The 72089-nt window shown below is 41.6% G+C and overlaps 3 protein-coding genes across 9 annotated transcripts; all 3 read left to right on the plus strand.

The window, feature by feature from the left end:
* The first annotated feature begins 8496 nt into the window (after positions 1-8496).
* On the plus strand, positions 8497-13938 carry nfe2l3 (nfe2 like bZIP transcription factor 3). Its single transcript, XM_073463515.1, has 5 exons — positions 8497-9386; positions 11240-11320; positions 11747-11860; positions 12038-12515; positions 12620-13938. Exons 1-5 carry the CDS (start codon positions 8871-8873, stop codon positions 13387-13389), a joined length of 1959 nt encoding a protein of 652 aa, XP_073319616.1. The 5' UTR covers positions 8497-8870; the 3' UTR covers positions 13390-13938.
* Positions 13939-15743: 1805 nt separating this feature from the next.
* cbx3a (chromobox homolog 3a (HP1 gamma homolog, Drosophila)) lies at positions 15744-19014 on the plus strand. 4 transcript variants are annotated; one of them, XM_073463536.1, is made up of 5 exons: positions 15744-15871; positions 16758-16911; positions 17101-17257; positions 18041-18135; positions 18377-19014. In XM_073463536.1, exons 2-5 carry the CDS (start codon positions 16766-16768, stop codon positions 18501-18503), a joined length of 525 nt encoding a protein of 174 aa, XP_073319637.1. In that variant the 5' UTR covers positions 15744-15871; positions 16758-16765; the 3' UTR covers positions 18504-19014. The 4 variants fall into 4 exon arrangements, with proteins under 4 accessions (XP_073319637.1, XP_073319639.1, XP_073319638.1 ...); XM_073463538.1 differs by having other exon boundaries at positions 15744-15830; XM_073463537.1 differs by having other exon boundaries at positions 15786-16013.
* A 3517-nt stretch (positions 19015-22531) lies between these two features.
* snx10a (sorting nexin 10a) lies at positions 22532-26715 on the plus strand. 4 transcript variants are annotated; one of them, XM_073463423.1, is made up of 7 exons: positions 22532-22814; positions 24094-24144; positions 24693-24779; positions 24878-24978; positions 25079-25177; positions 25365-25559; positions 26185-26715. In XM_073463423.1, the coding sequence occupies exons 2-7, from the start codon at positions 24112-24114 to the stop codon at positions 26291-26293; spliced, it is 624 nt and encodes a 207-aa protein (XP_073319524.1). In that variant the 5' UTR covers positions 22532-22814; positions 24094-24111; the 3' UTR covers positions 26294-26715. The 4 variants fall into 4 exon arrangements, with proteins under 4 accessions (XP_073319524.1, XP_073319526.1, XP_073319525.1 ...); XM_073463425.1 differs by having other exon boundaries at positions 24097-24144; XM_073463424.1 differs by having other exon boundaries at positions 22532-22808.
* The last annotated feature ends 45374 nt before the right edge of the window (positions 26716-72089 follow it).

The raw sequence follows: 72089 nt of genomic DNA on the forward strand, positions 1-72089 counted from the left end.
TTGCATATAATAGACAGAATATATTATTTTTGAATCATGCAAGATTTTGATTTTCATTCCTGTTTAGTTAACCAGTCAGTTCAGCTAATAAGATATGTCTGCGGTCTGGACAGTCAAGCCACTGATCCACGCTGCCTCCCCTGAGATCCAGACCAGCACCGTAGACCGCCGGACACAGAACAGAGCCCTCATCAGCTCTCCCACTCCTGCCTCTCTCCGGGGCCTCAGGTTTCCCCTCCATCCCTCCATCCGCCCTCCCTGCTTCCAGCAGCCCCTGCAGGCCTCCCTCCTTCCCTCCCCACATCAATTACAGCCTTTCCCCCGTAGCGCCGGCCCCTCCCCTCCCTCTGTGACCCCGGGGGTTACCGAGTCAGGGAGGTCAGAGGTGGTTCTCCCCACTGCTACCCCAGGCATTGCTACCCCAGGCATCTCTCAGAAGTGGCCCTGCAGGGCAACACCCACACGACCCTCGACCAGTCAGGGGAGACAGGGATCCCCCCGTTGTAGTCAACAATGGACTGGTCCAGTCACTCTCCTCCAGCTGGATAATTGTTTTATTTTGCATTTGTTAATTATATTTTGGGTAGTCTCATCCATGGATCCTCCTTTACTCCTACTGTATAATTTCTATGTATGTTCTCTTCATTGAAGAAAGTGACCTACTGGTATTGCAATGCCATTGGTCATACAACATGATGATTTAGATTTTACTGTGTAATGTTGAAGTTTGTGCTCTCACTTTGACATGCAGAGTTTTTTGGAGATCTTTCGATAAACCAAATCTATGTAAAAAAAACAAAAACACTGAGAGAACTTAAAGCTGCTACGAGGAGCTTTCAGTTTTTATTGATTCTGGTGGCCCTTGTGGACAAAGTGCTGTGATCACCACCCCCTCCTCTGGTGAAGATGATCTAGCACTTTTAATACTATTTTTCTCTTTTAAACACCTCATCGCAGGATGCATGCGATGAGGTATCTTTTTGTGGCTATGTAACTGTAATGTGACGATGGTGACGTATTGTACGACCAGACTACAGAGCAGCTTCTTTCCTCACGCTGTGAGACGCATTAATTCATCCTCATCATAAAATAAACCATGAATTATAGTTTTAATTTCAGCTCCGCATAAGTCGGAAGGCATCAAGAATAACTATAATAACTTTGCAGAAATAGAAAATCTTTTTGCGGATGGTATTGTTTGCTTATGTAGGTCATAGGGAGGCATCAGTATTAAACTGAGACTGTTTCATAACCAGCTGAAACTTCCTTGCAGTGTGTTCGAGTCACAACAGAAGACATATTTCAGCTTTATCGTCTTACCAAAACACAAGCACTTAAAATTAGGCTACTCAAGCCAAATTGAATGTCTCAACCAAACAACAACAATATAAATATGGAAAAAGTGAGCGTGTGACCATGAAAATCAATGGCTAATGGGATAAAAGGGTTTACACAAACCACTTTCCTGAAAAATACTGGAATATCGTGGGTACCTTTCTGAGAAAAAGTGCAGATATAATCAATTGTAATGCCTTTACATACATTTTCTTGTGAGACTAACACTAAATAAATAGATGTTGTTGCAATCTCTATTCACTTTAAATCTCTTTGAATTTATCATTAAAATTCCCAAAGAAATTGAAGAAGAAGTAGAATTGCACTGATTCAGTGGAGGACGTTACACACAGTCAACCTGGTCACACAGCGAGTCGATGAGTCAGGTTGTTCTGTTGACCACAGAGTTTTGACGTGGGCACAACTGTATTTCTGTCATAGTACCCAGACCCTGCTGTGTCAATACCAGACACATTATCTCTAATGGGAGAGTCTGAGGGTGGAAGCAAGAGGAGACACAGAGAGCGTAGAAGGACGGTATCTCTATTGATTAACTGGAAGAGGACCTCCACTCCACCCTCTCCTGTCCAGACATATGGGGTAATAAGGACCACTCTTCTACACTGCCATCCCCCCCTCTTCTTCTCTTCTCCTCTCCTCTCTCCTCTGTTCTCCCCTCACCCCTGCTAGAAAGCCTTTTAATCAGCCCCCGGGGGAATACATGGATATGATATGGGAGAAAAAAGGAGGGGAAGACAGAGGGAGAAAAAGGAGACAGGGTGAGAGGAGTCCATTAGTGGAGTAGACACAATAGCTACAGGAACAGAGCGGGCACAGGGAGGTTTCCTTCAAGCAAACCATGATAGGCCTGAAAACACACACTTCCTGTATAGTTGCACAAGCAAAATATGCACAAAAATGAATATAAGTCTTTGTTGGTCCACTTTCTTCTATATGTGTGTGTGCCTGAGCTGATATTGTTCCACAGTTACCAGGTCACATCGCACAGGGCTGTTTTTCTGCTCGACCATGGCCATTTTCCTCTGTTTATGTAGGGCCCTTTCTGTTTTCTTTTCCAACGAGAAGGCTGCCAATCTCGTCGAGCCAGACCGATTTTATCAAGGAGGCCAATCTCAGTCTCTGACATCAAATCCACGACCGCTTCTCTCATGACTTTTTCTTACTCCTTTTTTTTTTTTTTTTAAACTGTCAGCGCCTCGCCCCAGTGCTGGCCCCTCAACCTCTGGACTCTTGAGAGACGGTGAAAGAAAAGGAAGGAGCGAGGAGAAAGTGAGGAAGAGCTATAAAATCTGCCTCTGGTTAAAGCAGCTGTCATATAAATGTATATATTTTTACATTTCTGAGTGAGATCTTAATTATATTTTCAATTTTTCAAAAAGAAAAAGATGTACATTTCAATTCGTGAATACAGGATCCAGTTGTGAGAGGTGAGTAAACCACAGGTCAGGCCTCAGGATGCAAAACTTGAACAGTAGCGCCCCCTCCTGGCCACAGCTGCACTGGCACTTTCGTTGGCAAAACAGTCGCTTTTCAAAAATAATATCACATGTTACAAACTGAAAATGGGAATAAAAGTTGTGAATTATTGTGTTTTACATGGCTCAGAGTGGTAATAAAAAAACAACGGTTCTATATTACTGTCGAGACGTGTTACTGCTGATGGAATAAAGCAGAACATTGCTAAGCGGACTAACACAAAGCAGTCAGCTTCCTGCACACCACAGGGACACATAACGTGGAAGAAGTCTGCACAGTCCATCAGCATTAAAACAAAACCTGCACTGAAAAGGAAAAGAAATAAAGCCCTAAAAAGAGCGATGCATTTTTCATTACTACAACTCAATTTGCAGAGAAGGAGCCCGACCTAAAATTGCTTCCATATGCCTCCGCTGCGGGGCGCCACAGAGTCTGCCAGGATGGCTGTATTAACTTTTATTGCCATACACGCGCTGAGATTGGCTGATGCGGGGAGCCGGAGCCGGAGCGGAGAACCAATAGGACGTCGGGGTTGCGATACGCTCTTTGATTGGCTAAGCGCAGTTGTCAATCAAGCAGCGCCGGGGTCTGGAGGCAGAGAGCGGCCAGTCGGTTGTTTTGCTCTCTGGAGGACAGAGCTCCGCGAGCTGAGCCCGTTTAATGTCACACACACTCACACACACACTCACACACTCACACGCACAGCTGCAAGTCACAGACACCACACAAGACTGTTCAAATACATTCAGATATAATGGATTAAAATAAGTAAATTAAAAAATATTATTATATTTTAAATTATACTCGCCTATATTCACATATAAATAAAAAGGTGAATTCAATTTTAAGGTAAACCATTCTTATTGTATTATAGCTCCTATTCCTAAAAAGATCACGAAATTACACACAGTATTTATCTAATAGTTCATTCTCTTTTAATTAAAATAATAACTATTGTGGGAGGAAATTATAACATTTTCCAGGAGCAAAGTTTAACACAATATGGGTGTTTTTAATTACTTTGTATGTTCATAAACAAAATAAATAAATATTTTCAAATGATTCCAAAACAATAAAATAAAATATTGGCACATAAGTGGATAACAGATTTCTACTGTCTTATTTTTAAAATACTGAAAACAAATCATTTGTTTTTAATTAGAAAAACGAATTTTTCCAATAATTATACATGTGAAAAATATGACTTGAAATAAAATGTCCTGCAAAATCAGAAGATTAAATGGAACTGCATTTGTGTTATTCAGCTGTCTTTTGCTCAGCTAATTTAAATATTTCATTTAACCTGCAACCAATGCCACATATCAGACTGTGTCCACTTTAGTTTATTGATTAAGGCAGGTTATCAATCAATAGATTCATGCCCAAAATTAATATTTCTCATCCACTTTTCATTTAGAGTTGAACTAAGTGTTTATCTGCCCCCAAAGAGTTGATACTAAATACTAAATAATTAGAATTAGTTTAAAGATGTAATATGAGAGTTAGTTTTGGATTAGCTTTGCACACAGCCTAAAATCTGACCCGTGACCAGTGTATAATTATGACCCTGTCAGTGAGTATAAAGACTAACTTTCATTCCTGAGGTCAAAAACAGAAAATAACGACAAAACAGTCCCATGGAAGTCACCTCGACTTCCCTCAGCTTCCCCCCGCTAGTCTTTCCGGGACATAAAGCTGTGCGCATGCGCACTAGCCTCCCACGCATCATGTGCAATTCCACCAATCAGCGTCGTCCTCAGAGGAGCATGTGGGGGTGATTTAAGAGCTCTCCCCTAATAAATCTGTCAGAACTTCACAAAGTTGATTTAAATGTGTTTCACATCGTTATGAAAATACTTGTGGATTAATCAAATGACTGCACGCTGGCGTCAGATCAATTGGAGCAGATTACTCTTCACAGCTCTTTTTAAAGCGGCGCGATTTGGAGCTTTTAAAACTGTGGATTTGTTTGGCCACCAAGTCGATCTGTAGCTCAGGCTTGTGCGAGGCGGACCGCAAATGTCACTTGTTATTTTAAAGGTTTTTGTTATAGCTTTGCGGGACTCTGGTGCAGCGCATAAACATCTTAGGGCGCGATCACACACATCTCCTCCAGTGATGGACTACACTACTGTCTCAAATAGCCTGAGAGCTCATTGTGTGAATGTTAACATTATTACAGTTGGGCTGTAACAAGGCTGCAGCTGCATCCTAAATGAAGTGTGATGGACGTCAGATGAGCCCTACAGCACGCTTGGCTTGTCCGCACTAGATCAATGCTCGTCCTGCAGGAGGGCTCCACTGACTGCTGCTGCTGCTGCTGCTGAGACTGTCCAGGCAGCTGACAGAGGCGATGTGTGTTGAACTTGTTGTTGTGTTGAACTAGACTCACTCATTATTGTCCCCTGAAGCCTAATTGAAAACGATTTGCTTGACTTCTCTGTGGTTCAGTGGCATATAAAAGTTAGTGTGGACTGTTTTCCAAAAGGCTTATGTGGATTTTCATTGCACCCACACTCAGAGGTAAAGAGGTCAGTGCAGTAAGAGACGCTGAGGAAGTGGTTTTTATCCATTTGGACTTCAACAGCTTATTCTCACTTTACATTTATAGGGTGGAGTAATGTCAGTCTCGTGACAATTTACTTTTAAAGCCTACTACTTATACTATGCGTCGATAGAAATTAGTAAAAATAAATTAAAATAAATTGAAAATGTATCCGGTAAAAGAGGTTCCCGCGGTGTGTCATTACTTTTTTAATTAATAGACATAGATAAATCATGAGGCTGTTAAACGAAATGAAAGAAATAAGAAAATATGATTTAACATCATTTTGTTTCTAATAAAGGTTTACTAGTCTACAACATCGAAATTACTAACTACATGTCACCTTTTTTGTGATTGCTGCCTGATTTCACTTGAATAAGGAGAGAGCGACCTGAAGCTGTTTGTCCATCAGTGTTACCACTATTCGCCAGCAGGAGTCGCATTTGAGCCACACTCCGGACAGTCTCGTGTGCCTGCTTGCAAGACATTCCAGCCGAGAGACTGAAGCCTGCAGCCAGTCCTGTTCCCTCAACATTTATAGATGGGTGGCCTATTTAAAAGTAACCCCGAATGAATTCGTGGAGAGATGTGACAGTTAATGTCTTCAGGACAGGAGGGGTCATTGAATGATTTGATGAGAGTTAAAAAAAAAAAAAAGAATGAATCAAAATAACATTTTTTAGGATGGTGAAGAGGTTTTCACAGTCTAGTTGGTTTTTTACTTTAAACTGTCATCCATCTGTATCTCCACATAAAGTCACAGGAATATGATTGTTTTAATCAGAGCCCACTGCATAATATCAACAGTGGTTGACCTATGTAGGCCTACTTAACTCCAGTTTTGGTCTACTCTATGTTTTACGAGTTACTTTGAAGATTCAGACTTTATAAAGAAAACATCTGATTGTTCACATAAAAGTAGTTCCACCTCAGCCAAGCTGCAACATTTAAATGCTGCTACGCATTAAGACATCACAAAATAAGACTATGAAATACATAACAAGAGTACTCTGAATAATGCATAACAAATACTTGTACCGTAAGTATTTTCTCTGGTAATACTTTTACTTGAGTAAAACTGAATGCAAGATTTTCTGTTTTTTCTTTTTACTCAGTGATGTAATGTAACTAAGTACATTAACTCAAGTACAATTGTGCTTTTCTTGAGTATTTCAATTTTCTACTACTTTGTACCTCCACTAGATAACATTTTGGAGGCAAGTATTGTATTTTTTTTACTCCAGTACATTTACTTGATCACTTTAATTTTCTTTGACTTTTTTGATACTTGAGTAAATTTAATATCAGATACTTTAAGACTTTCACTGAAGTAGGCCTACTATATGGGTGACTTTCACTTTCATGAAAGTATTATTTCAACACAATATCTTTAATTTTACTCAAGTATGACTTTTGGGTACTTTTTACAAAACAGGTTTTACTTATAGGCAGGCTATGCGATATTAATGCTTCTTCCACCACTTTATACACAGCACATACTCAATGTATTTTACTCTATTCTTCCAAAATAAATGTTTTCCAAATGTGCAAACAGTTTCTGTTTTCAATTCTCTCTGTCTTTTGGTTTAACTCAAGGCTGTCACACATGGCAGCATAAGCCTTGGATAATTGATATCAGCAAACACATGTTAATCTGGTCAGACTGAGACCCTGGATGCCTGACTGTACCAAAACAAGATGTTTCTAAAATGACACCCCTTTTGATATTGTATTATTAAAAGCAAAATATTTCACTCTTGAGATCCTGAAGGACAGACCGAGCTCCTTCAAAACAATGATTTTGTATAAACATTTGTTTTATTCGTGTGGTTCCATGACGTGTGATTGTGAAGCTGAAAAAGAAACAGGGCACAGACATAACCCAGAGAGCTCTCATTCCTTTTATCTTTTCCATTTGTGTCTCAGTTGCAGTACATGCTCATATATGCAGGAGCCTATATACAGTTTCTATAGGTTATCAGTCTTATTCAGCCAGAGGGGACAACGTCAAAAAGTTTCAAGGGGCTTCATCTTGTACAGCATGCACAGTACGAGCAATGTGAATAGTGAGGAGTTATATAATATCACATTTTCATCTGAGAGGGACTAGTGTTTCAGTTCATGTTAAATAACATTTATTTTTGTGATAATATTGTGTTCAGTCTCAAGGTATGAGCTATCTTAGACCCATTCTGCAATTTCTGTCTTATCATGAACAGTGCTGTATTTATCAAAGTATTTGAGCCTTTTCTAAAGCACAGTGTAAATGTGCTCTATTACCATTAAAAATAATGCATTCAATATTTTACATAAAAGTGGAGAAATCTTATCTGAAATATTGACTAAAAGTATCCCATTAAGCAGAATAACACAGTTTCGATTGTTATATTATGATGGAATATATTATTACTGATGCTGCAAGCAGCATTTTAACTCTATTACGCTATAACTATAACTATTTTATAATGTAGTTGGGTAGTTTAACAACACATCGTATCCATAAACTGACATGTTCTGAAAGAGATTTTTAATCTGGAAAGTACCTATGTACTTAAATGGATTGCAGCAGCCTACTGGGATGAATGCATTTTTATTAAGATTATGAATAAAGTATGAACTGATTTGTTATCTGTGTCCAGTGGGTAAGGTGTTGTGTTGACACCAGGCGTCCCCTGTTGGTGTTTCTCTTTGATAGGGGATTAGACATGCAGCAGCCTGCTGTATGCCTGAACAAGTTCAAACTGTAATTCAGCCACTTACCAGCAGGACAAACATGGGACGAATGCAGGTCAGTAGCACAAACTGTCCCGGAACTGCAACCTAACCATGCTGCTGAGAAATCCCTTCGGGATCAATGAGCTGTTGAAAGATTAAAATGAAAACTACAACGAAGATTGAATGATATACATATCTGAAGTGATATCAGCATGATGTCTGATATTATTCCTGTAGATAACATGTTGAGTTATAAATCAGGGTGGGGGCCGGCAGTAGTCAACAACAGTCCCTTTCTCTCATTGGTCAAAATAAGAACAGACATTCGTGTTGTCCAATCAGATTCTGTTGCGGTGGGCGGTTTGGTCCAATCTGCATGAGCCATGCAAATCCTGAAACGAAGTTTCCCCAGTAGCAGCACTCTCCGGTGACAGCATTTAGCCATTCAGATGTTTCATTTTCTGTTTGATTAGCAACTTGCGGAAGGTTTTGAAAGCCAGGTGTCGCAGACGAATGATTTCTCCGCTATAAGGAACTGAAGAAAAACGTTTCCGCTATGTTTGCGCCAAGAGGTTAACGTTAACCGGTAATTAAAGCTGATAGCTAACTGCTAACAGCTAGCATAGCTATCTAACGATTTCGCCGGTACAGGCGGACCTCTTTGTCTGACAGGGGAAGGCGTGCTCTTTTGTTAGCTTTTTCCCTTTGTCCAGTGGGGAAAGAGGAACTGTTTGGTCAGGATTTCACAATTATCTATTGCTCTGAAAGTATTTAGAAAATGCAAATCGCGAAAAAATACTTCACAGAAGGCCTGATTCAGTTAACAATCTTACTCAGTTTGATTGGAGTTCGTGTGGATATCGACAGCTACTTAAGCGGCTACTATTCGCCTCTGATAGAGATTAACTTGGGTCCTAGCTCAGCCTACACCCAGACACCCTTTCATAATTTGAGAGACACTCTTGACGGATACAGTGTGCACCCAAAATGTCCCGAGTTGGACTATTTCTTTGCAAGTCGACGGCTACTAGACGAAGTCAGGACCCTCGGCTCCCCGCGGTTCCCCACACAGTTGAACGCATGGCTGGTGCACCAGGTGTCTGCAACTGACAAGGCTGAAGATGGGCCTTCAACCAGCAACAACACTGACACCAACCCGGGGTTAGAAGGCCACGGGGACGAAGCCAGAGATGACAGTGAACACCTGCCTGACAGTGGCCAAGAAGTGTGCCAAACAACCCCTGAACTCGGACAAGGGCCTTGCACCGCTGGAGCCTGCGGGTTTCTTAAAGAGGCAAGTGTGTGATGTAACACAAAGTTAAACGGACTGTGCTGCTAGTTAATTTATTTGACCATTAAGCTTGGCTGGCCAGCTAAAGTACTAAAAGTACTCAATAAATAACTGAGGTGATGAACTAGAGCTAAAACTTCCTCATTGCTTATCAGAAATGCTAATGCTATCACTAGCTAACTAGCAGCATGAACCCATGTTATGTAAGGATGGATGTCATCCAACAAGTAACTTATTATTTTGCAGCATTTCCTGGTGCACCTGTAAACAAGATAACAAAATGTGATAACCTGTTGGCAGAACTTTAAATGTGCATTCACTTTCACTCTGACTGGCTCCACCACTCCTGGGCCACAGTTGCAATTCAATCATAGCCTAGCTAGATAAGGGGACTGGCATTTATTATGTATTTGGTAACTCAGTTTAAAGGCCTCACTGGTTTGGCTATAAATAAGTAAGTCCTCAATATCTCCAGTTAATGAGAAGTGTGGTTGATGTACAGAATCACAAGTATTCACCAGTCAGCTGCACCTGTCACCATGTCACATTAAGCCATCTCTTGTCAGGACAATAGAATTAACTTCACAAATAAGACCAGTTTATTGGGGGACCATGCAGCTGTTTGACTTTTTGACAAGCGGTTCACTCGGTTGTTCTTGTCTAAAATCACTGATTGGAAGTATGCGTTGTTTCATATTTCATGGTGTGGCCTCCTTCTGTAATATGTGACTACCATTATATTAGACTTTAATCACACCCAGACCTTTTATATTTAATCCTCCCAGTGATCCAGTTCTTCTAGCTGAGGGTGGAAACAGCTGCTTGGTGCATGTTATGTCCTGGGGGCAGTTGATGTCGCCATTTGTGTAACTATATCCCCTTTCTTCAGATGCAACCGCCAGCTGTGGGCTTTGAGAGGTGGAGAAGTGAGGCTTAGACCCACACCCTGTTTGCTTACACAAAAGCGGTGGTCCATACTTGAACACTGCCCCCTCCCAGGGTTCTTGTTCACATGGATAATGTGATGTTGACACATCTTTTATTCTTCGCCCTCTCTTTTGTAAAATAAGTAAAAGCTTAACTGCTTCTAGGGCAAGATTTTGTGGTTTGTGGAGACACAGTTTGTCAAAGGACAAGACTAGATCAATAACTATGTACCATTTGAAGCTGGAAAAGCTCCTCCAGTAGAAGTCGACATGCTCAGACAGAGCCTAGGCTGGTGTAGAGCACACTTTGTCATATTTTTGCCTCTAGCTTAAATGAATAACTGAGCAGTCCTCTTTTTGGAACAGGTGTGAATCCACCCCCCTTCAATCACTTGAGTATGGCAGATAATTTTTAGCCATGTGTGTAAGAAACCTGGTGGCCTACATGGAATGTGGTACTTGCTGTATCAGGCGTGTCTTACAACACATAAAAAGAGTTAGGTAATCCTGAAATTAATTAGCTCAACTGTTAGTATATCAAAATATCCTAAGCCCTGCTGTCATACACAAAAACACCAGCTCACACATTTCTAATGCTACACAGAAGCCCTTGACTACAGTTGGCAGGACTACGACAGAAGCTCGGCTTAGATGCCGTCTGTTCAGCTGGTCTCTAGAGTTACAACAATTGTTATTAAAACAAATGTTTTCTCTGTCAGAACAGACCAATAATCCTTTCTGATGATATCTATTTATTTGCGATTGGCTGGATTGGGATCACCAAACCAGAAATGCAACTTTCTTTTAGCTCTTTGGATGTCAGCAACAAATTAACTGTTTTTTCCCTTCTCTATCTTAAATCCTCTGACACCCATCATTCCCCAATCCTATCTTTCCTTGCTCTCCGTCTGCCCTTCTTCGCCTGACCAGGAGGATGAAGCTAAAGTTAAAGAGGAAGAAGAACCTGCCCCACTCACTCAGCTGGCTCACAGTTCCACACTGGAGCAAGAGGTTTGTCACAAGTTGCCTTCATTTGTCACTTTATACGGTTTATTATCAGTGTCAACAATATCTGAATTATTCTGAAAAGAAACTATACTGGTTTTTCTTTTAAGAATACACATTACAGCATTTCTCAGTCTTTCAAAACGTGTATAAACTTGCATAAAACTAACTGTCAGTTGAAAATTGCTTTGTACTTTCGCTTAACCATAAAATCATGTTCTCACATGACTTCATCACTCAAATTGCACCATTCTGATGACAGTGCTGTTTTGGTGACACTGTGTAAGATTAGGGATGTTGAAGCACAATAATTACTGAATGTCTCACAGGGAAACAAATACTTTAATTCACATTGGAGACATCGGTTTGGCAACAAAACACACCACTTGTGGTGCTGTATTCTAAGTATTTTTTTTTTTCTTCCCATTTCAGAGTCTGCTTGAAGACATCACTGCACTCTCTGATCCAGCAGACCACCATGCTCCTACCATTGACATTGACCAGAATTGGAACAATTTACTTTCTCTGTCTGTTACTGACCTTGAGGTAAGTTGTCTGCTCGCATTAAAGACACCTGAAAATTAATTTTACACAAGGCTCAATATCAGTTTGCAAATTTAGATGTACAAGCTAGGAACCATTAAGATGTTTCAATAGTGATGTACATGTGTGAGCATTTTTCAAAATTGCAAAGGCTAAAATTCAAATGTGTGTCTTGTGTAGGAGTTGGACTCCCTTGTCACTGAGCGTCTGTCAGACCTCGACACAGACATCACCACCGCCATCAGCCAGGATGTCAGTTTGCATGATGCTATGGTAACCGGTCCTGGATCGTTTGGTGTGACGTCTGAAGGAGTTGGGTCCAGGCCAGTCACCCAACAACAAAGAACCCTCTTCCGACTCGAATCCACAGGCTCCTCACACTCGGATGCATCACCAGGGATGGCAGTGGGCCTGGCTGCTCTCCCCTTTGCTTCAGTATGTAATTTAACTGGAAATGTGTTGCAGCATAATGCGCTGGGTGGCTGTCTGGATGAGGCAGTGTTTGACCAGATCAATCAGCTCGGTTTGGAAGGCCTGGACACTATGGATACCCAGCTGATGGGCTGTCTGGACAGCATAGACCCACAGGTCCTTGAGGATTTGGACTCTGACTCCGGCCTGTCATTGGAGAGCAGCTCTGGAGGTCCAGTCTCCCCAGGTTGGTTCAAATCTCTACAAATACTAGTACTAAGTATTAAAGTACGTACAGACAGGAAACTCTTTGTTATACATACTAATACAATTAACTCCTCACTCATCCAGGCTCATCCGAGATGTCGTCATCATCATCCAGTTCATACTGTGAGGATGAGTGTGGAGCTACAGGCTACAGCAGTGAAGTGGATTCGCTCCCCTCGAAAGGCATCATGGACCACACAACGTGGTCACACATTGATCAGAGTGAAAGTGTGTGGCATGACCACAGCTACTCATCTCCTGCTTTCTTGGACCCGCCATCTGTAACACTCCCCCACAAAGGTATCAAAGAGGAGCCTCTGAGCGATGATGAAGGGTCAAGGTTTGACCAGAGGGACATGAGTCGTGATGAGATGCGTGCTCGTGCCATGTACATCCCATTCTCTGTCCTGCAGATTGTCAACATGCCTGTGGAGGAGTTCCTGGAGGTCCTTGAAGGTCATGGTTTCTCCCCCGAACAGGTGACTCTCCTGAGGGACATCCGCAGGCGGGGGAAGAACAAACTGGCAGCGCAAAACTGCCGGAAACGCAAACTTGACGCCATCACAGGACTCCAGGAGGAGGTGGAAAGGTTGCGTGCTCAGAGAGACAGGCTACTGAGGGAGAAACAGCTTACAGCCAAGACAATGGGTGCTGTGGGCCAGCAGATTAAACAGCTGACCAGAGACGTCCTGTCCAGGCTGAGGGATGATTCAGGACAGCCCCTAAACCCGGAAAGATTTACCCTGCAGTGCGGGGCAAACGGGAGGGTTGTAGTTCAGCCTGTAAGACGGCCAGCTGTCTCCACATCAGCTCGCAACAAAACAGACAAGAGAAAGAAGGAGAAAAAGCAATGATTCAGTATTTCAAGCTGAGACTTGAGCTTTTAGGTTTTTGGATATTTTCTGAACTTGACTTGCCTGACTCTGGTTTTGGGATCTCCTCTTTTTGTAAAAGTGTGTGTGGATTCACCGCTGTTGGGAGCCTAAATCGACAAAAGCTGCAAAAAAGAAAAAAAAAAGGAAAGAAAAGAAACTCAGAACATTAAAAAAGTTATCTGTAAATAAATTCTCTCATGGGAAAAATGTAGCTTACACACTGGACATTTGCTTTTTGAAGATGGACAAGGCATCAGGAGCAGTTCAAGGCAACAGCTACACTGCAGGAGATGCCACCAGTCTCTCTTTGTGCCTGTTAACATTTAAGTCATTGAGTCTTACTGTTTTTACAGACAAGTGCAGACAGCCAGACATGTCTAAAATTCAACATTGTGACAGTTACTGGATAGAAATCTAGGAGGAGGATTCTGTTTGTTTGTTTCCATGTAATCTTGCCTCTCAATGTATAACTACTCAGTATAAGGAGGTTAAACATTGTATTTATTAAAGTTTCTGAGGTTCCTGAAACTCTTATATGCATCATGAGACCATCAAGGTCTCAAAGCAGTATCTTTTTTTCATAATGCTAAGTTTATCTCAAAGTGGTAAGAATATTGGGACATTAACTATCTAAAGTTTACAGATTTGTGTAAGATATTTGAGGGCATGAAGTCCTCACTAGAATTTTGAACTGAAATGTAAAATAAGTAAAGATTTTGTTGTATTCCTCGTGTCTTGATGACATACAATATACCAATGATTAAACTGACAAGGCCTTAATTTGCATTGGATAGGTGTTTTGGATTTTATGTGTGTGTACACAATCCACAGAGGCACATTATCTTGACAAAAACATTTTAAGAGGCGACCATTTTATGTTTTAAATTATTATTGAATCATTTGTTTTAAGCAGAAATTTGCTTAATCCTTTGATTTCAGTTACTTCAGAGATTTGGCAAGATTATATTCTACCTCAGCTGTAGTTTACGTTTTAGATTTTGGCTAAATGAAAAAAAAAAAACCCTTTTAGGGGAATTGAAGTGCACTCATTAACAACAAATTGTTCATTATTAAAGTGGCCCTGAATGGGCCATCCCATTAAGGAATTATAATACAATCACCAACTCTATTTAATAGGATTGAATGTTGTTTTGGATGTTGCTTTTTATATGTATGAGATTATCCGAGTTAAATTTAAGTTCTTAGTATAAGTTGCCATCTTATTCACTGGCACAACTCTTTATACAGTCAAATGAGTGAGTGAGTGATTAAATGGAGAAAGGTGCATATAGTTAATAGTGTGACTCATGTTTTTTTTCCCCCTTTCCTTCACAAATTTGTATTTAATTTCCTGCTTTGACCGAGAGTTTACGTATTTGTTTGTATAAACTTCCGACTGTTTTTCTTTGTTGCTTGGGGCAAATGTTTTTGATTGCATGGTGATTGTTGAATGTTGATAGTATGATTTTGCTTAGGGAATTTGAAATGCTCTTGCAGACCTTGTTTTTTCTGATTTAAAAAAAAAAAAAAGAAAAGATAAACAAACTGTCTCATTCTTGTGCCAATGTTAGCTGCATGTTTTTGAATAACAAGCATATAATCATCAGAGGACAAGTCTTCCTCAAGCTAAGTCATACTTTTTGATGTCAGAATGCCCTTTATTTACAAACCACACTTACAGGGACATATGATGAAAAAAAATGATGTAGTCAGAACACTCAGTAGATATAAGATGTGCTGCCTTGATCGCGTATTTCGTACCAAAGCATTTGAAGGACGGATTACTTAAAATAACAAAACAATTAAAATGACTCCAAATGTCACATGGTCATAGTCGAGGTCACCTTTAACAGGATCCCAGTGGAAATTTAAGCAAATCTCTTAATGATTTGTTTTCATGACAGTTCACATGATATAATTATTGCTATGCAGTAATTTCACCTGATTTTACTGATATTTATCTGTATTTTAAAAACACGGTAAAATAACTCCAAATTTAACATGTTTATAGTTGAGGTCGACTTGAATAGGATTCGTTTTAAAAATCGACAAACCTCTTCTGGAAAAATGTTTATTTAAATTCAGATATGTGGAAATTATAAATCCATTGCCTTACTTACTAAGACCCGCCCTTGTCTACCCTCTGATTGGCCATCTCTTGTTGGGTTCGCCCTATTCTACCTCTGATTGGCTTATCCTGGTGGTTTCACCCAATCCCAATCTCTCATGCCTAAACGTGGCCACCCCAACCAACGTAGGCAACCAACCAGAGGCAGAAGTGGGCGGGTCTTTTTGGTTTGACCAGGTTCTCGAGCGAAGCGCGTTCTCCTTCCAGGCTACCGTAGAAGACCCACTTTTGCCGCCTACCTAACCTGCAGTCAGTGCTGCATAAAAGAGATAAAGCAAAGGCTGACCGCGTGGTAAGGAGCAATCACCGAAGCAATTCCTGTTGTTTTTTAGGGTGCGTATGCGGAAATAATTTTATTTTACACGTTGCATCATGCAACACCTATCGTAAACACAGTAGCTTGACCCAAGCAAGCTAACGGTAGCTTTGTTTTACAAGTTGGACCTTGAAGCAGGGAGCAGTTTGCCGAGAAAGAGTGAGCTAACCTACGCTATAACGTTAACGTTACTCCAAACAGTAGGCTAAGTATGCTATTTAACTCTGTTTACATGCACACAATGTCAGTGTAAGCTAACATATCGTACTGTGTACTTCTATGTGTTGTCTAAGTTAACATCGGCTAGCTAAAAGTAGAAGTGTCTCAGGATTGTGTGTCTTTATCTTAAAGAGCCTGGCTTTAACCTTAATTTGCTTATTCAAATTGCTAATGTAAGATCATTGAGCTATACTTTAGGTTGCTTCTTCACATTAAGCAGCTTTATCAAAATTGCAATGCATGTGGCACAGTAAAGTCAGGGGAATTTGCTCTAACGTTACCGCCTACTAGGCCTGAAATAATACCAGCTAGAGTTAGCACGATGGCTAACCTACATAACGCCATGTCGTGATTTGGCAATTTTTAAATGCCAATTTGCATAAATCGCAACGTTAGCTAAGTTTGTCTGCAACTTAGCTTCACAATATTAACATTGATTTGTACGCGGTGCCATGTTCGTGTACTTTACCGCGTATTTAGCATAACATCAGCCTGCACAATGTGTTTGCTAACGGCCCCCCTAATTTGTGCCTGTTTTGGGGGGTCTTGGTCTGGTGTTATTCCTATTAACTTAATATTGTATGAGAGAAGCTGCTTAATGTACAACTTATTCATTTGAAACACTGGGGTGGCATTGAGAAAACCTGTTAAAGTTCTCACACACTCTCTCATTCCCGTTTTTAGTGCACAACATGGGCAAGAAGCAGAATACCAAGGGTAAGAAGGATACACCGGAGACACAGGAGGAACCTGAGGAATTTGTTGTGGAAAAAGTACTCGACCAGCGTATTGTCAATGGGAAAGTAGAATTCTACCTGAAATGGAAAGGATTTACAGAGTGAGTTGCCTGGGACACCCGCTGAGCTGGAAGTGCTTCCCTGGTATGGGGTTGTGCAATGCTTTTGTCTTTTGCATGAATACAAGCTAGAGATTTTAAACTGTATTGTTTCACCTGTACCAATGGAAATCTGTGTTGGGGACGGGTGTTCTGAGATGTAAATGCTGACCCCTCCTCCTGCTCACGTAGTGCTGACAATACCTGGGAGCCAGAGGAGAACCTGGACTGTCCAGAGCTGATTTCAGGGTTTTTGGAAGCACAGAAGAACGTTAAGGAGAAGCCGGCTCCCGTTAAGAGGAAGGCCTCAACAGATGAGCCAGAGACAGAAGCCAAAAAGAAGGATGTGGTAAGTTAACAGCATTTTGCATGTCTCTCTAATCACCATTTTACTTGACAAATGATTTTTATTTTTAAAAACAGAAAAATTGAATCATGTAGGGGTATAACAGTGCTAGCATCAGGCTTATGGCAAGCAGCCAAGAATAACACAAGTATATTTACTCCGCTTAGGGGAATAAATCGGCAGTGTGGAAATATTTTGGAGAAAAGATGAGTCAACAGACGATGCTGTTACAAGATAAAATACTCAAGAAACAAAAACTGAACAACAGTAAAGGGCAATGAGCACTACAGCTGCCATTTCATAATTAATTTGCAAAGACGTAAGGCCTTACAGTGCCGTTGATTGACTTGAGCTACTGCATACTCTGGACAGAAATATGCATGAGAAATGTGGCACTTAAAGTGAAGTGGTTCTCTTTTCCTCATTAAATCTAAATCGTATTGAGTCAGACTTTGTGATATCAGCATAATTGTCCATAAAATTGATACACCGTATCATTCCGAAATCTGTGACTTACAGCCCTGGTAAAATGTCACATGTAAACTTTACCTAGTTGTTCAGGCTTCACATCTAGTTTTAGAACACCGTTGTTATGTGATATGTATTAAGATGTATCTGAAAACAGCTGTTTTTTAAAATGCTGCAGCTACTGAACCTATCCTGGAGTGAGCCTTAGATCACTAGAGCTTCAGACTCAAAGTTGCTGTACGTCATTTGGGAAAAAAATGGATGAATCGCTGTCCTAGTTTCTTGCATAAGCTCACGTGTTCTGTTGTCATTATTTAGGCTGAGAAACCACGTGGCTTTGCTAGGAACCTGGACCCAGAGCGGATCATTGGTGCGACAGACAGTAGTGGGGAGTTGATGTTCTTGATGAAGTGGTGAGTACAGAGGGAAATGATGCTCTCTTCCTCGGCGGCACAAACTGTGATTCATCTGCTCTTCAAACATTTAATATTCCTATTAAGTCTTTTAATACTTTTGATGATGGTCTCCTTTGATGTATCTCTCAGAGATAATTAAAATGTAACAGAATTTCCCTTCAGATAAAGTGACCTCTGCTGTAAAGTGAATGGATGTGTCGTGCTATAATGTTTCTCCCACTTTGTTTTCTTTCTTTAGGAAAGACTCAGATGAAGCAGATTTGGTCCCTGCCCGTGAAGCCAACACCCGCTGCCCTCAGGTGGTCATTTCTTTCTATGAGGAGAGACTGACATGGCATTCCTGTCCAGAGGATGAAGCTCAGTAATGCTTCCCTCTGGTCCCTGCAGTCCCTTGCACCGCCTATGCCCTTTTCCTCAGGACTGAATTCTCTCCTCTTGCTTGCCTTCTAGTTTTAGCTATCTTAGTTATTTTCAGAGGTGTTTCAACCCTGTTTGGCAGTCAAGGAGAGCTATGTTGTTGTTGTACATATTAGCTGAACTGATTGCAAGAGAGCAGGTGATGTTCTTGTGATGTATAATGAAGTCTTCCGTTATCATATTACTTGTTTATGTGATGTTTGCAGTCTAGAAACAATACTCTTTGATAGAAGCCAACACCACCCGTATTCATACCTGGTCAAATTTTGTAAGTTCTAAATTTCTACTTTGGTCCGTTCAGCTGTTGATCACCTCTTGTATTACCATTCATTCTCATGATGAAGATGCTGATTTTTGTCTTTTTCACACTAGTACTAATGTTTTGTTCCAAGAGTGCATTTTGTATACTCGGCCTGTAAATATTATTTGAAGTTCTAATAAAGGTTTTATGTGACCGAATTCCACTGTTTTCTTTGCAAATTCTTAACACATCATAGAAACATACAAAGTAAAGTGCATAAGCAGACTTGACTGTAATATTTCATCTAGGTTTTTTTTGTTGTTGTTGATCAATTGGAGCATTTTGTTAATGGTGTTGTAGCTTTGTTTTATGATTTGGATCCCCAAATGAATGTTCTCATTGTATGTTTCCTGGACAGAGTTCAAGGTTAAACCATTTATTTTGGGAGAATTCTTGTACTGTCCATATCCCCAAATTTGAATCAATGCAATCAAAGGAAGCTTGTGAGGATGAAATTCCCTCTTCGATTAGTATTGACAGCTTTTTTCAGGTGGCTCCCAAGTAATTTCTGGCTAAATGATCTCTAATATTGAGTGTTTTTCTTTTGTCATTTTCTGCACATGAAATGTCAGGAGGTCTATGATCTTACACAATACTGTTTCAGTATTTAAGAGCCAAAGCATGTTCAATGATGGTCACTTTGGTGAGAACTCAATGGCCCAGACACCATATGAACACTGCAATCAGCACACAAGGGAACATATTATGGTGGCTCACTGGAGTCTGCATATGTAGCAAGTATCTATCTATGTTGAGTACTTTTTGAGGCAACAAGCCCTTTATACTTCCATTTACATTACAAAATAGTTTAATCAGACCAAGTCCCTTTTGACTTGAATGATTGTATTTTGTGGCAGAATATCTTTCCATTGAGGTATCTCTACTTTTACTGGAGTAAATCACAGATGTGACTAAAGGCATTTGGGCCAAGACTGTAGCAGGTCTCAAGTCATTTTTTTCATGTGCAAGTCAAGTCAAATCAAATCACAGTTTATGTCAAGTCGAGTCGAGTCCTTAGCTAAGGCTAGTTACCCCAGTCTTACCTGTAGTATCCAGTCTTTATAAAGAGAAAAGACAAGGTATTAGTACCTGTCTAAGAATTTTATTATTGTCCAATTTCATCAAACCTGTTCAAAAAGTGTGAGTGTCTTCCGGTTGGTGGAATACCTGCACCTGTGTTCGGATCTCTTGTTCCTGTCTACCAACTTGTATAACCATCCATGGAGATAAATTTAATATTCAAACAAGCTGAACCCAGAGAGTCATTCGAGTCATCATGTCTCAAGTTAAGTCAAGTCAGGAGTCTTTAACATGCAGGTCAAAGTTGAGTGTCAAGTCAGTTATTTTCTGTCAAGTCATCAAAACACGACTCGATTCGACTCAAGTCAGTCACAATGACTCCAGTCTATATCTCTCATAAATCATTTCCACTCCTGCCAGTCGGTGGTGACAGCCTCTAATATCATAAGTACTGCCCAGTAGTACCTCTCTATTAATCTTTTCAACAGATATTTCCTTGGTTTACTCATGGTTCTTTTAATTTTATTGTTTAGTTTTCTAATTTACTTGGATTCTTTTTTTAGTTTCTCTCTAGGTCTTCTTCTTATTTTAGTGTGCTGCCATTGAGAAGACAACCTGAGCCAGGCCTTCCAGATAGATGTTTGTATCTGTAGTCCTCTAATGTAACAAACAGCTGAGCAGTGATGGGTCTCTCTCAGGCCATGTTGCCAGATGGCATGGCTGCCCCAGCAGCAGTGAGCAACAGTCTCATGACTGGCATTATGGCATTGGACTTTGGACCTTTGTGCATTAGTGCTGATGATGTTTCTATGGCGACACACTCCAACCAAAGTGGCCTCTACCAAATCGATAGCTTAACCCCCTTTTTTTGAATATCTCATTATATTTAGTGCCAAAAATCTTGATTGAGAAAAAGCTGAAGAAGGCTATTAAATTCTTCCTGCATTAAACACCTACTAAAAATGAATCCTACAAGGAAACAATCATGACTCACCACATGAAAGCCGACCTGCAAGTGCATTTCTCTGCATTTATTCTCACATTTTATGGGGCATCGTAAATCTGGAATTTCTTGATTAAGTCAAACTTCTAATCAGTGCCTCATAGTTATCACTTGTAGACAAACATCATGTGCTATACACATGATGTTTGTCTATAGCCCAGATCATGGTGCAGCTTTCTGAAATCTGCATTTTCTTCCTCAGCACTTTTTGAATCGCACTCATTGGTCATAACCATAGAATTAGATTATCCAGAGAGTTCAAGACACAAGAAAGCTGTTTTCATGACTCCTTGAAAGTGAATCGCAGCCACTGAACAGATCACTGAGTAGAACAGAGATAAGAAGACCTCTCAATGCAAATGAGCAGATCTTACCAGACACTTTTACTTAAGGTAGTTGAATCTTCATTTAAGGCTACGTCCCACGAGTTGTAAACCTCCACTCCTGGGCTGGAAAGCATTTTGGAATAAACTTCTGAGGACTTTGGTAAGAACGCTTTGATTTTGTTCTTCAAGCGGTGATATTATTCTTGCCAGCCTGGTAATTTACTGAGATTGTTCCGTGTCAGGAGAGCATCATTGCTGGCATCAGACTTGGTGCGAAGTAAAAGTGACCGATACCAAAAGTAGACCAATGTAGATGTTATATCTGATGCTGAACTGAGAGTGAAACTGTTAAAGTCCTGAGTGTTGGTTTAAATGAATCATAATGCAGTGATGATAGGCTTGAGTGTAATTCAAACTGCATGACAGGGACGTTCAGCAGCTGTACTCTTTTCTTACAGTTGCTATTGTGGATGAACTCAGCTACACTCTGTTCTTACACATTACATGCTGACAGTATTGGTCACGGGTAAAGCAAGGAGTTGTCATGACTGTGACTCCTGCTTATGTGAAATGTCTTCTCACATGGTCATATGTGAATAATGATCATTATTGTTGGCATCACTTGATGGAGGATTGAAAAGGGAGGAAATAGGGTTAAAATGCAGCCTGTTACATACTGTGTTAGGGAGAAAAATGTGCTTTGGGATTCAACTTTATAAATTTCCAGTCCAAAAATGACTTTTCCACACTGCCCATAATACAACTGTGGAGCCTTAAAAGACTACTTTAGTCAACTCTGAGATTGGTATCAAAAAACTCCCAAATTCCCAGAAAAAAATGACACAGACTTCTTTAAAGACTCCTCAAAAGTGAAAGGTGTAGGTTGGATATTGACCTTGATACTTGATTTTATTTTTAATTAATAAAGGAAACTATATTTTTTCTGCATGTACACATATTCATTTGGATTGAACAATAGAGACATTTCCCTTTTTTTCCACTTACTAATAGCAAGTAAATAAAAATTACTCAAAGGCTAATTTCAAACATTTGTATTCATAGATTTGGCTATGGCATCTAAATTAGCCATGTACAAAAAATATCTTTAAAAACAAACGCCTAATTGATATAATCATCAGAAATATTGATGGCTGTAATATGTTATCTCCAGTCATTAGCAATCAATACTAAGCGTATGAATGATGTTGTCAGCCTAATATCGTCCATGTTACTTCCCACTCCACCCCCATCAGCTCCCCTCCTCCCACCAGGTGATACCAGTTAAACGGACCCCTCCCAGTCAATTAGAGACAGCTGCGCCTTGAGGACACGTTTCTCACATCGTCTGGTCGGGCTAGGTTAAACAGCTTAACTTTATTTTTAACGACTTTGTTTTTTTTTTTTTATGTGTATATTTTAAACCCTTGTGGCCTTCTCGGGGCAGAACAGTCGTGAGCCAGCAACGCAGGCTGAGGTCATAACACACTGAGTATTAGCAGCAGTTCAGTTCAGTCCAGGCAGGACTGAGCCTCAAACATAGCACTGAGCTGCTCCTGTTGTTGTTGTTCACAAACAGCGGATTACTGCTCGGGAAGTACAGAAGGTAAAGGTAGGATTAAAATATATATGTTTTTGTTGTTGCAGAATTTTATTTTATTTTTTCCTCCCAAAGGCATCAGAAACTGAGGTACTTCATTACTGTAACAGTTAGTTGGACAGGTATCCTAAGTTTATTTATTTTAGATATATTTTTTTTATTATTCTTTATTGATTTTAAAAGGAAAGGTAGTTTGCCAATGACTGTTAAGTTGTAATACTTTTAAGTGGGGTGTACCAGATGTTAATGCCCTATGATCCTGCAGCCAGGAGGACATTTTTGGAGTGTAAATTGGTGATTTTGTGCACTAATTGCGCGTAAATGCAGTTGAAAGTAACGTGATTGTATTGTGTATCCTATCATGGACAGAAAAAAGTGTAAGTTGCCACATTCATTGAGATTTAACTTGCATCATCTTGTTGACCAGAGGAGATTGTGTGCAGCCTTTGGCCTGTTAAATGATTGTACAGCACTGCTACCATCAACAATAAACTGTCATGTCATCAGGAATGTGAAGTCTGTATGGCGTCTTATCACTAAGTATATCCAAATAGGTCTTGATGTGGATTTCATGTGATGTTTGCAGAAGGTCAATGTCGTACAATTCAGAGTCAAACATTGTTTTTGAACTGAATTGATTAGTCCTGCTTGATCATGCTGCTTGTAAATGACGTGTGTATCACTGAGGTGTCAGGGGGCAGATGATCCAGCACGTTGCTGAAGCCTTTAGAAATGCCTATCATGTGAGGGAAAACTAATGTAGGAAAAGTTGCATGCCACATTTGATCATTGATCTGAGCAGCGAGTGTTGCATCTTAATGGCTTACTTGGATCATAATAGCTGTGGTTGTTCAGTGAATGGGCAAAGAGCTGGCTAGGCTGTATTTCTGCCAGAAAAGGCTTTCATATCGTTTTCAATGGTGTTTTGGTGTGTGTATGTAAATCCATATTAAGGTGTTTAGGGTCAGGATATTCCCTCTCGATCTAAATCCTACTTTCTCGCCCTTTGTTCCCCTGTACACTACATCAGCTCCAAATATGTGCAACTTTGAGTCCTAAAAATCTAAATCTGCCTGCCAGGTCTGTGCTTACAAAACAGATCAAGCTTTGCAAACAATGGACTTTGGTTGCTGGATTGGTCATTACTGTGCCTTTGTATTTTACTTTTCCTTCATGAAAATGTAATGCAATGCTCATTTACTCTGTAGTTCAAATCAACTCTTATTTTGTGCTAAAATAAGATATTTCCAAGTTTAAACAGATCACTTGTAATGTTCCTGTCTCTCTCTAGCAGGTGTTTGTGCCCACTATGGACAGTATGCTGGACAATCTCTCAAAAAATGTAAGTGATCATGCTTTATCACACTTCCCGTTTGTCTTGTGTTTGTACAGTTGCAACTGGTTTGATGTTTAAAGGTGCAATATGTAAGAATTAGCCACCTGTCAAATTTGTGCTCGAAACAAATAGGGGGCAGCATATCACCAGATTAACTGCTAACTGCCAATTACTGTAGCTGCAGTTAGCCAGTTAGCTTAGTTAGCCGTGCAGCTAGCAGTCTGGACTGGGAGTTTGCAGCACCGGGAAGGTCTTGGTGTTTACATCACTAGCTGGTTAGCATGCTAACTTCAGTAGATATCGCTGCAACACAAGACATGAATGGCTTAAAGTCAAAACTGTCGTTTTTTCACATTCTGTAAACAATTTTTTTTCCTAATGTTTTTAACATTCATTCATTCATTCATTTGTTCTAACATTCTTTATATATTGCACCTTTTAATGTCCCTAAATTAAGGCCAAAGTGAAAATGGATTTGTTGAAACGTATCTTGTTGTTTTCATTTAAAACTTACGCTGGCATCTTTATCTTTTTCTCTGTTTTGAATTTTGTAGGAGTTTATCAGCATTTGCGTTCGCGATCCTCGGGTCGTTAAAGATGACCTCTGGCACACACACATCGACTATGAAATCTGTTTACACGTAAGTGTAACGGCTCTGATTTTTTTTTTTTTTTCTTCTGGGTCACCTTTGTCTTGAATTCTATGTGATAAATGTATTGAAATGATTTCTCTTCATAGACGAACAGTATGTGTTTTCGAAGGAAGACTTCCTGTGTAAGGCGGCGTTACAGTGAGTTTGTTTGGCTGCGTCACTGCCTGGAACAGAATGCCCTCATCTTGTATGTTCATACCCCAGATTCATATCATACATTTCCATTGATTTTGATAAAGCTTTAATATGTTTTCAGAGTGCATTTTTCTTTGTTGGTCTCTATCCAGAGAATTACCCAAGTTGCCGCCCTGGAACCCCTTCTTCAGTCTGAGGAACACACAGCAGCTCTCACAGAGGATGAAGGGCCTGCAGGAGTTTTTAGAAATGTGAGCTAAAGCAATAGCAGCGATCAAATTATAGTATTGCCACCTAGTTGCCCCCTTCCACACCCCCCTCTTCACACCCCTAAGGCTTTAATAATTAACCTGCTAAAAGCAGGAGCACAGGTTGACTTGAAGGAGACCTTGTTCTACGTTATTTTAACTGTTTTTAAATGTCTCCCTTCTTCTTTAGTGTTCTTCATGCACCTTTGTTGTTATCGGACAGTCGACTCCATCTGTTCCTCCAGTCAGACCTTCGCATCACAAAGATCGAAAGGTGTGCTCTTGGTAAGACCAGGTACACAGTGGCTGAAGCCATACAGCGCTCTGGCAGCGGTTACATCAGCAGATTAGAGGACAAAGGCTCCTGTGACTCCGACTCGGAAAGGTACGAGTTTGGACGGACTGGTTTGCATTATAAAGGGCTGAAATGTGAATATACTCCACTATAAGTAAAAGTCCTATCTTCAAAATGGGATTTTAGTAAAGGTATTAAAAGCAGAACCACTTGTTGTGCATTATATGTTTGAGGTTGAACTTAACTACTTTTTACTGTTGGGTCGGTTAATCCTCAGCAATGCATCATATTTTGTAAAATCTTATGTTTGTCATGTTGCCGTCCTGTGAGAACCTTGCATTTGGAGAAGCAAGGTTTTCACTGAACAGTATCTGATATTAATTTAAGTACCAAAAGTGAATTATACATATATTTACGTATCTTTATACTATATACTAGGGGTCAACAGATTACTGACTTGAAATCTGTTTTTTATTTTTATTTTTTTAACTTGAAGGACAACACAGTTTCATACTGTTTTACTTTGTTTATATTTGGCGGACCCTGCCACCTTTTCTAGCTTCAAACAGTGTTCTGGGGACCTTATTTTCCTCTGAGAACAGCTTGTTTATCCAGTTATGGAAAAAATAGTTTTTTTCTGATTTTGTATTACCTCATTTATTTTGTAAATATTAAAATTGAGACTTTGACGCTTCCATCTCTTTTCCTCCCACAGCTGCTCTTCTTCATTGAGTTTTGGACTTAGCGTGGACACTTCATCGCGAGGGAGCCCGCTCCCCTTCTTAGAGCTTTCAGAATCCCAAACTCCACTCACCACGCCCTGATGCTCAAGACCACCTTCTCCTCTGTTTGGTCATCAACCTGTTAGTGATACTCTGTGGAGCTCTTGCTTTTCATAGTTAATTTCCAAAGAGAAAAAAGCTTTGTTTTACTTGTGAACTTCATTATTTTCTTTGACATTTTGTTGCTTTATTAATGATTGTTTTAGTTTTCTCTTGGAGCAATGTCTTTGTCATTTCATTTAGTTTGCACTTGAAAAAAATGCTCATGTTTTAAAAAAAAATCATTTTGAATTCTTAAATATTTTCTAAGTATATATTTTTATCTGCACTGAAGCTGTACCAAGGTTAGCAAGGGATGTGTTTTGACTTGTAGACAGTTTTATTTTAGAAAAATGTTTGAGAATACTTTTATGATTTGTTAATGAATAAATTTCCTTTTTAAAGAAAGAAAACAAGGCTTGTTTTTTTAAAGTTTCATATTGAATTTTGCCATCACTTTTCTTTAATCTGACTTTGACATGAATTCAGTGCAGCTGTTGTAACAGCCCAGTAGAGGGAGTGTAGACATCATAGGACCGTTATCAGAGTAAAAGCAGGAGTGGGCTGTCGCACTACAACTGTGATAAAGTTGATTCAGACTTCATAATCCTGTTTGTTATACTGATGATACATGTCATTTTAACATGTCTTGATTAGTGTACAGTCGGGTTGTCCTCAGTAATGCATTAAGCTGCACAGAGTTTGATCAATGTGTCTTCTGTAGTGCCCTTCAGGATGTGTTAATGCACCATATCTAACTACTAAGTGCATGTGAGTGTTATAATTTAAGCATCTTCAGTTTGATGGTGACAAAGTGGTCCAGTTCTGGTCACATTTCATCCTGTTGTCACTTCCCTCCCCAGGTGAGACGGTCTAATTAAAGGAAGATAGCAAATTAATTTAACTATTACAGACTTCTCTTGGGAGTCACCTGCGAGAAACAAGACGGCTTCAAACTGTGTGTGTTACAGGGATGTGTGTGGACGGACAGGAGTGTCGGACAGCCCTGTAAATTGAAAGCTGATGAAAGAAGCAAAGGCTCATTAAAGGAGACAGCAGCTGTCCCCCCCTCCCTCCCTCCCTCCACCAACAGCTGAATTGACGTGGGCCGGCCCAACAGTAAACCTGGCCTGTCCCTCCTGTGTCTCTGTCCTCTTCTCTCCTTCCCCTGGATGGTGCTGTCTCCCTGTGCGCACAAGCCATAATGAAGCTGTCAGTGACTTCACACACCAGCCACTGAGCTGTATTCATACAACACACACACACACATACACATGCGCTGGTGGGAAAGCTGTGGATGAATGAACATTTTCTCTTTTCCTCATTCACTGTCATTTTCTGGGTCCCACTGGTTTGTGGTTGTGTTTGCTGTTAAGGTTGACCTTATCAACGTGCCCCATGACAGGCTCACACACACACATGCACTGTTTGGTTCGGAGCAAGTCAATTTTCTGACAAAATGAAATGCAACCGCAAGCAGTGGCATCTTGTGTGCTTTGTGTGTGTCTGTACAGGACAACATCTAGCATTTGGATATTGAGTATTCACGGTACATGTCTATTTCAGCTCGGTAATTTATAACTCAATTTCCAGTGTGCGTTGATGCGCTTCATACCTCCAAAACACCAAACAAAGCCCAAACCCAATTGTATTTCAAAGCAATTAGGGTGTCCACTGAGTTGTGAACGGGCCACGTCGCGGTGGCTCTGGGCCCGTGTGAATTTTTTAATTGTTAATTTTCTGTCACATTAGTCAACTTCAGTGCCTCTGGACAGGTGAGCCAGCTCCTGTAATTCAACACATAAAATGACACATTCTCAGCTCTTTGATGCAGCATATAGTGGCTGGTGTTTTTATGTGCGTGTGTGGGGGGAAAAGGTTCAGCTGTATGTGATGAGTTAAATGACAAGATGGTATATCATATTTACAGCTGTTTTATGGTGGGAATCTGTCTAATGCGTTTCTATACATGAGGTGGCTGTCAATATTGGTATTACTTTATGAGTCTTGCTCATTTAGTCTTTCATCTGAAGCCACCACAGGGAGTGGCTTCACCTCCATGACCCCACAAAAGCCAACAACCGCAAAACCCAAATGAGCCATTACCCTCCCTGTGTAATTCTCACCCTGCCCCTGCGCTCCTCTTTGCACCCACATTTTCTTTCCATCACTCTTCTCTCTTTATTTCCCTCTCTTTTCCTCATCATCTTTCTGTAGGCTGCTCGGTTAATTAGCTGTTCTCTTTTGCTGACGCTGTAGGCCCCTGGCTCCCAGTACCTCAGCTGTCTATCTGTTGAGGAAGGAGGCCCGGAGGAGGTCTCTCTATCGCGCCGGGCGAGATGGGTATGGCGGGTCAAAGGTGACGACTCGCATTGTATTTGTGATTATTACCTCTAAAGTGCTATTGCATGGAGCGTCATTAAAAGTCAATGCGTCTCCCTCTCTTTCTCCCTCCCAGACCCCGCCATCGCGCGGCCTACAACACACACACACACACACTCACTTTGCACGCACTCCACACATCGGCAGCCATTTAACAGCTAAAATACGACCCGTGCGCAGATAAATGTCACAGGGCCATCTATCTGCGAGTGTTAAAAGTCGGCTAATGGAGATGACATATTAGCGGCCCAAATGACTGCCATAAAAACTCCCCACCGTACCTTGCAGCGCCGCCCGGCCACTGTCGCTGCAGCGGGATACAGCAGTGGCACTGCAACCATCCGTCCACAGAGAGATGGAGAGGGGATGGAGGGTGATGTCATATCTAGATATTTTGATTCAACGATTGGCGGAATAACGACATTAAGATATTTACCACGGGCCAAAGTGTAACACTGCATTACACGCACTCTACATAACACTTCTGATGTAATGCTGCTGACCTCTCACCTTTGACCTTTCATAGAGTCAGACATTATAAGTCAGGTCAGCTCCAGCCTCTGTGTGCCAATAGCACAGCTGCCTTTACGATCAATAATCCAATCCTACTTGAGGCTCCTCCACAGGTACGTGTTCACCTCCTTCTCTTCCTCCTTCATCCCTCCTATCTCTTTATTAATTACCCTTCTCCATCCATGCGTGTCTTTCTCTCTCTGAGTGAATGGAGCAGTTGTAATTGCTTCTCTCTGGAGCAGTTAGGAGCGGCACAAAGGAACCGTATAGAAACCACATTTGCATTCAAGATGAGCCGAGATGGAGAGGAGGGAGGGAGCACTGCCCTCCTGCCCTATACTGAGCAGCGCCACTTACTCTCTCTCTCTCTCTCTCTCTCTCTCTTCCTCCTCTCCTCTCCTTCCCTCCCTCCTTCCTTCTCTCATCTATTGTCTCCCTCTCTCCATCCCTTCCCCTCTACCTTATCTGCTCCCGCCACCCCCACCACCTCCTCCCTTTCGCAGCATGGCTCCCCTTGCATTGTCTTTCCAGAGAGTTCCAAGGTCGACGGGAGCTTGCTCATCAGAGCAGGGTATTGTACACTTAGTGGTGGTATGGACGAGCTAATTTGTGCGTGTGCGATTCCTGTGTGTGTGTGCGTGTGTTGTGCATGTCCCGAGGCCTGCATATGTGAGCATGCATGTGTAGAAATATGTGATTGTGTGTGTGGCTGTATTTCTAATGGCTGGTAAAAAGGGGTGAAGGAGGGGAGGCTGTAATTAATAACTCATAAGCTCAGAATTGCAATTTTTTACAACCACCAATATCTCACCACCTCTTAGACCTAAGCCATCACTCTCACTCACTCCTGTGGAGCAGACACACACACACACATGCGCACACACACCAACTCCTGAGGGCTCTTTTCCAGCTTGATAAGCATTTCTCGTTTGTTTCAGCGTTTTTTGATCAATACAGTTAAAACGCCAAACCAAGCATAATTAGGTCTGAGATGGCTCCCACTGTGACTGAATAGGTTTCACCTAGGGAGGTGCTCACCATTATCATCATCGCTCCACACGTGTGTGTGCGCATGTGTTCATACCACACGCAGCGGGATCTAATAGAATTGACAAAGTGCACATCGGGGCGTAGATTAAAGGAGAACTCTGAGCCATAGGTTGACTTTAGCAGGTGATGGAGTTGCCCATTCACCGTGCTTTCACTCACCTCCATCTTCATTCCCATGATCATTTAGACAACCTTTACAATGCATCTCTGCCAGCAGATTCATTTCAATATGTTATAGGCCACTTCAATCATTTTTTATTGGTTTATTTACTCAGAACGATACATAAATGGAGACGAGGGAGATCATAAATTGTCCACAATTACCATTATACACAGTGAAGTGACTCTCCTTTGTGCTATAATCCAGGGTGAAACCCTTTGTAAAATCCATCTTAGACAGTAAAGAAGGACGACTTCAGGCACTCACTGCACATTTACTCTCACTGCATTTACCCCTCATTAATACCAGAATAAAGCTTAAAAGAACTCCCTGTATATCAATTTTGTGAACAAAATCCATCACTTGATGGCCCCAAAATGTAAAAGCCCCTGTCTACAGAAGCATTATCCTTTTATCAGCTGCAGCTTCTAGTTTCATGGCAAACATTTTTTTTTAAAATGACTGATATTTTATTTTTGTTTAAAACTCATATCCTCAATCTTTTAGCAGGAACATCAGCAGCTATATGTTGACATGGACAATATTTCTTAATTCTGATTGTAGATTTTGGGTCATCTGTTTACATGGGATGGGATTTATAGGGTCTGGTGTTTACATGCAACAACCAATTTAATTGGAACAACCGTGTGACATGTGCAAAAGTGGTGTTACGTCATGCATATTTTATCTCTTTTGGTACATGTTTGATCAGCTCCCTGTCCTAAAGATGGATATCTATGGTTCAGCACAGTATTTCCCTCAGAAGCCGCCATCTTTGGTTAACGCTACACGTTTACGTCAAGATGGTGGGCATATGCAGAAAGAACACAGCAAGTTATACCATTCTTTGTAAGTGCTTCCGGCATTTATCTATACTGCTATTGAGTTTGAACACACTGAATTATTTATCTATTTTTCTTGTCTAAATGTTTTAATGCAAAAATAAGCACAGAAGACCTGTAACTGCCCCTAATAGCTGAAAAACACAAATGGTACACGTCTTACATGGTCTAAGTTTAAATTTAATGACAATATCACTGAAAAAGGACACTTAACACTTGTTTTTCTGAGAAAATATCCAGGCACCTGGCAAAAAAATGCCATTTTGTGACATCAAAAGAGAGTAACAGAGGCAAAAAACTCATTATAGTTCTTCTCCATTAACACTAACATTGTGCATATAAAATATTCAAAAACAAGTGCTTAGGTGGAAGAAAAGCCTGCTCAAAGAGCAAAACGCATAAAACTACATTAACTTGCATCATTTCCAAGTTTATGGCTTTAAAAAGTAATATAAACGATAAATTACGGGATTTGAAATCTCATTGGCTACATTGATGCATCAATCTTTCGGAGGCTGGCTTGTAAGTGGCTCAGGAGAGAGGAGAAAGAAGAGAGAGTGGGTCACTTGTCTACAAGATCACTCAATGGCTTTTTTAGGCTCTAGGGTGGGCATATGAGCTCTAATCTCCTATCTCTAACCTATCTGCTCAAATGAGCTTTCAATCAAATGGCTACCACACCAGGATCTCCGGTGTTGAGGTATAATGGTGCTTGATTTGAAAAAATGAGAGGAGTTTTTTGATAGAGAAAACCTTGAAAAAGCATCCTCGATCGCCATTTTTCTGCCATTTGATATACAGTGTTTTCGACTAAATATGTTACTGAAATGGATCGTCTGCTGACTATTAACAGGTTTTAAACTACCCATCTGCAATCTATTTAAATTTCATTCAGTTTGGGCCTGTTTATTCTGATTGAGGTGTTTATATGGAGCATTTTTATTCTGTTTGGGCTTTTAAACTGATTATAATCGAAATATTAGGCTTCATGTAAACGCAGCTTAACCAGTACTGAAAACCTTCAAGGGCTGTAAGAATCTGCTACCAATTTGTAGTTGATATTTGTACCTTCTTCTATCTCTTACTGCACTTTTGAAGGGGGGAGGAAGAGCAGATTGTCTCCAGGGTCACTCAAACACTTAGAGAAATGAAAGCGAGGGCAGATGACAGTGGCAGGGTCGTGTCAATGTAGGCTGGAGTTTTAGTCGAACTGTCCCTTTAAAGAGAGAGCACGACAAGAAGACATCTCAATTCTGATCACAGCCAACAAATAGCCTAATATGAGGTGTGGGAGAGTGAGTGTGCGCGTGTTTGGAGGGTTGTACAGGTGTCTATGACAGAGAGAGAGAGAGAGAGAGAGAGAAGAAGAGAGAGAGACCCAAACTGCTGCTGTTTGGGGGGATCATTTCAGAGGCGTATGTTGTGCATGTGCATGCGTCTATAAGCAATCTGTGTGTGTGTGTGTGTTTGTGTGTGTGTGTGTGCCGGGGAGGACGCGGGGCGGGAGGAGGATTTAGACCCATCATAAAGGAATTCTCCCCCCCAGCCCGTAGCTCATCCCGACACTTTTATGCCTTTTTATTTTCAGGCCCATTGCAGCCAAGCCCAGAGATGTGATTTATACTGCCTGGCAGCATGGGCACTGCAGCAAGAAAGACAGATGGAAGGAGGGAGGAGAGGAGAAGGAGGAGGAGGAGGAGAGGGGTTTGCCGAGGGAAAGAGGGGAAGGGGTGTGTGTGTGAGAGGGGTAATAAAAGAAGGAGAGATGAGGAGGTCAGAAGAAGAAGAGGGAAGGGTTGAGAAAAGCAGAAGGAGAGAAAGGAAACAAAAAAATCTCCTCTCTTTTGTGGCGAGGAGGAGCTCTCCCCTCTTCTCCCTCTCTGCCACATCTTCACCTCTACATCTCTCTCTCTCTAATGAGTTATTGGCCCTGTCTGACTCAGGAAGAGAAGCCCCATCTCTCCACCAAACTGGCGCCCTGACAGCCTAAATCACCCTCCTTCCCCACCCCTCCACCACCCCACCTCCATTCCTCTATTTCTCCTCCCCCCCCCAGGCGATTGGGACACTCCACCTCCTTCTCCTTCTTGCCTCACGCCTGCCTGAGGTGTGTGAAATCTTCATGGCTCTCCCATTGATTGGTATTGGGAGGGGGGGTTGTGAGCATTTGATGGGCTCAGGTCTGAGAAGGAGGCCGCCGCCCACAAAGAGACAGCTCACTTACAGGGTACATGGAGAGGGTGGAGAGAGGCGCAGGAGACGGGTAGACAGAGGTGGTGGACAGAGGTGGCAGGGTTGTGAAATGGGAGGCAGGTGAAGGCCAAGAAAGAAAGACGGGGATCTTGATGTTGCATGCAGGTGCAAGCTTGGATATGTGTGCGTTGGGTTGTGTGTTTGTGTGTGTGCGTGAGACACCTGCCTGCCAGTGTGGCAGTTGTGCTGTCTCTGCGCTGTAACATCTCTCTCTGTCACCCAGCCGCCTGAGAGGAGATGAGCTGCCATGCCGACTGTCATTCATCCATCACAAAAGACAGCACACACACTCACACACAGACACACACATATATACCCTCCCTGGGATACAAAGCTAAACAGGCTTTTTTTCTGCTTTCATCTAAATTTCCACTTAGATAAAACACTTTTTTTGGGTTCCTGTCGATACATTTTTCGCCTCCTCCTCACTTTCTGTCTCCACTCCTGACCATAACTGTCACCAAAGTATTTTCGAGAAGGAATTGCCTCCCAAATTCAGCTCCAAATGAGAGCAGGGACTGCTGAAACGCCTCTGGTTTATTACCCCATTAATCTGCGGTTATTTCGCCCAGAGACTTCAAATTTGATATTGGGCACTCATATCTGTCTGATTCAAAGCATGCTGATGTGTAATCCCACAAGAGAAACGCATTGGTATCAAAAGCAGAGAGGCACGTTGGTGTAATCTGCTCCACAACTAGGGTCAGTTGTAACATCGGTTGGGGTTAATTGTAGCGATCATAAAAAGTGCTCATTTTCTAATTAAATTCTAATTACTTTTGTCATTAATTTTAATGGGGTCATTTATAATGTCTCAACAACAGACCCGTGGATGCTGCGTGGCTCTGTGTGTTTTGAGAAAGCAAATATGGATGTATAACTGCGTGTGTCTCCGGAGCTAAAATAGAAACAGCATGACACCAAATTAGAATCTCGGGTAGCTGGTGTTTATCCCAAAATGCAGTGGCAGAGCACATGCCGCTTTGTCTAATGTAAATGGAAATTGGAGACAAGCGTGGCAGCAGGGATTTGTTTTTCAAAAATAATGTTTGTTTACATTAGCACAGGGAGTTACAGTCTGAAATAACTGAACTGACATACACAGGCAGAGTGCTCGGAAAATACTCTGGTTGCTGAGGAAAGTACTATTTGTGGATTTTAAAAATTTAAGCAGATTCTTTTAAATGAAACCCTTAATTTTAAAGGGTAAGACTAATGTTCTTCTGTTTTTAATATTGTCAACAAATCCCATGAGACCTAAACCAACAAATGGTTTCAATACTTACTGCCTAGCCATTCCTACTAAGGATGTAAGTCTGTGAAAGCTGGGCCACACACATTTACTTTCTTATCTAAAAAAGGCTCAGGATTTTCCTAAAACAGCTGGTAACTGTAGTTTATTGCAAACATTACTCAAACAGGAGTGACTATTTTCAGCTTCGGATTGATAAACATTTGTGAATATTGACAGCAGCAGGACAGTGTTTGCGGGATTCGGGTAAAATAAACAACAGTTACCCCTCCCTGGGCAAAGAGGAATCACCGGTCTTAAATTAAAGCAGCTAAAATGAATTTTAATTTTGTGATGATTCTGGCAGCCCCTGTGGACAAAAGCTGTAGTGTTTCCACTTCGTCCTGTCATAAGGAAGTGAAAGAAAAATGCAACGTAATTTTTCTAATACTACTTTTTAAACAAAGCTATTTGCAGGATGCATGGCAATAAGGTAATTAATAACTGCAGTGTGATAATGGTGAAATGGTGGAGGAGTCCAACCTTGTGACAGGCATTAAGAATGACAAAATAGAAACAGCCAATCTTGTCACTGATGGTCTCCTTTTGTAGCTCATATAGAGGCATCAGTATGAAATTGAGACAGTTTCTTGTAGATCTGTTCCCAGTCGTTCCCTTTTTCTTAATTTGCCATCATTACAGCAGTGGGGGAAAAAAATCTCTCAGTAGCTCCTTCTACCCATCTGACCTCTGTGGGAGGAGCACTTGTGATCTCAGACAGGTCAAATCAGTCTCCTGACATTACAACGCTTTTAGGAGAAGCTTGCTTGGCTGATGACGAGGCAATATTTTTGCTGCTGGTGAAGACGATAAGACATCTGTGGGGCTGAAGGTACCAATTCTCTCATGATGTCACCTGCTGTTGAATGTTAAGTACCTAGGCCTACCTGAGTAAATGCTTACTTGGAGAGTTTGAGCAACTCCCCCACAGCCTTCCATTGAGTTCTTATTTACAAAGGACCAGCTCATGCATTGGGTTTTATTTAACCATAACAGTCAGACGGCGGTGATGTTGTTTTAGTTCGGCACAGTTTATGTCGGCTCTAATTGGTCGCCCGTCCCGTCTCATGGCGCGTATCTTTGAACGAACAAACACGTGCTGCGCTGTTTCTCCAAATGCTCGTCGTCGTAGGCCTAACAGCCCATACTGGCACGATGAATTTGATAAATCCCCTTATCGCCCCGGGAGACAATTAAAGCGCATGTGACAGGGGTCCCTATCTCCGCTCTCCTCCTGTAGTGCTTCATTTAGAAGCCATTTGTCTCCGCTATGGATTTCCTATTTTTAATGGCGTGCGTATGCAGGGGTCGGGGCCGTGCTGAATAATAGATGCCTTTTCGCTCCCTCTCTTTCCCTTTCATTCCCTCTCTCGCTCATTTCCTCATCGCGGGGCCCCATGGGAGGGTGTCGGTGTCACTCTGGAAACCAAGGTGCAGCACTCCTGGTGCTCTCCAGATTCTGGCAGGAGGCTATTCAATCTAGCCGACCAGGCTTTTGGTGAAAGCCAGCGGCAGACAGTGAGCTGATATCAACGGGCACACGTTAACCCTCAGCACCCCCTCCTCCCCCACATCCCCTGTAAAGGACGTTTATCACAGAAAGCGGGGCCGCTGCGCACTGAGGTGATATATCGCCCTGGCCGAGCGCGAATGAATAGACTAGTAATTATCCCGTTAAAAGGGTGGCCAGACAAAGAGAGAGCCTCGCTATAATTTAAATTGTTTTGTTTCCCCTGCAGTCGAAGCCTGGCCCGCTGACTGACATCACGGAATGGGAAAAGTGAGCCTATTTATAGCCTGAGACGTTCAGCTAATTGTAGAATTTAATAAGGTTTCTGGAAGAGTGGATTCTGTAAAAGCCATAGGCCTGCACCTCCTCTTATATCTCCCTTCACATCTTTCTTTGCTCTGCATGACTCCCATATTTCTCTCTGTATCTCCCACTTCAACCTAGCCTCCCATCTTGCCATCTTCTATCCTACCATCTCCACTTTTTGTGTATCCTGACCTCTCCCCCGCGCCTCACCTCCCACCGTACCCCTCAATTTTTCTCCCCCTCCCTCGTCCTGTTATCTCCTATCACACAAAATCTACCTTAGACTAATACTCCTCTCAGTTTGCTTGCGTGACTCTGATTGTGTGATTCTCGGGATGTCATGGTGGCTTAAGGTGTGCATGGATGTGTGTGTGTGTGTGTGTGTGTGTGTGTGTGTGTCTATGATTACAAGTGAAGATGCGTCCGGTGGGTGCATGTGTGTGTGTGCATGTGGTCTCGTCTGGTGCGTGTGAGACAGGGGTAATTGAGCTCAGAGGGTTTTCTGTCTTTGGTGGCAGAGGGGAAATTGGAATCTTCAGAATCCATTAGAGAGACCCTCTCACAGAGAGAGAGTGTGTGTGTTTGTTGTGTGTATTTGTTGTGTTGTGTCTGTGTTGTGTATGCATGTTTGTATAGTGGCAGAGAGAGAGAGAGAAAAGCGGCATGATGGGTAAAGGAGTAATAACGAGCACTGCAGCTAATGGACAGTATAAATATAAACATACAGTCAAAATTAACTGAAGGCTTACTTTGTGCTGCACTGAGTGTGTATGTCTGTGGAGTCCCTGGTGTGTGTACGCCGGCTATCTGACACTAACTGACTGAGTACCTTCATAGACTGCGGGGGAAATGGGGAGAAAGAAGAGAGGGAAGGTGAGCGGAGAGAGAGGGGGAACAGCAGGTAGCCAGCAGCAGATGGTCTCAGGCTTCCTCCCTGCAGAGCTATCACTCTCCTCTCTCTTTCCCTCTCTGCACTCCTGCCTCATGTTCTTTCCTGCATCACACGTCGTATAATGTATCACCTCACCTCAGCGTCCTTGGTCATGTACAGTGTTTACGTTATTTGCTGTCTTACGCCTAACTAAACCGCCTTCTGTTGGCTGGGTTTGGTTAACTTAATTTTTGTCATAGATGTGATTATTTTTTTTTATTAGAGCAAGATGTTAAACAATAACACAGGTGACATTCCATATTCTTCTCAGTCTGAACAGATTCCATCAAGCAAGTGTTGCCTGTTTAGGCCAAGCCTGATATATCTCATTCCTCTGTTCAGTAGACCTTTATAACTGTAAACACCTGCACTGAAGCTATGAACACATGCGATTTGTTTGACAGTCTTAGGTGCAGCGTTATCATTCTGCTACTAGAAAAAAAAAAAATCCTCTGCTTGTTTGTATTTTTCAAAACCAATCACAATAGTTTTGGGTGGTGCAAAACCCAGGATGCAGCAATGGTGCCACTGCCGAATTTGGTGGAAGATTTGCACTTGGGAGCCCTCTTGCCTTTTCCAGCATGTAGGTTGCTAGTTAGGAAGTTGTTGTTGTTGTTTCCCTTAGAGGACGGGATTTTGGAAATGGTAACGTGCAGATAGTGGAAGAGGAGAAAACTGCCTGGAATAGGCGTTCAATGGCAGGCTTATAACAAACACTCAACATCCGCTGTGTCAGACTACATGTGATACACTCCCAGTTTTGTACATCTAGCTCTCGCTCCTAAGTGGTTTGAATGTACTTATAGTAAGTCACTTTGGACAAAAGCATTTGCCATATTAATGTAATAATAATGGGATCACACAAGCCGCAACACCTGTCCATATGTGGACATTCTGACCTATCAGCAGTCCTGACTACATTATTACATGAGCACTCAGCACTCATGGGCCTTCATTTTGATCTCAACTGCACACCAGTAAGGTTTGCAATCTGTACGTCTGTGTGCTGACTAAATCTGTCCATAGACAGACAGATTTAAACACTTGGCAAAACACTCAAAACTGCTTCTGTGGTAGATCCTGCTACACTAGGTGTCCCCAGGACCACATTTTGGCATGATGACACACAAACACACACACACAGACTGTCATAGTGAAAACATTATCAGCTGTCATGGTTGGTAATAATGTAATTTGCTGTGAATGCCCACAAATGTGTTAATCCATGGCTGAAAATAGTACCTAAAAAATACACAATTTAACTATATTTGTGTCCCGGTTTTAATCTTCAGAAGCAGTTCATGGCTCAGGGCCGAGTCCCACAGACAGAGTAGGGAAATATGGACAAAAAGCATTGTTGTTTTTGTTGTTGTTTGTTTCATACATTAATACAGAGGATATAGATTAGCCTGATCTTAAAGCATTTACTGACAAAAATGTAAAAAGAAAGAAAGAAAGAAAGAAAGAAAGAAAGAAAGAAAGAAAGAAAGAAAGAAAGAAAGAAAGAATCCAACCAAAATAAACCCAAAACATAGATGTTCTCACTTACCTTGGGTTATTGTGCACTGAGTTTTGGTTTTATATCCCCAGGTTTTGAGAGCATGGAAACCAATGCAGTTGCTTCCAAACCACGGAGGTCACTGAACAGTTTGCTAAGTTCCCTGCGCAGTTACCATATATCAACCCAAGGAACGTCAGTGGGACATTTTGGGGTGGTTGTGGTGACTATTTTGGAGGCTCTATCAGAATACCATCAATTATCTCAAGCCCAAACATATCTGCACAGAAATTGTTTTTGTAATTTAGATGAACTCGTCCTTAAAATGCAAAAATTATACTTGTTTCCTTGTTTAAGTAAACTAAATCTATTACATCTCATTATCTCCTCAGCATAATCTAACATAAATCAAAGCATTGTGAAGGCAATAATCCAAATGAATTAAAGTCCAATCTGCTTCTTACAGGATTTATGTGAGTAAAGACCTGAAAATGTTACTTTCTTGTCAATTGAAGTGATAAGTGGGGTTTTGTTTAAGACCAAAGTGTGTGTTGTTGAGGGAAACAAGCTCGGATCAATACAGTCACACTGTTAGCACTTTAGTCACAGCTTCTTTAACATCCACCGTGTGTGTGTTTTTATTTTTAGCCATGCCCCCATGTGTATAAAGTCCTGTTTATGTCGCTAAGTGTGCTTAAATTGATATGAAACTGCATCCATGCGGCGCCGTAGGGGCGTATGCATATGTATGTGCCTCAGTGTGTGTGTGTGTGTGTACCTGTGTTTGTTTGTGTGTGTGTGCATGCGTGTGTGTAATGATTAGCCTTCTCTTAATGGGAAAATAACGTCAGAGCCACTGGGACGTTTAATCCATCTGAGCTGATTCTGTTTCCATCACAGCTATTGATCAACTCCAGTGACAAATCAACACAGGGGCTACTGGTGTGTGTGTGTGTGTGTGTGTGTGTGTGTAGTGAGGGGAGCACCTTACGCAGCATTTTACTATGTCACAAACAGCACTCCTAATGCAACAGTGGACTCCAATAAGGTGCTTTTCCTTTCTCTTTCCTCTCTTTCAATCTTTCTCTTCCTTAGTCCTTCATTTATTTTTTTCTATCTCTTCTTCTTCTCTTGTTTTGACTCTGTTTCCCTGCTCACACTCATCTTCCCTCCATCCATGCCCTCCCTCCCCCCCTCTCTCTCCAGTCGTTAAGTGGTATTGGCTTTAAAGGGGCAGCAAATCAGTTGCTGATTAATACTGAATTTTTGGGGCCATTTGTCTGCACCGTTGCCCCTGTCTGTGACACTCTTCCCCCTCCTTTTCCTCCCTCCCTCTCCTCCTCCTCTCTCTCTACCACTCCTCTCGTTCTCCTTCCCTCGGCGGTGATGAATGACCGGCCGATTGCCGAGGGATTAGAGTCGTCACGGTTACCTGTGCCTTGACAAAGTGGTCCTGATTGGTGACCAAGGCACTTCAGGGGGGGTCACATCTCAGAATGGACTAATGTGTGTTTATGTGCGCGTGTGTTTGTGTGTGTACGGCCAGTTTCAGCCGAAGTTGTGTGTGGTCCGTGTGTGTACAGGCAGGGTTAGTGTACACAGTTTATCATGTTTGTTGCTGTGATTAGGGGCAGGGCACTGCTGTGTTTGTGTGTGTGTTTGAATGGGACAGGGGTGAGCTGCTACCCTCCAGAACGCTGATTATGTGCGACAGAGATTGGCGAGGTCCCGCCAGCGATGTGACCACACTGACACCCGAGAACCTGTTAAACGGGTGCTAGTGGACACTGATGAATCGGCACTCGGAGGAATCGAACACAAGCCTAATCAGCGCATGGATCCCCCTGCAGCAACATTTTTCAGTTTTGTCTTGCCTTATCAGGTGCAGACCGTCAGCGAAGTCAGATCCCATCGGTACAGCCCCTCTGTCACTTACACCCGTTACATTAGGTGCATTACAGATTATCAAGCAGTGGCTGTGATTGCTGCAGGGGCCCGGTGTGTTCACATGTAAGTGTACATTTGTGTGCGCAACTTCAGGTGCACAACATGACATGTCTATAGCTGTGTTTCTATCTAATTGTCAAGGAAATAAGAAGTAAACTTTTGATTTGTTGCAAGAAAGACAAAAAAAAAAGAAAATGGACGTTTCCATCTTCTGGTTTGGAGCAACATAAAGCGTAGTTTTGTGAGAAGTTGGCAGTACAGGGTACGTTACGCATGCCTGTAATAAACAGTAGTAGAAGAGTATAAGAAGTAAAGGGTTGCAAACCAGATACTAAACTAGTTGTTTGCCACCTGCGAATACACTTCAAGAGGAAGAAGAAGAAGAAACAAAATCAGTCATATGGCCATCTATGTGACAAAAAATGGAAAGAGATCTTAAGAAACTTTTACAAAGTTGATGTGAACTAAATAGTTGCTGTCAGCACAGATGGTGTTTCCATCTCCCATTCTTTTTCCCCAAGCAAGTGTCAAATACAAGCATAAAAATAGGTTGATGGAAACAAAGCTGTTGATCACCTTCAAAACAACGACACGTTGATACGTGGAAATTCAGGTAATCACTTGGGAGAGGGGATGGTTTGTCCCAAAGACCTTGACCTGGATCTGACTTTTAACATCATGAGCATATGATGCAAACAACAGCTCAGAGAGCCACCAGGAAGCACCGAGAAATGACATATATGCTGCCACAAAGGGTCACTGAATGGTTGGATGAGCATGAATGATTTAAATCATATGCTATGACCTTCACCGCCACCAGATCTCAACCCAACTGAACACCTATGGGAGATTTGGGACTGATGCTTTAAATAAAATCACAGAATGAGGGAATATGTTTTGGAAGAAAGCAGTTCTCACATGGATCTCACATAATTTCAGAACTTTGTTGAAATAAAGGGCCAACAACAACACCGAACACGTAATGTGTGGAAACTGTTAGCAGGGTGGCAGCCTCAACACTATGCTTCCACTATAATCAATGAAACGGATTACATCAGGCATGAGAGCAGCGTGTGAGTGGTGTGTATGTGCCATGGAGATCCACAAACATAAAAATAGAGAAGTCTTCTATTTATATTTTTTATTTAACTGCCTGTTGACGGGATCCTGTCATCCTGTTGGCATTTAACTAACAGCTGGTGGTGGCTTAGTTACTTTATCTGGCTTACTGTAGTCTTTATGTTAATTGGGCAATATTACACAAACTATGTGAAAAGTTGAGGGTTCACAGCGCTGTGCTGGGTCCAAAAGCTGAAAACATAACCCCCCCCAAAAAGCTTGTCATCTTGTTGGTCCTGTGAGTCAGTCAACTCTACGTCGTACGTGCGCTGCAGGCGTAGCTAGAGCATTGAGGCTGTTTTGGTGGCTTGTGGTGGAAATGAGTTAAAGATATGATTTGTAACATTTGCGCATTAAAATGTCGTAATGCAACTAGACCCTTGTTCAAACCCAGAGAAATCTATAGACTAATTCTATTCTAGGTAATGGTGCTAGGTAAGAGGCTAAAAGGTGACGGACCCTGCAACCTTAAAGGTGAAACTTGCTTTGATAATGATTTTCTTCTAGGGAACTGGAATTGATGAGATGTACAGAAGAAAAGAGAAAAGACATCAGGGCCTTCCTCTGGTGGGCTTCTCTGAGAAGCTGTCAGAGAGGGGGATCCTGGGAGGAGGAGAAGATCCCTCCTGTCCCTCCAGGCTACAGACGAATGAAGGATGGAGCGATGAAGGGATGCGTAGTTTGGTTTGAAGAAGATTATGTCAGGGCAGTAGAGGCTGTGGAAGAGCCTTGACTAATTATAGTCATCTATTACAGACACAATTAAAACCTGGCTAATTTACTGCAGCTCGACGCTCGCACACCCAGCTGATTTATACCAGAGCTCAATGACACCCAGAGGACATACTCGCACACACACACACATGCACAGACTTACATAAACGAGAATGAAAAAACACAGTTTCTTTCCTTTATCTATATTGGTCTATACTGACAGTAGACCAATATGGACTGTGTCCAAAAACAGCACTAAGAGTCAGAAAACTTACAGCTCCACCTTCGTCTGAAGGTCAAACCAGCATTTAAAACAACAAAATTTCATGGAGAAATCAATTTGTTTTCAAAGGAATCATTAGTTAGAAGTAATCTTTGCAGCCAAATGTACACCGTAACAACTCATCTTGACTGACTTCCTTTGAGAAAACAGAAAGCCCAAGATGGAGGATGCTATTATACCTTATGAGCTAGCCTATGTTGTACCATCCACTTTTATTTAGGTAAACAAAGCAGTTTGCAAACTTAAAAGCTACAATAAAACTTTTTATTGTACAAAATGACATTCAGTCCAAGAGAAAAAAATGCCAGGGAGGTAGAGGTGTCAGTGCAGAGCAAATAAAAATAATCTCTATTTTGACTGACTGTCCTAGCTGGCTAGCATAAACTCAGTTAGCTTGCCAGTATCTCACCAGCTAGCATCACACCACCAAGCTTCTACAACCAAATACTTTGGGAAGCACGATGATGAATTTTTTAAATTTGTTTGTTTTTTACTTCCTCTTGGTTCCACCAGGTGTAACTAATAATGAGATTAACGGTGGTGGCGTGCACAAAACTGGACCTTGCAACGGGCTGCTAATGTGCTTTTCCTGTTATGACATGACAAAATGTTTTCCCTGAAGAGGTATCTAGAGACACACATGAAAACAAAAGCACTTTTGCAAGCACTTAAAGGTCCAGTGAACAATAATTTCTTTCATCCCGTCCCTCTTCATTTTTCAAAATGTCTTTGTGCTACCTGACTCAAACTTCCTATTGTTACATCACCCCATCCACTATGTTTGTGCAATGAATCAAGTGTGTAGGACTTTATCAGTTGGCTCCAATAGTGTGACCTGTGTGTGTAATGGCTGTCGCTGTCACACACACACACACACACACAGAGAGAGAGAGAGAGAGAGAGAGAGAGAGAGAGAAAATAGATACAGAGAGATGGAAATAGGGATGTGGGGAGAGAAAAGAAAGAGTGGAAGAGAGAGCAATATGTCAGCAATTTTCTTGCTCCTCCAATAGGCTGTCAAGGTGTTGGGTTGCTGCGGCAACCAGGCTCCGCCTCCTGCCGGGATAGGTTATGTCTGATCTACATTTGCTCCTCCCTCAAATTTATCAATCAAGGCAAAATCATGACATGAGACCCGCCCATCAGGGAGGCTCTGCCAATAGAAATCTCTCTCCCCTCTCTCTTTCTCTCCCCCCTCTCTCTCTCTCTTTCTCCACTCTGATAGCAGCCCTCAGGTGATGCGGCGCTTTTAGGGTTAAGTCGGCAGCATGCTGGATCTCTGCAGAGGTGACAGATGCTTCCTATCCCACCCAGCACCACAGGGGAACCGGAGACACTCGGCATACCAATGAGCCACCGTCTGACACACACACACACACACACACACACGGCATCAATATGCATATGCGAACACACGGAGATCACAAATGTACCCAAACACACACACGCCCCACTACATGCATATGCTCAGATGCATACACTTTGTGCCTGCTGGGGTATATAAAAGATGTCATATTTATGATAATCATCTGCATGCACCTCATTTGAACATCTTCCTGCTTTGTACGACCGGCGCTAAAACAAATAGATGTGCATGGCTTCCCTTCCAGCGGGAGTCAGGCAGATGTGATCCTTTGTCTCAACACATGACCCCCTACAGAGGGCCACTGCACACAGCCATACAGTAGCAGGCACACACACGCACACACACAGTCACATAAATGCACACATGCATGCAGATAAATTCAAACATATGGCACAAACACAGTATGTGCACACAAGCGGACGCACACGCGCGCTATAAAAGTGACAGCTGTCGTTATGATGGAGCACTCGGAGAAGGGGAAGTGAAGGCTTAGCCACCGCTCAACATGGTGTCGAGAAGACCTGCTATTCATTTTCAGCTTAATATGTTCCAGCCCATTGGAAAAACATTGCAGCATATAATGTAAGCAATTTCATATGCGCACACCACCTCTCACAGCTTTCTCTCTGAAGCGCCCGGCAAAATGAAGAGACCAGATTTAGCCGATGGTTGACTGACTTCAAAAATAACACACAGCCTTGGGAGTGTGTGTGGGTGGATGTCTGCATGGTTTTGTGTGTCTGCGTAAAAGCATTTGAGTTTATACGGTTATTTTTTGCATGTGTGTATTTGAATGTGTGTGTGTGTGTGTGTGTGTGTGTGTGTGTGTGTGTGTGTGTGTGCGTGTGTGTGTGTGTGTGTGTGTGTGTGTGTGTTAATTAAACTGGTGCCATCCATGTCTCGGTTATGCATCTGTGCACATTTACTCTCCATCGCAGAATCGCCTGATTGTGCTGTTTATCCAGCAAAGCAGCGACGATGATCAGCAGCGTGACACTGGATGGATGTCTCAACCATCACAGATGCAAATATGATATAAACATACACATACACATTTCCAGCGATGCCATTTGAGGCACCAAAGCAGTCATTCCCTCTCGGAAAACAAAACACTGGCTTACACATGCACACACTGCCATATGATGACTAAAATAATGCTCTTTCTCGATAAAAAAAAAATGCTCATACACACACACACACACAATCGCAGTGAGCCCCAGACGGTCCCCTAGCATCTTTATATGGGTAAATAAATGGTGTGCTTGGCAGTGGGTAAATGCATGTGCTCTCAGCCTGCGGGCCCAGATGGCAGCCCAGTCGTTTGCTTTACCTTGTTTTGTTTAATTACTACAATCAACTCTCTATTTCTTCAATTAATCACCAGCAACCTGTTCCATTAGTCTCTCTCCCTCTCTCTCTCTCTCTCTCTCCCCCCCCCCCCCCCCCCCCCCTCTCTCTCTCTGGTGCACACAACAAATATAGAAACACGGCAAATGCACAAAGACATGTTAATATTAACAGAAAAACCACAAGGAGGGCGTTAATGTAAATGCCACATACAGCTGTGGCCCCTGTCACGTTATTAGCATTTTAAACGATTCAACTTTACATGAACTTTATGAGAAGGGGGAAGAAAAGAAAAAAAATAGAGAGAAAACATGCAGCCGGCTGTGGCGCACAGTGATGGGATGGAGAGGAGGGGTGGGGGGAGGAGGAGTGGAGCATCCAGGCAGCGTGGAGGTGGCTGACAGCAGCCGGGCACACGAGAATAACGGGGCGGAAAGCACTTCATTACGTCCTTTTATTCCGTTATAATCACCGCACGGCCATCACTCCTCGGCGACACCGGGGCCCAGGCACTGACACGAGGATTGATGCACCGGAAACGCGGGGCTCCTGCAACACAATAAACAACACCATTAACCAACGTGGCCCCGTCGACGCCGTAAACAGTTCATATTAATTACAGTCCGGCCGACGCGCGCGCGCCTCCACGTTGCATTTAACCCGCCCTAATATGACGACAGCCCAGAAGATTGTCAATTACACATTTTATATGTAGATGGCGGCGGATGCAGGTTGAGCAGCTTGTAATAGAATTAGATGGGATCCATTTGAAACACAAAGCGAGGCAGAGATTAATTGATACACATGCAGGCCCGAGTCATTTCATCCTCAGCCAACGAGCTGCATTTACTCCAAGTAAACACTTTTCACTTTAGAAATTGGCTTTGCTCGAGCACTTTTGTGAGAGTCTTATACAGGTCCTGTGTGTGTGTGTTGTTGTTGTTGTTCGTGATGATGAGGTATAAGGGAAAACACTGATGCATCCCTAATAAAACTCACCTAATCAGTTTTATCCAGGCTATCAAAGCATTACAGTGTTACTTTAGTGTGGAAACTTTCTAAATGTGATCTCTGTGTTCAGGTTTACAATTGATGGGAAGTGTGGGACTTGATCTGAGCACAACCAGCACCCTGTCCGTCAGGTGGATGAGTGGAGCAGCCACTGTTTGTCTTCTGCTGCCATCTACAGGCCAAAGTGTTGAACGCCTTCATCTTTGGAAATGCCCAAAAATCCATTTAATCTTTTCTTTGACCTCATTGTGTTATTGACATGAACACTGGGCAGTCATCTTGCCTCCCTCTTCTATTTGACTTATTTCTAATCATCGCCTCATATTCATTTATCAGTTTATTTGACATGGAAAACACATGTAGGCATTGTTACATCCAATTAAAATGCAACCAGTGCAATGTATATAGGACTTCTAGCTGTTTGCAGTCCTTGGGTAGGCTTTTGGGAATAAAACACATGACACAACACTCTTAAATAGGCATATAAACTAACAAGAAAACCAACATAGACAAGCGTCCACTGCAGACAGTTAAGGTATGCCTCTATATCTTCTTAAGGCATACTATTACCATTTTATCTTTGTTTTATACCTGCTATTTTGTCAATCGGTTAAAGAGTTGGTTTTATGAAGCCAAATTTCTTTTACATTTTATTATTTTTCATTAAAGACAAAAGGGAAAGCACAGGTTTACAGAACAAAACTCATCAAAGGACCTGGTATTGTGCATGCTGGCTAACTGTCAGACTGGCATGATTTATTTGCTTGAATAGAACAGAGCCATTGTTAATGTTATTAGTGCACTTGTGATCTTCCTACTCTGAAAAAAATCAAGATTTTTGCTGTGAAAATGGCCTATTGTAAAGCACTTTCTCTTAGTGCTAGTAATTAAATAATAATAGTAAGAAGAAGAAGAACAACAATAAAAGATAGCAGTGCCTGTCAGTAATCATCATCACAATAATCACAACCATAATCTCTATAGCTAGTTGCTTGTCAACCTAATCGGCAGAATAAATGTTAGCAAAGTAGGGATGTGTTCAAACTTCACATTTCATTAGGTTCAGTTTTCAATTTCAGAATCAGAATCAGCTTTATTACCTAAGTATGTGTACACAAATCTAAAGATAAATAAACAATTTAAAAAAATTTAGACTAATATGCACAAGATAGTGCAATTGTAAGGAGGAACAGAAACATAAAAAGTATACTAGAGCGAAGTACCAAGGCAGCCATCCATGGCGCCATCTTGCATGATTTTATGCCATGACTACACTGTGTCTAAGGTCTGGTTGGGTTTAGGCACAAAACCCACTTAGTTAGGGTTTGGAAATTGTCCCCAGGTCTTCTCAAAAATATCCAGGTTCCACACTTACAAATGTTTAAAATACCATCTCGAACCGGAGTCACTGTTTGGAAGGCTTCTCGTCCAATACCATCATCAGTCAGTTCATAAATTAAATGTGAAAGTGATATGACACATTTTGTGGAAATGTGAACATATCAGTGGTTTGCAGAAACATTAACTGCCAACATTATTTTCTAGAGACTGGGCTGCCTTTGCGCTGGGACCTCGTCTCATTTAAATGTTGCATTTTTGGTAAATTGCTTTGGTTTAGAGTATATTTATAGTTTATATGATAATGTGGGATGAAAATAAATACACAGTTGTATGCATGTGGCCTATAAGTCAGACAGAAAGGTTGTGAGGTGTTCATTTAAATTGATGTTGAATAAATCATAGAGACTTCAGCTTCCCTTCATTTGGCCCTCAAAATTGAGAGATTCCTCCAATGTGCTGATTAATCAAACTGCAGTTATAAAGGCTCAGACACAGCAAAGTTTACTCTGCATGTAAACTGTGCTCGGACAGTTTCTCAATCCCTGCACCGACAGGAAGGAGCCTCTGTAAACAGGGATCATCAGCATGCATCTATCAAAGCCAACATCATTTTGTGTTGAAAATACTCTAAACTGAAGAGTTTCTGCTGTTCACAGAAACATCATACAAGCTAAAAGTTAAATCAAAGTCAGACGTTTTGCCGGCTGATTTACAAGCCTAACTCCCTACTGAGCTCTGCGCAAAGGCATTTTCTGTGTGCACTTTGACTTTGGAAGCAGCAATATTCAAAGAAAAAACAGTCAAAGGATTGACCTATCAAACTTTTATATTATTGAAGCCATAAAGAGTTTCAAATCCATTTAAATGGAATGTAAAAGATAACATAGGATCATTAAAGAGCATTAAATCTGTAGCTTATATTTACTCTGCAGCCCTCCCTTCTTACATGGCCTTCATTATCGCACAGTGATATCAGGACGAAACAATGCAGTGATTTTATATCCTGCAATCTTCAAAGTGATTGTGTCTGTTCTCAGATGGGTCGAATAACAGGGAGGAGGCTTTTGTTTGCTTGTGTTATAAACAAACTGTAAAATGATTCCAGTGCAAAGATGCATCTCAGGCCATCTGGGAAACACTGTCCCTCACGCGATTAACAAGATCTGTAAATATTGTGATTGTGGAACTGGTGAGAAAAGCTCATGTCAAACATTTTTGTGAGCAGAATGCAATGGAGAAGACAGCTGACATAATGAGCTGTTGGTTATTCCCACTGAAATCTTCTCATTTTCATTTTTGATTGAAAGCTAGTCTTATCACGTCAAGCAGACAGTAACACAGCCTCTGGCCAACATCAGAGTGTTCACCTCAGTCCAGCATAATGTGGCCTTGGCCTACATGTGCAACCTCCAGTAAGAGGCAGTAACCCCCACCCTCCCTGCTTTCTTCGCTGTCTCTCTTAAACACACACACACACACACACACACACACACACACACACACACACACACACACACACACACACACACTTAAAACCTTTTGCCTTTAGCCCTGTTAAACTCAGGATATGAGTCCTGAGTGAGAGCAATAAAACCAGGCCAATAAAACGTCCCTCTGGTTCTGTTTCTCCTGCAGCTCCTTCTGTTCTCTATAGGCTGCATCTACTGTATGTATGCCTGTTGTAGTGTCTTTACTTAATGTTTCTTGTCCTATCTATCTATCTATCTATCTATCTATCTATCTATCTATCTATCTATCTATCTATCTATCTATCTATCTATCTATCTATCCATCTATCTATCTATCTATCCATCTATCTATCTATCTATCTAGAAATCAAGGGAGATTGGGACTAACACCTGTTCTGTATCTAAGCTGACCATTACAAGCCTCTTATAGGCTTCATTATAGCAGTTACATTTCCTTTTAAAGTACCAGTACTCTGAATTTACTGAAGTAATCTCATTCTTCGCATATTAGACTAAATAATACAACAGACTTACTTTCAGTGGTCGGATGTAAAATCTGATCCACGGCTCAATTATTATATTCTCATTCAAAGTGACTTACAATGAATCAGCAGGTACAGGCTTAGTGTTTTGCCCAGTCCACCAGGAGACATGGTGGTTTCTGGGATCAAACCATACATAATTTAATTTTATTTCTTTATATATTTTATTATCTATTTTAGTTTCAATTGTAGTCCTTTGGCGAGATGCTTCAAAACCTATAAAGTGATAAAATCCACAGAACGAAGACACCATAAAGGCAGCAACAGCAACAAAACAAGAATTCACATGATGCAACACAAGACATGCACAGCAGCAGGAAACAGGTAAACATCAGTACAATAACACAGCAGCAGGAAACAGCATTTCCACACATGTGGCCATGCAGGCAACACGAAGCCACAAGCATCTTTGGGTCCATGCAGACGTGCAGAGCAGCAAAAACAGCACATAAAATACAACAATCATTATGTTGATATTGATCAAATGTTAAAAGATACATTTACAGGTTAGTAAATAGGTAATATACAAGTAACGCACAAGCCATGCAACAAAAAGGTGTAAGACACAACTATAAAATAACTTATTTAATAAATGCTAAACTGGCCACCTTGCAATGGGCAGACCTTACAGCCTATATCCAAATACTGCAATATCTAGATATACGATAAATCTCTATTAATGTCCAGAGGAATACTTCCAAAATGCCCCCATAGGACTCTAAATACCAACATGAACATTATTAGAGAGAATGCAGTGCAGACACAAAATACCATGATAATCTATTCACTACACATCTATTGCTGCACAGGTTCAACAAATACTTGTAGGTTTATCATAGGTATATTATTGCTGTATGATATTATGGTGATAATGAGATTTAGAAGACAGAATTTATTATATATTCCTTACAAACACACCACTGATTTTGTCAAGGGCTGCTAACTGTCAGCACTCACTTCTGCCGGTGTCGTTGCGTTTTTCCGCCGGTAGATGGCAGACTTGAATGAATAATTCTTTCAGGAGCAGAGGAGCGCGCCTGGAGCTCCAGGGAGCGCGCAGCCTGCCTTCCTGCCTTCTTCCCCCCTCAGCTCGGATATTCCGCCTCCGTGCGTCGTCTCGCCGCCGTGCCGTGGCCGGGTGAAGAGTTCATGGTGCGGGCTCGTCGGCGGATGATGCGGGGCTCATGTCAGAGTCTAATCTGATTGTGCAGCGCGGTGAGAACGACATGTTATATTACTGGAATCAGTGAGGGGACCTAAAGAAAGCATGCCAATAAACAAAAGTAACGGGCAGCCTCTCATTTATAACTATTAGGGACACTTAACCTTATGGTCAGGTTATGGTTAGAGATAAATCCAGCAGCCATTTACTGCAGCGTTTTATTGAGAGGCTACATACTGAATCATTGGCATTAGATTTAAAAAAATAACAGATATTTTATTGAGCCTATTTGCATCTTTTACTGTCCACTGCAACTTATGATGAAATAGACGTACTCAGCTCTCATGGCCACACACAAACACATACACTTACACACACATGCACAGTCAGATGCATTGAGTTATTTCGCTGTTATTGTAGCCTATGTTGATCAGACTGCCCTTAAAAACTCACCCTCAGTGCACCTGTTCCATGTTCCTGTCTGTTTCCACACACACACACACACACACACACACACACACACACACACACACACACACACACAAAGCCACAAATTGTCCCACAGTGTCAAAGCCAAACAGGGTTTGCTGTGTCCTTCAGTGTAAAGATGCACTTGAATGATAATGGCCAGCAGGGAGCACTCTGTGTAATCATAACGACCTATCTCCTGTGAGTTATATCAGGATTTGTCCACATGAATCATGTTTCGGCATCATATACATACATTTAGGATGATAAAGTCTACTTCTTTGTGTTGCATCAGAGGTGTTTTGTGGCACGCTTTGTTGTGCAGCGAACAGAAAGAGGCGAAATTGCTTCAGATGCAGAAGCAGTGGCCATTGTGTTTGTTACTATTCACAAGACCAAGTTTTGATTGTAAAGTCCTGTGGTCAGATAGATAGCTCTGATTTTGATGCAATAAGTTTTGGCAGAGAGCGGCAAAGCGTTCCTCAGCAAAGCCGAAGGATTAGAGTAAAAGGGGACATTTTGAAAAATGAGCATCATATGTCATCAGAAAGCTCCCGTTGAACTCCCACAGAGTTGAAAGAAAATATTTGCATTCTTTTTAAAAATAATGTGGGGTAGGATCCAAAAGACTGGAGTCTGAAAGAGCTGGACGTTAAAGAAATAGCTTTAGTTTATAAAAATAAAAAATATTCTTTTTTTTCTCTACCATTTACATTTTTTATTATAGATTTTCCATAACTAGACACGCACACAGCAGAGAGACATTATGACACTAGAAGGACATAGTTTTTCACAGACAACACACACTGCTCCAACATGAGATTGAACACTTTTCTTTTAAAAAAAACAAAACATTACAACACTGATAATATTATAGTCCAGCGGTGACCTTGATATATTACAAAGAGAAGAGGGAAAGATGTTGTGCGTCCAGGAATGACCTAATTGTATCCCATATGCCATTCCCTCTCCTATCCAGACATGACAGAGATGAAGCAGCTTATTCCATGCTGATAAGATTTAGAAAGTCCCCCAACCAAATATTTTGCCTTTAATAATGCAGAAAAAAACTAGAATAGTTAAGTAGAGTGCATACCTCCGCCAAGACCCAACAGTCCCCTTTAATTCAATCAAGAAAAAACATTATTTAAATAATAATCCAATTGTATTCACTCATGCATACCAACCACCTTAATACGTCTGATTTTTTTCATCAAGATCCATGCATTATTCCCTGAGAAGTTAACAAAAATGTCTCTCTATCTTACACTGTTATAGAAAGTAAGAAAGGATTCCTCGATCCGGCCCCTTATCCAGGGACACTGGGAGTCAGTCACAGTTGGGGTTGCTGAGAGGTCAGTCTTAAAAATAACTTTGTAGTAAATGGTGTGCGACATTCATGTTTTTGGTATTCATTTGAATGGCCAGTATAACTTATATCTAATAGTTAACAAAAATTTACAACAATTTGAAAATGTTTAACATTACAGCAGACAGCAAACATGAACAGCAATGTACTGAAGGTCAAAGCAGCCACACAATTGCAGTTGACAACAGCAAGGAGATGAAGAGGGAGAGAAATATCCCCAGAGTCCCTTAAAAAATCTTTTGTGAGTTTTTGTTGAGTTAAAAGAAACTTAAACTTTGTGAAATGCTATCGATGAAAAATTCTTAATCATTTGGGCCTACTTATAAATTCTGCAAATGTTATACATGAAGTTGTTTATTTCCTTGTGTAAAGAACATTGTTTCCTATGCTATATATATATATACATATGTATATATATATATATATATATATATATATATATATATATATATACATATATATACATATATATATCTATATATCTATATATATATATAGATATATATATATATGTACTGTATATTTAATAGAGAAGAGCATATATAACGCAGATCTGCCTGTTTGTTGCTTTAACAGAGATTCCAGTCAGCAGTGTAATTCATACACTTGTCTGATTAACCAGATTGTCAAGTAACATTAGGCTTCATGACCAAAGAAAGTTTTTATATCATTTGGACAATCAATTGATTGTTTATTTAATGCCTTGTTTTACGGGGTGCTGCAACCTCGTCAGCATTCCTACTTCCCGTGTCCATGCCTTTATCCAGATCCGCACCAAAAGTTCATGGGGTCTATTCTGGGCCGAGACCCATCCTCCATCCAGTTTCGTGGAAATCCGTTCAGTAGTTTTTGTGTAATCCAGCTCACACACCAACCAACCAATCAACGGACACGGATGAAAACATAACCTCCCTGGTAGTGGTACAAACCCTTTATGACTTAAGAGGAAAAAGTCACGGCTTCTTTCCCTTTAAATCCATGATATACCTTTTCGCTGTCAATTCGGATGCATTACCTCAACGTGTAAATCCTACACAAATAAGGACAAAAACTGTTTCACATTTATTTTGAAATCATCAAAAGTTTATAGAATATTATTTTGCAGCAGCTTACTTTCTATTTACAGTGACTGAGGTGTTTCCAAGAGAGAAAAGCAGAGGACCTTCATGCTCAGTGTGAGTATCTGCTGTTCCAAATATCCACCAGTAGTTGGCAGCAGAGGACTAAATCTGTGGCTCATGGCCTCATCCCAAAACTCACTCACACCTCCTCTGCTGCTCACATTGCCTGCATCTTCATCTCTTTTGGCAGCTTTTATATGCTACTGAGTTGCATATATTTTTTATGCAAATAATTTATTTGAGACGATGTGTAACATATTACTCTGATTAATTATAATGTTGCTGAGCGATGTTACCATGATGATGTGGAGTGTAGTGATAGCAGAAAAAAAGATGGCCAAAAAATAATGCATTTTCTCAAACTAACAACAAATTGCTTGTATAGAAACCTCTATTCTTCTTCCCCTGTAGTGATTAGTCTAATGCTCACACATACACACACACACACACACACACACACACACACACACACAGACACACAAAGCAAGAGAAGAAGAGAACAAGACAGACATAAAGGCTGTGCTGCATGTGTCACCAGTCTGACCCAGACTGCACTTCCTGCTCACCAGACAACTATCACCCTGTAATGACACACACACACACACACACACACACACACACACACACACACACACACACTTGCACATACACATACACACTGGCAAGAGAGCCGGCACCAGATGGAGGTGCTGACATAGACGGAGCTGATAACGGGGTTACCCTCATCAGTCCCACTTACACCCTGACGACCATGGGCCTCACATGCACACATAGACAGACACATAATCGCACACACACATGCACACACACACACATACACAAGTGAGCGCGTTATCTGTGGCCGTGGGCCCCTGCTCGCGTCACACTCCTGTCCCCTTATCAGCACCTCTTTGCCCTGAGCTGTATTGCTCATCCTCCTGAGAGGGACGCAGAGACAGTGAGACTGAGCGTGTGTGTGTGTGTGGTGTGTGTGTGTGTGTGTGTGTGTGTGTGTGTGTGTGTGTGTGTGTGCATACAGTATGTGTGTTTGTGCAGAAACTGGTGAAGTGATGGAGTGAGGAAGTGTGGAAAGATAGCGTGGGTGCAGAGGGCAGCAGACAGACACCCAGCCTGGCAAGAGAGACGCTGTGAGAGAGGACGGCGAGTGAAAGTGCAGAGGATGTGTGGTCTGATTGCTGAGGCGAAAGTGTTGCCAGCCAGATGTGCTGCACCTCTGTTTCTCTCCTGCAGTTTTGTTCTAATTCTGTCTCTCCGCAGCAGTCTGTGCCGGGTCTTTTCTCACTAACTTTGACTCCTGGCCCGTTGCTCAGCTCTGCATCCTTCCTGCTGCGGGGCCCCTTCTGGCCTCACTCTTTCCCACAGTCGCTCTCGCTCATCTGTTGTGTCCTCATCCCTTTTTCTGCATCCATCTCAGACTTTGCAGGTAAAGGAAAGCAAGACATTGGAGAATCATGTACTTGTGCCTGTATGTTGCATGATATAAATAAGTTGCATGTTCTGTATAACTCTGTTTTTCTTTTTTCCACTTCTTCTACCTCTCACGACCCCCCCTTCCCCTCCCGCCTCTCTCTGACCATTTAGCTCTAACAAGTGCTCTCATAGTTAATGAAATTTCCCTGTCTCTGCTCAAATTTCTGCGATTAATCTTACTGTGCCTACTCCCACTTCTCATCCTCTCACCTCTTAATAACATCCCCTCCCCTCCTCTCCTCAGAGAAACAAGAATTCCTGCCTTCCTCTCTCACATCTCCTCTCTATCTTTCCCTTATTCTCTCCCCTCTCTCTCCCTCTCTCTCTCTGTCTCCCACCCCTATTTTTAATTTGCTTGTGTGTAATCATATGCACAGGAGAAGAAGAGGAGGAGGAGGAAGAGGAAGAGGAGGAGGGCTCGGCCAACATTTGCCTAAGGCTCCGCAGCCTCGATCGATAAGTGGTCTTAAGTTTATCTGATTTTTATCAGCGGAGCCGACAGGGGGGCAGGTCGATGGGCTGTGCCCGCGTCAAGTTGACCTTTTCAGGGACGACGGCGAGAGAGCTCCCCCTGGGACCCCCACGGTCCCCTGTCACCGTCTGACTGGCACAAGTCTGTTGCGCTCAACGACAAAGTCTGCAGAGACGTCTATATCAGCGCCCGGCGTGGCTGACAGGGCCTGGCTGTTGTATTTATAAACTGTCCTTTGGCCGTGACACTTTGCCAATGATCGGGCCCTAATTTATGCAGGCAAATCTCCTCGGTGCAAAAATGAAAGCTAATAGAGTCATTAGCCGCTAATTCGAGCCGGGATACCTTGTATAAATTGGCTTACTTTGTAAAGCCCTCCCCCGATAATACCCCCCCTCCTCACCCCGCCACCCTCCCCTTGTCTCTCTCTTTCATCTCTCACCCAGACCACAGCATAACATCATACACACTCCGAGCATAACATCACACACACACTCCAAGCACACACATTACTTTAGCGCCTAAATGGTTGATGGTGTGTGTTTGTTTAATGGTGTGTGAGGCAAGATATCTAATGTGTGTATGCTTGTGTGTTTCCACCTCTACAGCTGTGTTACATAAAATATACATACTCAATGTACCAGGGATGTTGCACTGAAGAAGCGTACGTGCATGTGTGTGTCTGTGTGCACGTGTGTTGCTCTGAAGCTGTTAGTGCTGATGTGTTATTGTGCCGCCTGATGGCTGATTATGACATTAAATGTTTATGAGCATTGATCAGCGATAGCCCCAAAGTGAGAGCCATTTCATATCCTCACCGGCCACTGCTTAATGGCATACTGATGGATGCACAATAATCTCCAATAGGACGCAGGGAGACCTGCACATGCTGCATATAAACACATGCACACACAAGCACATATTCAAACACACCCACATGCTCATAAACTCAGACTCATGTGTGCATGCAGAGCATTAGAGGATTCATTTTAACCATTAGTTCTTTAGTTTAAATACTTGTAATAATCTTTTATTTGGTGGTCGTTATGGGGATGAAAACTGGCAGGACACTTGGATGAAAGTGTTGGTTATGCAAGTTAGTCTAAAACATTACAAGATCGGTGGAGCTGCCATTTCCTTGTAACAGTTCTGTTTACATCCCTACGTCTTGTGCCAAACTCTCTTAAAGATCTAATTTGTAAGCTGAACTGGATTGTTTGCTGATACAGCATGCATATCGTAAACCACACAGGAAGTACAAAGGCAGGAAAGCACCACTCTGTCCAGTTTCCTTACAGGTTACAGTTTCTTCGTTAGTTTGTGACCACACAGGAAACCATGCTGAGTGTGCCGCACAGTGCAGCATCCCTATAAACCAACAACTGGCTCCAACACAGGAAGAAGTGTGCCCCTTAGGTAGTGAGGGTGGAAAGTAAAAGTAGAGAGGCGGAGACGTTATCAGAGACGAGACAAACCACTTAAAGTATGACTAAATGTCAGTAGGTAGGAGGGATAGAGCGAGGGCAGGTTGTCCACTAGTAAATCAATCATCGGTAGTCGTTCTTTCTCACGGATAAACGATAAAAGTAAAAAATTCCAAAACGGGTCGCCAAATATACTTTGGCTGCCTTTATACACCTGGGCGGCCATCCCAAGTAAAATCTATGTGTGGGAATCACCGATATCAGCCAATCTTACTGTTGCACTGATGCCAGCGCACAGTCAAGAGATTCACAACAGTTTCAGCCGATTTGATGTGGGTGCAGAAGGACTTCAAATAAACATGGAAAAGGAGGATATCACATTAATGCACATGATTACCAAGGAAAGTTAGACAATTCAACCATTAGACATTTAGCTTTCACATTTATTCAAGTGCTCTGATGGGATGACCTAATGGTGTTATGTCATGCCATTCAGCATTGAGCCCTAAAAGAAACTGGTGTTGAGAAACTGAGCGGATGCTCAGTAGTAGTAAAAAAACATTTTAAACATTATTTTGGTGGCAAAGTCACCAATTTCTTTGAGTTTTTTTTTATGAGATTGACTGATTCCATATATGCTGTTTTTATATACAGTATAAGTTATGGTGCTCTCACCGTTCATTTCTACCTAACCTTAACCAGTGGCTTTAGATGCCTAAACCTTACGCGCATAAACGCGCATGTACAAGCTGAACAGATCTAAACTTTGGGTATGAAAGACAGGTATGGAGGTACTGACATGGAGTATTTTGTGTACTTTCATTTCCATACCATGTCTTCTTTCAGACTAGTAGAAAGAAAATGTCCAAAATACCCATTTGGCACTGATTTCAGTTCAGATTTCTGTTCTGGAAATGTGTACAAATTAGCACATATTTAATTATGCCTCATTTGCATATTTAAACATAAAGACTTGAGTACAAAAATAATTGTCTTACGGTAAGTCATCTACTGGGGTATTTCCATTCTTACACAGTGCATATCAAAATCTTTACTCACCTGTAGTGTCTCCCTGAACAGCTCCACAGAGTTACCAGAAGAGTCATTTTAATTCTAGCATACTGAATGCAGAAACAGGAGAAACAGCATTCAGATATTTTTAGCTTTTTTCTTTTGGTGATGTTGGCCAGTAGTGGACTACTGTGGCAGCAGTGGGCAGCTCCCAGGTGTGGTTATGTCTGGGTATGACTGTAGGGCTGTGAAACTGAATAAAAGAGCATGCACACTCAGCAAAGTCCTTCCCAGGATAAAAGAAAAAGTTGTAAAAGAATAAATAAATCTGTGATTCTTAGGTCTTTGATCGTACTTTCAAATGTTTCAGTAGAGGCTGATAAAAAGATTTAGGATTTGCAAACATGCTGTCATAGGCGCTGTACATTATTAGCAGAATGAGCTGCTGTAATATCCACTAGCTATAAATTTAAGGTTGCTACCAAGCTGGCCCGAACAGCCACTATATCAGCCTATTTATGATGTGAATTATGCGAAAATCTCAACGGGCCTTCCGTTTCAGTTAGTGTTAAGTTATAGCTCTAATGCCAGGTCTGACATATGCAGAAACTCATGGAGGAAGACATGGCCAGCTTTTTCAAAAGAAGATCCAGAATTACTGCATGTTTTCCCTGGAATAGCTCACAGCCCTGACAGCAGGTCCAGGAAACTTCCCACACACCCTGTAGCAGCCGGCAGCAGATGGAAAAGACTACGTGGAATCAAAAAAATCTATTTCCAGACGTCCTGGGAGTTTCATATGGGAATAAGATCACAGACTTAACTCTTCATTAGGATAGTTAATCATCTATATTATTAACAATTTGAAAAACTGAAACAATTGTGTTTGGCTCAAATTGGAATCTCATGAGGCGACCAGACTGCCCAGATGTTCATTAATCTAATCATCTAAATAACAAATCACCCCAAAACTTTAGAAGCCAGAAGATATTTGTGTTAGAGGAAAACTTCCCTGAAATGTGCTGAAAACCTGTAAAATGTTTTAATTATTTGGCTCAACCTTGATTGCATGATACTTTGATGCATTTGATCTGTATACATGAGCAAAACTGACAGAGAATCAAAAGCAGAACACAGCTCACCTCATTGCACCCGCTAATTTGAATATGTAATCAAACTTTTCTCTGACTTCAAGGATTGAGAAATAAATAATTAAGTCAATCCAATTACTTAATTAATTATTTCATTAATCATGTGCTCACACATTTCCTTCGCCTCCATTCGTCATGCGGCTCAATGGCTTCATTACGGATCAATGTGGAGCCGTCCCCATCAAGAGTCGCACTGTCATCGTCAAGATTAATCAAGATGTTGCCTGCATGCAGAATGGGCCTCGGAGCGATTGCTATGGTTCCCAGCTTGCAACACTGGGAGCAAAATGAAAGTGTGGAGAGATGACACCGTGATTGAAGGTTTGTATGGAATCACTGGTGGTGTTTAAACTGAACAAAATGCAAGTTTCTTTATTCTTTTCTTCATCTGGTAAACGCTGTAAGGGTAAGTCAATGGAAAATTATTATATTTTTTATTGGTTTAGTATTAAAACTAAGAAGCCTTTCACCTTTCTAATAAGTCGTCAGTTATAATAAACAATGCAGCACAGGTAATTTATAAGCAGTAGATTACAAAAGATTTTAGAGCTGACTGTAACATAAAAAAAACGCCTGATTTGTTCTACTCTGAAAGCAGCTTTAGACCCATACTATGTTTATTGTGAAGCAGCAACCTTTAGTGGCCATTGATGGGCACAAAGGACAGTTTGAGAAAGGTTAAATATTTCTTATGGCAGGCATGGGCAAATGACCAATTCACTCGTTGAGGTATGAGGACATGTTGGAAAAAACACCCCCAAAAAACACAACAATAGCGAAATAATAAAGAGAACTAGAATTACGGCCTCTGTGCACCAGTCAAGTTGCTGTTGTTGAGCTATGGAGTTAAATAATGGGCAGAACATTTTTAGCAGTATATTGAGACGTCCTGGTGAAGTTGACCTCTGACCTTTTGGATATCAAATGTGTAAACTTCATCATTCTATCATATTAGACATTTGTATACAATCTTGTTGTTTTAAATATATGTCTTCTTGAGTTATGGCCAAAAATGTGTTTTGTGAGGTCACAGTCACCTTGACCTCTGACCTTTGACTCGCCTCACCATCTGTATGAAAGTTACAGAGACGGAATGGGGGGACAGTTTTGTTCCGCAAGTGGAGGTAGTAACAGAGCCGCAACAGAGGCGAATCAAACTCCGTGTGAAAGTGTAATCTGGCAGCACGGCACAGAGGTGTGTCGTTTACAGTCTGACAACTAAACAGAGCCTTCACTGGATATCACTCAAAATAAAAGATGTTCAAAATAAAAGATAAAATGTCCCACACTTCAACCCACAAAGCATTGTAACAAGATCAAACAGTGATGTGGTAGCAGATAGTGTCTTTGGAAAAAGGAAAAAAATGCAGGGTATATAAGTTGAAAAGTTGCTGTTGTCCTGTCTGTCCTCCCGACTTTTAGTCACACTTCCACCCGGAAAACAGCATCTGTCCCTGGCAGCGAGAGCCAGGCAGCTCCCGCTGTTTACTGGCGGTGATTATGTGACATCATTTTGAGCAAAAAGCTTTCTCTCACAATCTTCATCGCCTTCCACTATTGTGTTGTTATAGTTAACTGCCTTTGGCAACTTAAATAGAAAAAAATCACCAAACTGACCGTAGAAAAGTCACAGTGATGGTCAGCCCTCTCTTTCGAACTTACATTATAACAACATCCGTAACAGTTTGCTGAGACATTTTTAGGTTTACAGGTGGAAACATGTAACAAAACCCCCACAGATCTGAATGTTATGATGTGTACTGTCACGCCTCTTTTGGCTCCACAAAAACTGGCATGCTGTATGAAATGATAAACTTGAGCTGCATTATGCCAGCACTGCTTGATTCAGTGTTTAAAAAAAAAGGCAGTAAAGGTGGGCCTCCATTGTGCCGCTATTGCGGAATCTCTGTCATAGACCATAGTGAACATTTGTACCAAATTTGAAGAAATTCCCTCAAGGTGTTCTTGAGATTTTGTGTTCACATTACAGGCATAAAAACAATTTGTATTTTGAAACCGAAAAGCTGACAGCATTATCCCAGTGCAGAGAGGAGATCTGAGGGAATGTCAGTTGGCTGCAACAAGTGTAAAACTTGGATGTCGCTCTGCATTCCTGACTGTGGTGAGAAAACTGCTCCAACAAGAATGAGAGACTGCAGTGAGTATTGGAGTCATAATCTACATCTTTAATCAGCTTGAGCACCACAAATCTTTCATGCTCAAGTGAACAACTTTCTTTATACATTAACTGTAAATACTGTAACATATCATCCACAGCTGCTCTGAAAACAATCCTTCCTAAATGATACATCTCACACCTCTGAGTTCATTTTATCGTTGGGTGTTTTGTCTTTAAGTTTGAGACTATATGTTTGCACATATTTTACTCACATAAGACATTTAGAGCAAAAGTGCATTTGACGGCGGTTTCACAAGCAAGCTCCGAGTATTTATCTATTGTCTGCTCGTTTTTCCCTGCTACATACTAACCATTTACACATGCCTGTACTTGTATTAACAGCCCATTCTCACTCCCAAGGCGTCAAATACCGCAGCCTGGTCAGTGGCCTCATACTTCTAGGTTTGACGCTGTAGCTCCTCTCTAACATCACTTCTTGAAGCGCCCCTCTAGTGCAGTGGTATATACAGCAAGAAAAGTCCATATGGGGGTTGGTGGGGATGGTTGGATAGGTCGTACACAGTGCTCAAGTCCTGTGTGTGACCAAGAGTTAATATTGTGTTGTTTATAAGGCATGTTACATAAATTACGTAACGTACGTTATGTAAGTGAAGTGGCTGAACATAGTCATTTAAACCCAAAGTATAACCTTTCCTAAACTTAACCATGTAGTTTTTGTGCCTAAATTTAACCGAAGTGTGACTGTTTCACATTGTCAATAGCAGTCCAAAAGTCACAATATGTTATAATATGTGAAATGTTTGTCAGCAAGCTTTGTCTTACTGGATATTGGATATGCATTATTGCTAACTTGACATTAATATTTTTATACTTACACCCTTATTGATATTTTATTGATATCTTTGCACTCTTTTCTACTTTGATATGGGTAAATAAGGTTGTATCTTAAAGTAACAATCTTGGCTCCTATAGTGATAATCAGTGGGCGATTGATTTGGGGACACTGTTCCCCTTGTTAGCAAAATTACCAAATTGCGTCCCCCTTGCTAACTTGCCATTCCTCTCCATCCCACCGAGATCACTGATAGACGGGCTGCTGTCCAGGTCCGGACCCAGACGCTAGCCTGTCCAGATAATAATTGCTCCGACATCAAGCCATAATTGTAGGTGTGTTTCTGGACTTCACTTCCCAGTGTGGCCGTTTACTCACAATGCTGGGAGAGAGAGACTGGGAAATGAAGAGCGAGGGTATTGCGTTGTCTACTTACCTTCTCTGATACACCAACCACTGCTGGTTGACGGAAAAAGTGTCACTAACTGTGCAATGTTAGTGTTTTTTCTTCTCATCTTCAGCAAACCTTAAACCAAGGGTCAGCAACCTTTACGATCAAAAGAGCCATTTTTGCCCCCGTCCCTCGCCAAAAAAATATGTCTGGAGCCGCAAAACATATTTGTGTCTTATAATGAAGGTAACAGAAAGTCTAAATTAGCCTATCAAGATTATTAATCAGCCTCAGTGAGCGTTCATTTATAATTCCACATGATGTGGCAACTCTGCAGTAGGCTACTTATGCTTACAGTATAAGGTACTTGAACTTTGCATTTCCATTTCAATGATGCCATGTTTTGGTGCATTTATGAAATAGAAGAACTAACCTACAATAAATAGAAATAGAGTAGCAATACAGAACTATATATGCAGACCTACTTAAGTCCTCCCTGTGTTTGTGAAAATGTACAAAATAAAGAGTAGCCTCTTTTGATAATAAATAAAACAGTGGCAGGCAGTAAAAGTTATTCATTTTCATGTAAAATGTCAAAGCCACAGGGAGCCACTGCAGTGGGGCAGAAGAGCCGCATGTGGCTCCAGAGCCGCAGGTTGCAGACCCCTGCCTTAAACCAACAAACAGTCACATTCTTGTCTTTCTCTTGTTGAGACAATGAGAGTATTTGAAGGTTGAACTTCAGATTTATGATGCCATTACTGCCAACTTAAAAATAGAAGTCTCTGATGCTGTGGTTTTGTGGGTTTTGATTTAACTAATAAACCTTTGTTAAGACCTTTTGGGACTGCTTGCACTGTATTGTAGAGAAGCCAAAATACACTAATGATCTTTAAAGTCAGTTGCTGCCTCTAAAGCAGCGACGAGCTTTGCACTGATATAAAAAACATGCAACAGAACGCAACATGAACAGCGGGCTCATTAGTGATGCTACAGTTGTCATGCCTGTTAGCATTTCTAAGTTATTGCCTGCTATTTTACAATCTGCTGACAGAGTAGGCATTGAGTTGCGTAAAGTTTGATCGGTTTGATAGGAAATACGTTGCTTGACTAAAATGTGCATGGTAATCTTTAAATTAAGGAATGTATTTCATGGTTTTGGCCCAATTTTTTGGCACATAAATGCCAGCAGCAACAGACATGTGGTCCACAGCAAAAGACGGCCTGACTGTGACACAAAATGACAGAATTAGTGAGCGGATGAATGTCAAACAGGTGTGACTGAAGCAGCTTTGGATGCTACCTCACCTGTGACTGCGCAGGTAGCCATGCATCTTAGAGCACAGACACATGAGCTGCAAGATGAGACAACAGACAAGAGCGGAGGGAAGGGAGGGAGAGATCTTCCCTGTTTAAGTCTAAATTCCTCGTTTATTTGTTTGATTAATTTGTGCGACAGCGTGCTGTAACCCCGTTCTGTCACACGCCTCCTTCACTGGGGTTTATTTTAGCAGGGCGGTAAGTGGCCCCATAATGTCACCGTAATACTGGGTCAGGCTTTTCCAACTGGAGGGATGGGAGTGGGAGGGAAAGAGAGAACAAGGGATAAGAACGTGTGAGACGGGAGGAGGTGGAGGAAAACGTCCCTCGTTCATCTTCCGAAAGTGAGTGTTAAAATAACACCTGGCCTGACTGGATTCACTGTGGGTGTGCTGGAAGGATCTACACAGCAGGCTAACGGGAACTGTCAGCGGAGATGCACACACACGTGCACACACAGAAGCTAATGCAAGATCTTAAAAGTGAGAATTTGCATTGCTAACGCACATGTGAGAGACCTGAACCTGCAAGCCTTCAGCTGTCAGTAACCTGGGAGGTCAAAACCTCTTGGTGAGAATGCAAATGGTTGAAAATGTACCATTTCACAGGGCTGTGTGTGTGTGCGCATACATTTTTGTGAGCGTGTCTCTGAGGCAGCCATGACAGAGCTCACAGGCGAGGTAGATGGCAGAGTTTAGAGGGATAGAGGGGGAGACATCTTGCATATTCAACGCTCTGTCGCCCAGCTGTCATCGGCCAACTGAGCGGTGAGGAGATAGGGAACTAGTCAAATTACCGGCCGTGCTCGATTCTGTCTCCAGCACTGACAAGACTGTCAGAGATGGGATTTAATCTCTTAATAACGAACAGGGCCGGGGACATTTTTTTTTCTTCTTTCATCTCTCCCTCCTCCTCTTACTCTTCTTCCGTTGACCGTCTTCTGATCACATCTGGTCATGTCGACAAATCACACGCAGCTCGGAAAGAGAAATATCCACGTCTGAATATCTTATATTCCCCGCTCTCTTCCTCTGTATCTCTCCATCCCTCCATCTCCCCGTCTCTAATACAAGCTGTCGTGCTAGATCATGATTGATCAGGGCCTTAGTGGCCAACGCCAGCTCTCCCTCTCCCGCTGCGGAAATGAATGGGGATCAGATGCGCTCCAGCTATGAAGTTGGATGCTGAGTTATTGGTGACACGAGCGAGAGAGAGGAAGAGAGGGAGAGATGAAAATGAGGAGGAGGTAGATGAAACGAGATGAACGTCTACTCTGGGATGTATGTGCTCTTAGAAGTTTAGTGATTTCCAGGAGGACTTACGAAACACTCAAATTCATATGAGAACAGCACTTACTCTTATCTCGCCACATTTTTGTTTATGTTTACCCTTAAACACGTACCTTTGCACACGGTGCAGATGACAGACACTACTTTGCTGAATGCTAATCAACTTAAACATGTGAAACATTTCTGCATTTAAATGTCGAAGAACAACAAGACCTTTGTTGTGTCTTTTGTTGAGTTGTTTCTCATCCCAGGTGTTTCCAATTATGTTCAAACCCAAAGAAATGTCATTTTATGTTTTCTTTAATTTCCTTATTTCATTATGTTATTTCAAAGTATATCAGGGCTGTCGTGATATCAGATTTTCACTACAAGATTATAGTGACCAAAAGAATTCAGGATGACAATATTACCGCGATATCTATAGAAAGTTTACGGAATCCAAAAAGAAGAATCATCATCGTTATCACATACATTGTACAACGTAGTGAAACTGGTTCTCTGTGTTTAACTCAATCCGGAGGAGCGGTGGGCGGTCCAGGGTCCAACTCCAGATCTAAACCAGTGCCTGTCAGGGGCATTGACACATCACTGGGAGAAACTGGAGCACTTTGAGGAAGAGAAAGCAAGGCCCTGCCCCAGCTTGGATTTGAACCTAGTGCTTACTTGTTGTGAGGCAACAGTGATAACTACTGCACCATTGTGCTCGCTAAATACTTCCAGAATGGCAGGCTAACTTTTTGTGGGTGCGAATACAGTGTCTCGCTCTCGTCTGTCATCACCTCTGACATGATTTTATGTGGCAATAGTAGCCACACAGTGTGGAAATGGCCACCTAACTGCAACTTCTTCTTCTTTTTCTTTCCTTTTTGTGGTGGGTGACAACCAGCATCAAGGCACATTACTGCCACGTACCTTGATGAAGTGAGAAAGGAAAGAAACGGAAATTATTTATGGATTATTTACACTATATCATCATGAGTTTTGTAAACATTTCTTCATAATGCAAATCAACTGCCAGTTGTTTATCGGGAAGTAACTGTTGCTGTTAGCCCGATCCGGTCTATAGAACTAATGAACAAAGCAGTGAAAATCAAACTTAAGTTGAAATAAATAATATTTTTTCAAGGAACCAATTTGTCTGTCTGGTTTCAATGATCAATTGATTGACTAGTTACTGTCCACATCAGGCACAGGTCTGTTATATAACTGTTTTATCACTACGTGTTTGATAACAAAAACGTTTGTGTCACATAAACCAATCCTTAAATTGTTTTGTAATTCTCCATCCCCTCCTGCTCCTACCTGCTGGTATCTGATTGGCCCCATCATCCCAAAGCTTAAACATGAATGGCCCACGCTTCTCACCCTCAGGGTTGCAGCTGCCCCCTCCTCCCTCCATTCCCGCACGGCAGTCACTATAATGACAGTTGTAACTCTGGTGATTAATGCCCCAGGAAATGAAAGTGTTGCCAGGGACGATGTGGGAACATTGTAACTTCCTGTGCTCCGAGGAGCTGGAATGCTTTGGTGTCCGACATCGAGCCTTTAGCTAATTAGCTAAATCAGCTCGCTGGGGCTTAATTAGAAGCAGCTCGCAGACACACCCGTGTCCAGGGGCTCTTTAATTACCCTCAGGTTCGTTAGGAGAGAAGGGCCTCGAGCTCTAATTAACTGGCTCTGTGCACTTATAAGTGAGTGTGTGCATTTGTTATGAAAGCGTGTTTGTCACCCTTATAAAAACTGAAATTTAAAAACCCACAGGGTATGTTAATACGTTGTTAAACTGTGCCGCAAATATGGTAAACAGATCGCAACTTTTCATTTAGACTCAAGAGGGTAGAGGATGGGAAATGTGGATAAGAGAGAGAGAGAAGAGAGAGGGTAGTGAAAGACAGGGTGGATAACTGGATAAGAGATTGTAATAGAGATTTCTGCAGCTGGTGAGTGACAGCTTTGTAGAGGAGTAGAAAAGGGATGGAGAGGCAGAGTGAAGGAGTGTAACAGAGTGTGTGAGAGGAAGTGATGAAGATGGAAGCGGAGAGATGGTGCCAGTCTGGTGTAAAGGAGGAGTGTGTTATCTGTCCTTTCATGGATGTTGTCAGCCGGAGAGGCCGAATGCTTTCATGTTGTCTCACCACGGACAAACAGCAGTAATTAGAGAGACAGGGTGATGGAGCGAAGACACACTCAGGTTACAGTGCATAACATTATACACACAGAGAGCTCCTGTAGCAGCTGAACATGTCATACCTCTCTGTTTGGGATTTGGGAATATTCAATAGCATTGAGAGCATTGGTCCAGTTTCACAGCATTTATTGGAGGAAAAACACAGGTGTTAGTGACATTTACAATGTCTCTGCTCTGTTAAATTGTCAAAGTAAATCACAACAGTGTAACTCAGCATGACTTATTTTTATTCAGTCAAAAAATGTGGGGCATGCCCAACAAGATAGTTGTGCTGAGAGTCAATAAAAATGACTTAAATTTGTCATTTCTCGTGTACAAGAAATCCTGTAAATTAAATTCTGTGACAATTTCACAAACTGCTGCAATACTATGTTGTCTAACATGTTGGCATGTTATTGCAGGAAAAGCACAGGTGTAGTTAATAACATAAATAACTGCCTTTCATTTAGGTGAGCTTGTTCCAGGGTGCTGGTGCCGCAGTAATACAGCTCTATACTTCTAGCTGTGAACAATTTAGTGTGAAAATTGTTGTTAAATAGTGCATGAGCAGTGTTGATTGTTGTAAGACTTTCCATAGATTTTATGTCCCAACAGTAACTAAGGGCAGGTGTGGCTCCTCAGCTACAGCTAGAGGTGTTAACTAGTAGTGGAAGAAGCACATTTGTCCGCCTTCGATGTGTTACTCTCAAGGCTTTGCCACAGAATAAATTAATTAATCACTTCCATGTCCTGCTATTGTATCCCCATGGCTCCAAAACTCCTAGAAGAAGCATATTTATTAATTTCTTCATCAAATGACAATTGTGAGAGTGTGAACCTACAGATCAACAGCAGAGAAGAAGATGTTTTGATCACTCTTGGGACCAATTGGTCATTGTCCTAAAATGATTTAGCCTCTTGGGGCAACTGCCAATGATTCCGGGCTTACGTTGTAGACGCAAGATATCCTGATAACGGATATCTGGGCCAAGATCTCATCTTCCATGCGCCAGTCATTGTTTACAATCCGATTATAAATCTTGGAACCCATCAGCTATCATCTGACAATCGTCTGGTTAATCTCTATGAACAAGTATCCAACCTGTTCGGACTGGCAATCTGGTAATTCTGGCAAATACCATATGGGCCGATGACCCACCTAGTGGGCCACAAAGCCACAAGAAGCAATGACGGAAAAAAGATTGATACGCTGGCTACTGCCCACTTAATGGTGGAACAGCCCGTCTGATTGGGGGTGACACGGTCCCAAAACTGTCAGTAGGCAGAAGATGCAGGAAGTTGTACACAGAACGTCATCACCTCCTCCCATTGCATTGCCTATTATCATGCTAATGTCATGCCTTACGCTAATAACTGCAAGCATTTCTTTGGCTGCAGTTGTGATTATTCAGTTACAAGAAACTTACCTTAACTTAACAAAGACATACCTTTGCTGTGACCATTGACATAAAGGTGTATTTGCATGACTCTTTGATCCAGATAAAAGCAGCTGAATGTGATAGATTTTTCAGTTAACAACCCGTTGTCTTTGTTTTCATGCTGTAAGACAACTTAGTCAAACTTGCTGTTCTATTGCTGCCACAGTGTTAAGTGTGAAGTATCCATGTCTTCTTGTGCTCTTCAAAAAGTGCTGTGCCATACTGTGTCAGGCCCGGGTGAGACGAGCTTCGTATGGATTCATTGATTGACAAGATGACTGGAAGCTGCCAGGCTTGAAGCATTGAGTTGGTTCAGTCGATTTGTCCTTGGCTGACAGAGAGGACTGTGATGACACACAGAAAGAGCTCGCTATCAAAACACAGAGACAGTGTAATAGAGTAACACGTAGAGAGTGACAGGAATACACACACTGTGTGGAGAGGGCGGAGGTTTGATCATGATGACGACGATTAAGGTAAAAGCGTTGATTCTGACGTTGTTAGTAGTGATTATGATAATGGTAATGAAAATGTTGATGACTTTTATGTAATGACAGCTGCTTTGTTAATCCTTTAAAAATTCAGTGTTTGTGCTTGCAGTTACATTAATTGAGTCAAAGTGGGCTAATGAGGTGAGGTATACGGATTTTAGAGAGCATGGTTATCAGATTGGTTGAGATATCGCAGGAGAAAAGGTTGAATCATTTTGATCAACCTTTGACAAAGTTAATGGCAATGATGGTGATGATGTTGATTATGTTGATATATGATTATTCACTCAGAATTTGCAGGTACAGCACATTGCTGAGGACCCAAGAAGGTTATGAGTCGAGTGTGAAGCAGTGTGGATGAGTGGTTCTCGAGAAATAAAATAAGAGAAACATTAAATGACAGTCGACGACTAAGTTAGAGCTGGCACAACTCATCAACGTAATTGACATCATCAATTACGACAACGACGCGTCACAAAGATGGCTGTGCCCAATCAACACATAGTTTCCCCCGGAGAACAAGCTGCAGCTAAAAAAAACCTTGCTCATGATCGACTAAAGAGCGGGAGTGTTGTAGACAGAGACCCAACAATGTGGTGCTGAGCTCTGCATGTTTGAGACGGCTTATCACACCAGTAGGCCTACAACTCCCATGCACGAACACTCAAACTAAAAGTATAGCAGAGCTCTTTGTCAAGACGGCAGTGACAGCAAGACAACACCATTACTTGTGCCCCCACCCAAGCATGATTATTAGGATTGTCAACGCAAGCATGGAAGTCACTTCTTCATCGCCCCCATGTTAAAAGTATTTCTGCACCTCTTCACATTAATGTAACACAATGCATTTTCTTCTTAGATTATTTTCTGGGAGAAATGACTGTTCTTACATGATATACATGGATATTAGATGATGATTAGATGACTGAATAAAATGTTGGAATATTAAAGAGACAAGTTTTTGATATTTATTTCTGTTAAATTAATATTTTCAAAAAAATAAATAAAATCTAATAATCATTACTTGACTTCAATACTTCATAATCGTTAGATTAATCAATAGCAGCATTCCCAGGCTAAGTTATACCCAGAACTATGTTGAGACAAGGTTGGGGTTGACCCTCTCTCAACGGTACTGGTTATACTTACGGTTATAGTTTAACACTACCAGAGGCCCATTCCGAACAAACATGTTTGGAACAGGCACTATTCTAGTGAATGTAAGATGAGAGTGAAGACAACAGCCATGATTCTGGTCTGACTTTCTGCTGCGTGGATCAAATAATTATATATTTGATGGTGATACTATTATATACCTATTGTGGGATCTAACGGATCCTTGGAATGCAAGTGATCACACACACACGCACACACACACACACACACGCACACACACACACACACACACACACACACACACACACACACACACACACACACACACACATACACCGTTGCTGCCTGACAGTCCTCCCTCTCCTTCCAGCTGTAGAGAACGCACCTTCAGCCATTCATCAGTGTCACCCTGTCACCGTCGGTTATGGCCCGGGGCCCGTGGCGTCTTCATTACGGTCCGAATAAATCTGAAATAAAACCACAGATGATTTATTAGCTTCCGATGGCGTCGCGCTGGTTAGCATGGTCTGCCGCCACTCGGGCCTAGAGAGACGGTCCTCAGACATGAGCAGCAGAAATCTGATGTGACAGGGAGACGTTTGTGTGATGATATCAGTCTGTGATCACAAGTTCTGCCTCATGAGAGGAGGAGGGCATCCGGGAAAGTGTCACACACCAGCAGTGTTTATTTGCTGCATGTGCGTGTGATTTTTTTGTCTGTAATACTCAGAACACAAGTTGCCTTTCAGAGAAATGAATATTGTTTTGTTGCTATGATTTTTTAGAAAATTATGAACATCTTTACAAAGTTTGTTTGAGCAAATGTAGTTTATTTACTGTTGATACTTGACTCAGTGCATTCATGTAAACTGGCAATAGTTCTTAACAAAAGTTATTTTCTTTAATGTATCATTATGAAGTAAAGCTGGCACGAAATCTTGACCGGCAATCCAAGTGTTTCCCATGCATAGGTTTAACTTGGGCGCCCCGTCCACGTAGATTAAATTCAAATTCAATTTTTTCATTCAAGAATTGGAATTTCATAATGCACACAGAGCCTTCATGGTCAAAGTTGTCAAGTGGGTTGATTG

Source organism: Pagrus major, chromosome 3 (genome assembly GCF_040436345.1).
Source record: "Pagrus major chromosome 3, Pma_NU_1.0".
Taxonomy (NCBI): Eukaryota; Metazoa; Chordata; class Actinopteri; order Spariformes; family Sparidae; genus Pagrus; species Pagrus major.

Excerpts from the sequence above, each read along its gene's own strand:
- cbx3a (XM_073463537.1), top strand. Across the intron at positions 16,912-17,100 it reads AAATGGAAAGGATTTACAGA|TGCTGACAATACCTGGGAGC; the intron begins GTGAGTTGCCTG and ends CTGCTCACGTAG. Across the intron at positions 17,258-18,040 it reads AAGCCAAAAAGAAGGATGTG|GCTGAGAAACCACGTGGCTT; the intron begins GTAAGTTAACAG and ends GTCATTATTTAG.
- snx10a (XM_073463423.1), top strand. The coding sequence starts at position 24,112 with ATGGACAGTATGCTGGACAATCTCTCAAAAAAT. Across the intron at positions 24,979-25,078 it reads GAACAGAATGCCCTCATCTT|AGAATTACCCAAGTTGCCGC; the intron begins GTATGTTCATAC and ends GTCTCTATCCAG. Across the intron at positions 25,560-26,184 it reads TGTGACTCCGACTCGGAAAG|CTGCTCTTCTTCATTGAGTT; the intron begins GTACGAGTTTGG and ends TTCCTCCCACAG.
- nfe2l3 (XM_073463515.1), top strand. The coding sequence starts at position 8,871 with ATGCAAATCGCGAAAAAATACTTCACAGAAGGCCTGATTCAGTTAACA. Across the intron at positions 9,387-11,239 it reads CCTGCGGGTTTCTTAAAGAG|GAGGATGAAGCTAAAGTTAA; the intron begins GCAAGTGTGTGA and ends TCGCCTGACCAG. Across the intron at positions 11,861-12,037 it reads TGTCTGTTACTGACCTTGAG|GAGTTGGACTCCCTTGTCAC; the intron begins GTAAGTTGTCTG and ends TGTCTTGTGTAG.